Consider the following 72,089-nt stretch of genomic DNA (forward strand, 5'->3'; position numbering starts at 1 on the left):
TCTGGAAGCATCGCGCTCAACTTGAAGTCGATTCTCCGCTCATGCGACACGAATAAATCAAGCGAATGTGGATGGGTTGGGCACTCTCGTTGCAGGCCGAGGCATCAGATCGTAGCTGTTCTCATATTAAAAAGTTGAAGATTCGGTGCGGAGAGGGATATGAACTCCATTCAACCTCCTCCAGGCTGCATTCTCCTCTTTGCTGGGTGACGGGTATTAACTACCATTGCCAACTCCTACCTCATTACTTCACTTCCCCGAGCAGGACCGCTGGAATTTTATACTGAACTCTCCCCTTATATTCCTCAGTTTTTTGCACCCACTGGAATCCGAGCTGAGAATTTACTGTAGAGATGAGATAAAATATGCCGCATCAAAGCCTGACGTTGAATAAGGTGATGTCTCAGAAAGTATTAATACCCGTAGTATTGGATGATTTTCTTCCTAGTCCGAGTTTAAGTCTGGGCAAGCTAAATGTAACTGGAAGAAAATAAATCATAGGGAAGATGTTTTGATTGTGTGTGCGGAAGATTTATGTGGTGTTGGAAAATTAAAGTAGCATAAGAGTAGAATAATCTAAGAAGTCGTAACGGGATGCGAATAAGAAGGGAAAATCATGTGAATATAGCTTTAGTTGTCTGCTATGAAACCTTTAAAAAATTCATGACAGGGGTACGATAAGACCCGAAAGCTGACTGAAACTTCGCCGCCTGTAAAGAACAGTAACTTCTCTACCGAAAATGAAGGGAGCAAAATTGGAAAGATTTAAGTGATCAGTGAAAGATCCATGATGTGGAAGGCATACTCCGTTAACGAAGACGGACGTTTTCAGTGAACGAAATAGCAAATTGATTTCATCGTTTCAGTGGATTCCATTAAAATTAACGTCTATTCCCATTTCCAAGGTCTTGATTAGAGTAATTTGGAGATATATTTATTAATCTCATGAATTCATTTCTTTTGTAGATATGTATGATTTTTTAAAAATCTTGTAGTAAAAAAAAATTACGGTGCAGACGGCTTATGGGTGAAGGTAGTCAAGTTTCCTGAGAGCAACGAGAAATAGAGGGATCTAAATGAAATATTTTCTGCTTTCAGAATGGCAATTTTCAGGTCATTCAACTTCAGAGTTGACGTGTTTCTTATTGCCAAGCTGAGAATTTTTCTCAATTAAGTGAATCATGATGCCGTGACTCTCTGCCGAAGAAATGTGCGATCAATGAAACATTTCTCTATAGTTTATTACCACATTGAAAGTTTAATATTAATCGGCACTAGCGGTAATTAATTTTATCAGTAACGGTCCAACTATGACGTTAGAATTTTAATTTTACTCTCAAATGTTCTTTTACTGGTCAATCTCTTATTCACTGTAAATAACCGTTGATGTATGTACGAGTATAAGTAAACACCCCTCAGAGTACCCAACGGGAATAGCCGTAAAGAATTCGTTTATTAGTACGCAAATTTTCTCATGCTGGATGGATACGCCTGCTCTTAGGCTGAAACGTGATAAAACATGGCATGTAAATAGGTTTTGGTTGTTGATGCGTCATCGATGATTTGCTCATTAACGTGGCATGACGTATACTTCCGTTATAATGTAATGTGCAAATCTTGTTTCTCCATTTCCACGAGTGTATCTAATTGATTTGTAGGAAACCTTTTGAGATTTAATAATTACTGTCGACGTTATCGTCAGTTTATCTGCGCTCACACTTGAGCGATAAGGGGTAATTTTTAATGGCCAAGAGTGAGATTTTTGTGTGAAAAAAGCCTTATTTGTAGACTTGGGAATCTGATACCTATTTCATCGCCAGTAGTTTTTTTTCGATGTAAAAAATTGTGGGAGCATTTTAGATTTTCTTCCCATCTGGAACCTATTTATTGAAATTTGATCCAATAGATGGTCTCCCCAAGTCATACGTTCTTTTATTTTTTGTTTGTCTCTTCTTTTCTCTTGATACGTCGCCACTGATATTACTCTCTTTTTATAGTTTATTAGATATTACTCTTTTATCTATAACAAGGTCTAAGCAAGACGATTTTGAGTATTTTTACTTACAGTTCCTAGTTATGAGGCCACATTTGATTCCCTTGTGCCCTGGCTTTTGACTTACGGAATTTCATCCAAGAACTCCATTAAGCTTTACGCTCAAAAATTTTTCAAAGTTATAATTGTAGGTTTATTCCTTAGGCTGCGGGAGTCCACGATTTTACCTAAAAGCCAGTGCAGACGGGACCCCCTGTGCAGGCGGCATCCCCTACCACAAGGGCTGGTCTGGTAGAACTATCCCCTCAGCGATCGTTTTGGTGATGGAAAGTGCCCGTGTGCAAGATATCCAGGTTGTAATAAAACGTTTGGACAAATGCCGCAGTCAGCGTTCAAAACATATAAAAAAGTTCCCGCACTCTAAGGGTTAGTGAACTTATAGGAAATTGGGCTGACCATTTGAAAGTTTTGCCTGGTTTCACTCTCTTAATATTTTGTCGCAGATTTTGGTTAAGGGTCCCGGGTTCAAATCTACGGGGAAGCTATCGGACACCTCCAAACAAAATTTCGCCAAGTACGAGTAGAACAAGGTAAAGGAACTGGTAAACGTGCACTGAATATGTGACATTTCATATGACTGTGGGCTGGACGTAGTCCGGAATGCGATATGTCCTCACCTTTCCCAAACAACCTCAGGGTTTAATCACTGAGTTAGATTGAGATTTGGCTGATAGAGTTCAGTTGCGTTCCCAAGGAAAATATGCTATATTTATTCCCTTGTATAAATAAATTTCTCAAAATATATTTTACTAGTTCGTTATGGCCTCATGCCCAGTTTTTTTTAAGCCTTGAGCAATTTCATTTCTCATTCTTTTATAACCCTATAATTTCTCCAATTTGTTACGTATTTATTATTTAATTTTCTGTATGAATCTCCTTCATCATTAAGGGTTCAATATTTGATGCTTTTCCAATCTTGAAAGTGAAAATAATATCATTTCATCATCTCATCACTCTACCAATGATCGAAAATGAATCAATTTTGTCTTTCCCCTATTATAGTTATTGAAAAAAGTATAAAATATGTATTTATAGAAGAAATACATTCAATATTTATGCCAACGGATCTCTGGTATATTACCTCGGTTTTCAATCGCCGAAAAATATCACTTAATATAACTATTAAAATTTGTGTTAATTTTTCACCCATATCTCAATGTTTGAGTATTCGTTAAATAACACATAAATACCGTGAAGATGTGGAATTTTGATTGATAAAATCTAACTGTGCGACTCGCTAAAATTTATTGACTCAAAACCGGTTTCGGCTATTAAGTCATGCTCTCGGATGCATTTCTCGTAGATTGGTAAAAAGAGTGTATTTACAGATGGTATATATAGCCAAGAGAATGATTTAGGGAAGGGTGTGTGCAGTGGGGAGGTACTAATGTGGAATGAAGTTGTGACTAGCAGCAGGGATGAGGAAGTGAGTTCATGTGGGAGGCAGAGTTCCAGCAAGATAAATAACCTTTGCTTATATGAATACATCACTCCCTCTAAACCGGCCATGTTTGGTCATTTTTCATGTGTTATTATAGAGAAATTTTAAGGGCAAGTGGAGTAGAATTTTGACTAAATTCACGTGTACGTATCTGAAATATAGAACCTTTGTTCCTTAGAAAATATTTGGGAAAATTTTTCAGTTTTAAATCATGTTGGAAATATTCATCGTAATGTTCTCCGAAAATTTCAAGGCCAAAGCATTAGTTAAAAGCAATTGCTGCTGAACCAAAATAGACCGGACGAGCGTGAAAAGTACATCCTCTTAAAAACGTCAATAAAATGCAATGTAATTTTTGTTCCTAAGTTACATCAACTTCTGCATTTATCGAAAATATAACGAAGGTGCACTTTTGTTCACTAGGTATACGTTTAGTGATATCGTGTGGGCAAAGGAAAGTTTCTATGTAATATTGAGTAGATCTTCTCTCTTAGGCTAACACATTTTGGCTGTGGAAAGTCTCCTTCAACAGGGCTCAGAACCCAATTCGCTTTTTAGAGAGTGGATGGCAAATATAATATAGCGCCCATTGAAGTAAGGGTAAACATGTGGCGTGGTTTTCGTATTGGTATCGTGGCTATAGTGTGTATGTCTCATCCCGTGAGACTAGGTTCAATTCATGGTCATGGCATCAAATTTTCAGAAAATGCCCGATTCCTGCATGAGTAATTAATTGAATGATGGCGTTGTCAAGGTATCGAATTTATCTGCCTTTTCACGATAGGGCGTGGGGAAAAATAGTTTTACGTTCCGCTCAATCGGTTTGTTAGGTTTGCTGCTATCATGTCTATTTTGCTAAAAAAATTCTTTTTTATGATTTATATCTCAATTTTTGCAAGTTTGGAGTTAATAGATCACAGTTTAAGTTAGAGTAGCGGGCGTGGCGTGGTGGAAATCATGTACCTTAGGACTTGAAGGAATTAACATTTTTCTCTTGTAAAACACCTTGTGGAAATAGAACCTTTATTATACCTCCAACTACCTTGAATGAGGGCCCGAGGAGGGTACGAAACACCGGGGCCGGGCACGACCACCGAGACCGACATCTCTCGGTGGTCGTGGGTCAGGACCCAATAATAGGGTAGTTTCCTTCATCAAAGAAAACGGAAGGCATTGATTGCGATTCCTTAACCATCATTAGTGTATTCATAATATACAAATTATTTGGTTTCAGAAATCCCAGTTTAGACGAATGTTAATGGTCAATTTTTCCCTCATTTGAAAAAGGTCAGATGCGCCCATGCGATGCCACTCCACGTGGGACCTAGTTTCTACATGAGTAGATAGGAGTTTTACATCGCCTGAGATTACCAAACCATGCATGTGACACAGATCTCAGGGAATCGTCTCTTAATAATCACCCATCAAAATTGTGTATGGTCGGAAAGTTTCCTCCGTTTTATAGGGTATTAATAATCCTTATTTAAGCCAAGCGCTACCTGCTAGCAGGGCTACCGCCTACGCTACCGCCATGCTCGGCAGCAAGCAGCCTACATCGTAGCGGCGTTCAAAGTCTCGCACCCAGGTGGCTTCACACAGCGGCAGCCAGACGTCACACGGGCTTTTCCCAGCATTCATTCTCAGCCGTCGCGTTTTCGCGCGCTTGAAAATTTTCCCTTTTCATTTAATCGCGAAAAATAGATATTGTCATTTAAAAATCTAAGAGCGTCAAATATGTACTCCAGTAGCAATAATCTTTCGATTTAGTCATTAAAAAATAGGAGGAAACCACCCTATTCAATTGATACGCCCAGTCACCCGGGGAGGGGATGGAAGTGTGAAGGAAAAAGGAGGGAGACGCCGCGGCGGCGCGCTGCCGTGATAGGAGCCCGTAGACTAGTCCGGGGAGAGGATTGGAATGGAAGGTAAGGGATAAGGAAAAACCCGCGTTGCCATGGGGACAACGGGGCCCACTACTAGCGAAATCATTTCTTGATTTACCAACGAAATCGGCAAATTGTTCTAAGAGTAGAAAAATCCATCATTTGGTTGGATTTCTCCAAGATTTCACTTAACTTTTCCGCAAATGTCAGTTTTTCATTTGGCTATACTTAAAGTAAGAGTTTTTATGTGTCGCACCATCTTCAACAAAAATACTAATTATTGCGTTGTCGAACTAATACAGCGAGTTTTCCTTGCCTTATGAGAGACCTAACAGATAAGGCAATCACGAAAGCCTCTGGATGTATCGTTACGATAGGACTTTACAATGGAACTGTGAACGTGGAATGTAAATGGAAGCAGTGTTAGAGTGCATCTTAGTTATTCCAGACACGCATCCAAGAGAGTGAAATCCAAGGGTGAAGAATAAAAAAAGGCATAGTACACGTTTTGTTACAAATTAAATTCAGAGACAAACTCTAAAACTTATGTATATTTTTTAGGCTCAATGCTCATTCTCATTGAGTTGTTTGTTCCTTCAATGTGTTATTTCTATAATATGCATGGAAATTTAGGCTTAAAAATTTACTTAGCTAATCACGTTGTAATTTCATTTAATTTATTTATTTTAAATTTAAAAATTTAAATTTATAAATGTACGACCTAGGTTTCGACGTGGTAAGTCACTATCTGGTACATTAAATAAAATGCTGTGCCAGTTAACAATGACAACCAGAAGACGATATTTTAATAATCACAAACGAATGCAGTTAATGCGGAGCCCCTCTTCAATAAAGCACTTATAATAGCCCAACACTACAATGTTCTTCACGTTCCCTAGGTTTTTAGTTATATCTGACGTTGATAGTTAAAGTGATTCCATTCATAATCGCTTTACAGGTTTTATATAATATTTTAAAAATAACGTAAAAAACCCTAGGATGGGCAGTATCACAGAACACACAAGATAAATATTAAAAACTCACATTAATAACAGAATTTTCGGTGGCATTACCACCTTCCTCGGAGTTAGGTAAATTTAAAAAATAAAAATGCTTTGGGAAATTCATGTAACTCCTCAACCCAAGAGTTTTCAGGATGTCACAAACCTGTATTTAAGGAAAAGGTTGGTTTACTTTAATACCCAAAGCCATAGCCAGTTTTATGTGAGCAATCTGGGGAAATGGTAGCTCTCCGTTCCCCTTCAATTTCAGAATGATTGAGGCAGTCATATTGTACCTCTATTGAGTCCAAGGTTTCCTATATTTATTCTATTAATTTAATACTACTGTTATGCAATGCCGTCCTACTCCATTGACTTTTCTGACACTAAGCTTCGAGCCCACTTGTTTGACATTTATTTGTCAATTTCACACATTATGCTGTACATATATTGAGGTCAAGTGATTGTAAACTAATGAATTTGCGTGGAATCACAAATCTATTTAGTTTTAATCATGTTAAGTCGATTCCATGAAGTCACGCTCGAGACGACGAATTAAAAATATAAATTTAGCTTTGAAAACTGCGCTTATAAGGAGTCTTGAAGCAGAAAAACTTTTGATGGAAAACCTTCTATACCGCAATCTTCCATGGCAGATAGCTTTGGTATGTTTACCGTACGTTGGGATGGAAACAAATGAGCATACACGGAAGACGAGGCGAGTATGTGTGTTGGGGAGATGAAGCGCTAAGAGGGCGCTCCCACGCATCGTTGAGGCAAAAGGGCGTGTCTCCAGTTTGTCCGAGGCTCCAGCACGCGCGTGCACCCCTCCCTGGCGGCGCGGCGTCGTCGTCCTCACGGTCCAACGCGCGTGCAGGACGCGAGGCGGCTCGCGGCGCCTTCTTCCGCGCCGATTACAGGTGGATGGGATCCGTTAGGATGCTGCGTCCACGCGTCCTCCCCCTCAAAGGCCTCCCGAAGAGAGCGCGCGCGAGGTGTTTGCTCTGTCCGGGCGAAAGATAGGCGGTGACGCATGCCGCCGGCCAGCACACGCACCTGTTCCTCCTTCACTCGGTGGAGCTCCACCACTCTTCAACTAGCAGCGTTGGGAAACTTAGATGCGCCATTCTCCGAGTTTGGTCGCAAGAGCACGAATATCACAAAAGAGGATCATCAAGTCTGGCTCTAAATTTGTTGTCACCAACCGCGCATTTAAATGGGTTTACGAAAGTCGCCACTCGTGTCGTTTACGGACAAATTGATCCCAGTTCCACGGAAAAATAAGGTATTAATTAGGAGTATTGACCGAAATGCCGCAAACGCATATGTGATATATCAAATTCATTTCTTCTCAATGCTATTCCTCGCAATGACAAACATTATACCGTAAAATATTGGAAAAAAGTGGATTGCATTGCACTCATCACCACGGAAATCTTTGAAAACCGATTAAAATGCGACCGAATAGGAAACGGAAATCAGCCTTCTATGGGATGGAATTGGGCATCCTGTATGCAGTCCCCTTGTGCAGTAGATTCAACCGATCACCGAGTGCGCTTATAATTATGCCTTGCTTCTGTCGGAGTTAGCATTTCAATTTTGTTCTTTTTTTCATTAAAAATGTGAAACTTGTTAAAGGTCTAAGAGGGCGTCCTTTAATTATGTGAGGTGATTTTGACGATGTTTGGACCCCCCCTTAGTGAGATATCGTGAGATTTGGCTCGACTCGCTCCATCCCTCTAATCTCACTTGAGATTGTTCAAAACGCGTATATATTCAGTGTAAACACGTTAATCTATGCGTTGGGCTTATCAAAAATAAAACAACTTTTAGAATTGACTCGTGTAGAATGAAGTCGTACTTAAATGTAGAAACACGTTTTTCTCTATTCTACCCAGTTTTCTTGCAATTTTACACTGTTTCTTGCGGAAAAAATTGCATGATTTTATTATGCATGATTGAATTAGACTCCTGGTACAATGTGGTAGTGCATCTGATGACCCCATTGATTGGAGATACTGGTGCGCGCTTAAAAGTCCTGAGGGAGACAACGGTGTTATTGATTGTGAAGTTCTGTTCAAAACAACTTAACTCAGCATAAATTGACGTAGTGCCACCCAGACCAGACTTATAACTGAAATATTCCACCACTTGCCAGGACCCCCTGACCCTCCCATGAGATTGGGTGAGAATCAGGTTTACCCCCTTCCCCCTAAACGGCTCGCGTAATTAATGGTGGCTCCCTAATTATCTATTGAGTTGTTTGTCTTTTGTTCTAGAATATTCATGCTTATTCTTTTAGTCCTTCTTTTGTGTTATCATAGAAGTTTTATCTGCGAGTTTCATGCATAGATATACCGAGTCATTCAGTTCCCAGTGTTGAGACGTTGAGGCATGTAACGAGTGCTTCATTGAATTAAAGTTAAAAAAAACCGATTACTCCTCTATTGTTTCTGAAAGCTTCATCTTATAGCCGCATTGTAATTCCAGGTGAAATGAGAGGATTTATCTCCAAAAACTCACGATATCATAGGTAAATAGAAAATAGGACGTCAAAGAGCGCCAACAAGCAGTCTCGTTAGAACAATGCATTACTAAATATTAATTTTGATCCGGTACATACAATGGCTAAGTTTGTAGTTACTTATTAATTCAGAAAGACCAACTTTCGCCTTTTGCTTTGTCCTGCTCATTTTAGCCAAATTCTTAAATATATAGGATCTCTAAAAATACATTGAAAATTCGTCGAGGTTGAGGATTGTGTCCGTTTATACTTCCCTGAGTCGGCAGATTAACTAGCACTATGTAAATATTTTTCCCTCTATGCGAATTTTTATACTCAATTTATCAAATTTAAAGGGATTACGTAAGTTATACTAATAGTCTATAAATAGATACTGACTGCCATTATTTCTTCCACTTAATGAAGCTGCCTATTCCACGGCTTAAATAAATAGTGATAATGATATTCGTAATGGAATAATTTTGAAATATTGTAATGAATGATTGTAGTCAGTGGCGCAACGAAGGGGGGTTTTAGGGGATAAACCCCCCCCACCCCAGAGGTCAGATAGAGTTAAATCTATTTTACTTAATTGGATTAATTTTGCTTATAGAATAGTGTGGGGATTAATAAAATATCCCTCAGAAGGCCGTAAAAATCACCATTTTGAACCATTTATCTTAATTTTTTACCGGCGGAAGGCCTCCGCACCTCCCGGTTACCCTGGCGGGTATGCAATACCCCCATGCCCCCCAGATGCGCCTGAAACCCCCCCTAGCCTTAATTCCTGGCTGCGCCCCTGATTGTAGAAGTAACGGATTTAATGCTTCAACACAGCCTAATTAAGCCTTAAGAAACCACAACCGTGGGTATATCGGTAGTTAAAGGCCAAAGGGATAATCTATCATATTATGCGCCTGCGAACGTTCCTAACGCTGTAAATTGGAGAGCTTACCTACCTTTATTAGTTGATAAAATTTGCATCATGAATGGATCGTATATAGCTTTGAAATATGTCTTCAAGAACTAATTGTTAGAATATAAATAAAAATGGATAGGCTTTGAAATGATATAACATATATGAATAGAATAGGCGATTATCTCGCTTTACAAAAGTTTTCAAAACATTTTAATCTACAAAAATTCTTTATAATTAGAGTTTATTACCCGTAGGTTTTTTCATTTCACAAAGCAATAACTGCTGTCCGCCATTTGTCTCGAGTGTTGAAGGGAAGAATTTTATGTAGGCGAGAGATGGTAAGAAAGAGAATATATTTTATAGCAAAAATGGAAGGGATTAAATTTATTTGAGAATTAACGAGAAAAATCCAGGTTGGTTGGGGAAGCGCGGGGGTCATGTGAAACATGCTCCTAACTATAGTTAACCCACCTTAACTGGTAGAGGACTTGACTTTTACCTTTCGTGCAGTTTTTACTTAAATTCCAAATGATTACTTCTGCTAGATTCACGACATAGGAAATTTGTCGTCGGCTATAAAATTGAGTAGTTTTCGATGCTAGTATTGTATGTGTCAAAAATAGGAATCGAAAGTAATTATTCTTAGGGTTGATTTAGAGGGAGTTACAGCTTAATATTTCGTTGCAGTCCTAAAACTCAATCAAAAACATACACAGCATGTTGAAAGTGCTACCACAATCTCGCGCTGTGTTTCTATAGCCATGATTCGACTTCCTGGAATTAAATATCCGGATGCGAGGGACACCGTAATACCTAAAGCTATCAAATCCATGCGAGAGGAATCCAAATACTTTAGCAGCTTAATCATTTGGTGCACTCAGCTGCATCCTCTCGGCTAATGCACTAGTCCTATCCAGATTTATCAACCGAACATCTCCACATAATGTCCTCGATTTCATGGCCACATTAGGTTTCCAAAACGTTTTCATTTCAAATTGCTAAGAAGGGATTTTCTGAATCTAATAGTGTTCTACGAACTGCTGGAGATAATTGATTCCTCTTTGAGAAACTAAGATGCATACCCTCGGCGCCATCATCCATGAATGAAGGATCCATTAAGGTTTCTATTTAGCTGCTGACGTCAGAGCAATAAACTCTTTATCTGTCTAAGCTTTATTTTACATTGTCTCTGTTAATGCCTAGATTTATTTTAATCATATTCGTTTTAATGAAACAGCCACTTAGTAATACGACCCAAAAGTTGATATGGACAGGTTAGGGTAGAGCTCACCCAAAACTATGATACATGTCCTATATTCAGGGAAAGGGGACAATTTTGTTCTCTGGCCACCTGGCTCAGTTTGGGATGTCCAAAGGCTTTTCCCAGAACTTGAGCCCAGAACCCTTCTGTCGGGAGCCAAATACTCTGCCCAAAAGACTACCGCCCACCCCTTTTGGATTGGTGAGGATAGAACTCACCGCGAACTAAGTGGTAGCTATGTGATTCTCACACATCATAGTTAGGGGGCCAGTTCATTCCGCTTGGACTGCTTGCTCTTCAACGGATTGTTTGGGTTTGTCCGAATACCTCACCCGGACTTTGAACGTAGGACAGATGCCTAGCGCCCTGTTTATTAGCCTGTCTGTTCTCTTTTTAATGATTTTTACTCATTGAAAAATTCACCTTATCTTTTGGCCTAAATATTTAAATTTCTCTCGGAAACGTGGTATCATTGGGTCGCCGAAGTGTGTATAAAATGGATCCTTAATTCGTGAAAACTGTTTCCAGGAATCTTCTATAGGTATAAACAGGGACTTTATTCTCTTACGCTAGCAGACACTACGTTCAAGATAAATGTCGAGAGTGAAGAAGGCAAGGGAGTAATATCTCAGTATCTTACGTGACCGTTTGTTTGAAATATAACGTTTTGATACAGTGGTGTTTGCTTAGTATTTGCTTTAGGGTTTGATGAGAATAATATGATGACGACGCGACTGGCGACGTGACTCTGTCGTAGCAACGGCGTGCCGCGGCGCAGCGTGGTTAATTTAGAAACAAGGGCTATGCTATAGAGCTATAATATTGAAGTTTTCAGATTGAATAAATATATATGTTGGGCCATTGTCAACATTTGTCTGTATCTCAAATTTAAAAATTTATCGTCAGTACTCTGTCTTATGTAGTATTTTTTCATTTTTTGATGAAATTAACTTTGGTTAAAATTCATCTCATAATGCGCTTCAATTATTTTGGTGATGACGAGATTTTTAAGGAGTAATTGATTTCTAAAAATAAAGAAAATACGACCGATAGAGAGGGTTTTTTGCATCGAGGAGATATGGAGAGGGTTTATGCTGGTCGAATTTTGAAGGGGCCGGATGACTGAAAGAATACTGTAATGGTAACATAGAGCGAGCGCACTCATCCAAGTCATAACTCCAGTGTTGTCTGGAAATGTTGACAGTATTTATTCTAAATTCAAGACGATTTTTAACCGGAAATTTTAAACCGGTGATTTGTCACAAATAGTTTCCGAGGACTTCAAACGTTTCCTTGTGTCTTGAAATCGTATTCTCTGCTGCTGTTTTCGAGCCCTCACTAATCGGCGATCCTCGTTAATGTTTGGGAGCATCCGGGTGTGCCCTCGAAAGTTCATCCGTTGGGAGGTACTATGAGAATGTGGCTTGATGGCTTGACGCGTCAATTACCGATAGTATTAACGATAAAACAATTCTTGGAGTATAGCTCAAATGTATGTAATGCAAAAAAGTTCTTAGCCAACGTTTCAGTTTATTTAAAACAATCATCAGAGTTATGAATGAAAACATGAAAACACAATGATGTACAATATTGTTACACAAAGAAAAGTTACGAAAGAGTTTTTTTACAATAATATAATTTTTTTAAACAAGAAGAAAATACACAAAAATTTTGAAATACCTTAGCTTTGCACATATTTATTGATATTAGGTTACTTAGCAATTACCAAACCTAGTTACCATTAATTTTGATTAATGAAATAAAAATGAATTTTTCCTAGGTTTTCAATGCCTGTTTTTTATTACAACTGTTAATTGATTTAGATATGTTTATTTTTATTTTATTTACGAGATTTGACCTATACTCCAATGTTGAGGGAATCGAATGACCCAAAGAATACTATAATGGTCATACAAAGCGATTGTACTCATCCAAGTCAGAACTCTTGTATTGTTATGTTTCCCTCCTTGCTAACTACGATGTCTGCTTGTCATCATCTCTCGTTTGTTTTGAGAAACGTCAACGTAGGAATTCGGTGGGCCGCTTAAAACAATAGCTCAGAGCCCATCTACTTTCGCGGGCGGCTCTCGAGTGGCAAATGGAATCGTGGTTTGAGTGACAGTGGCAGTGAAGCGCGTGTTGTAAGTGGGGAGGCTGGTAACTTCTCGCCGAAGCCGAGGTTAGATGGCCCGGCGAGAGTCTGTGGGCGTTGGGAGAGTCTGGGCTCGTATCTGGGCTCCTGCGCCGATCCTTTCATCTCCAATCTCTCCCAATCCAATCACTGTCCATCCCAAAATGCAATCTCGCTGAGACGCACGGACCATAACGGGTACTCGGGCGGCGGCCTAGTCGACCAGCGTTGACCAGAAAGACCAAATAAGTGGGACCTTCCCTAGACAAACTAATGGGCTTCCTGGATATCACTTTGGAATTTTTATAGGTCCACAAGAAAAAAAATCGTTGTGACGCGCGGTGAAACCTGCGGAATTTCTCTATGTTAGGCAGGATATGAATGCTGGGTTATATTTGATTGTGCGATACAGAAAATACAAGTTGATCTTTAATTATAAAGCTGCTCTGCCATACCTAATTTGGCCGAAAATTCCAATCCTTAGAATGGAATTTCGACTTGATTTCTTCATTCTTTGAGAAAGCCATTAATGGAATCAAAGAAAAGGCTTTGGGAGTGAATATTCATGGAGAAAAAATTAGCATGCTAAGATTTGCCGATAACATAGCTGTTATAGCAGAAAAGGAGAAGGATTTGAAAAATATTCTCGTTAATATGGGTAGGGTAATGGGTAGATATGAACTGAAAATAAGCACGAAGAAAACCAAGATATTATTATGCAGCAAAAGAGAAGAAGTCAAGACTAACATTAAAATAGGGAAGCAAAAACCGATAGAGGTGGATGAATTCGGTTATTTGGAAAGTAAGATAACTAGTGACGGGAGAAGTAAGAAAGAAATTATCTGCAGAATAGCTCAGGCGAAGAGAGCATTCCATCAAAAGAGAAAATTGAAGTCTAACTGTCATTTTTCTTTTACTTTAAGAAAAGAGTAACAAATCTCTTGATTCGCATTGATTTTGATGTTTATAAATGATAAATCATTGATAAGTTATTTTTCTATGTATTATATAGACATTGGTTGGCATCTAAATGTGGATTGCTTGTATTGAATCGCTCTAAGTTTTGTCAGTACTCGAAACCATAGATGGAAAACTACTCCAGCTTCTACAGATTTTAAGTCCATTGGTGAAAATTGTGGCAGCTTATGACACCATTTATGCTGGTAGTCAAATGCGGGTTAAGGTCATTTAAATCCATCGGAAGGTGTGGGGACTCTGTTAATAGTGAAAAAAACCCAAAGACCTAGGGTAAACAATCGTCATTGTCAAAAAAATACCTGTACACTTGTTTTTTTTCATTTTTGATTTCTGTTAGCTTTCATCTTCTCGGTTTTGCATTGAAAATTACTCGGTTATCGGATTTTTTTCGTGATTTTTATTGGAATGAGAACATCTCCCTATCAAAGACATGGAATGAAGAACGTTTAGGCATTAGTTCTTCGTGGATATATTGTATTGCAGTCAAACCAATATCTAAGCTGACCACAAGGATATGAGATATATGATTTTGGGTTGAGGAAATAATCCCCGTCTACGGCACCACATCCATCGAAAAACTCGTGCTCTATTTTATTATTCCTGGGAATGGTTACGCATACCGATGGTGCAGATCCGAATAGAGTTACTTTAGAAACTCACCCATACTTCCGTTATGATATGGGATGAGCGTCATGGATGGTTTACGATGGGCGCGAGGACTTCAAAAGTCTCCTTGTCTCTTGGGATCGTGTTCTCTGCTCTTATTTACGATTGCCCGCCAACCTGCCCTCACTAGTTTGGCAATCCTCGTTAGTCTGTAGAAACATTCGGGTGTGCCAATGAAAAAGCATAAGTAGGTTCAAAGCTCTGCGATCTAGAACATATACTTTTCGCTAATATTGTGAAAAAGAGGTATAGCAATGATGTACTACATTCATTGAAGATAAAAAGTAAATTAAGGGTACTGAGAATGTTAATAATTCAATCCTTATATTTATAGTTTACTATTTTTACAACTATTATAACCGACGGTTGCGATATTTTAGCGAACGTGGTTTGACTTCAAATGTATCACTAACTTATATAAACCAAGGATGAAATTCAGGTTGAAAAAATCACTTGGCTTAACCGGGATTTGAACCCAGATCTCCTTATTACTGGTTAGGTTGCACTAAACAACTGTATTTTTTAGTAGAGAAATAAAGTCCGCAGGGTATGTATGGATAAGTGAATTTTTAGATTAAATTATCAGTAATTAATTCCAGAAAAATCTATTGTCAAGACTGTTAGTCAATGGAGCTCAGTTAGAAAGTTAAACGTTTAAAATTTTCATGAAAATGAGATTCACTTTGGTTCTCGCTCCAACTGTCTTAATGGATGCTTTTATTGATTTCAGTAATGACGAACTTTAATGGAATTTATTCGCTCTGAAAATTTAATCAGCGTGCACATAAATTGCAAATCTAGTCATTATGCATTTTATAGTATGTACACTCATCTCGAGAAAGTCTATCTGCATAATCTTCTTTTGCCAATTTATGCTGTTTTTTTTCCTTCGAATTCAAGGGTGCAATGCATGTAAGTCTTGAAATTAATTAATAGGCTTGGAAAGCTCCAAGAGAATGGCTAATTCATTTAAAGGTGGTCTCTGAATATTTTAACTTCATTATATATTATGAAGAAGTAAAGCTACCAGTGTTTAGTTCCTCAATGATTTTCTATTAAATGGACTACATGCATAGTTGCTGTTGTTTCATCGGTCAAGGACGGAGATAAAGGGCTGCCTAAGTTCTCAGTTAATGGTTTTTCTTCATTTCTGTGTAAATCCATTCTGACGACTTAAAATTACACAGGAAAAAATGGAAAGAAAAAACTATATAAAAAGCATTGAAATGCTCTCAAAGAAGATGTAAAAAGGTAATACATGCGTTCACTGCATTTCAACTGTGAAGCAGTAAAACTTTTATTAACATCATCTTCCTTTTTTATGCAACAAGAAAAAATGTCCCTTGTACAGTTTCTTGGTGCTGTTTTCGAATTAATCTGCAGTAAATCATTGTTAACAGTTTACTAAGTACTTGCATTACGTGAAAAAATATATTTTAATCTTTTTGGATGTTAAATGATGATAGTTAACTTGACGAAGCGCTGGACATGGTGGGCGAGGAGAGGCAGCTTCTAGATGAGATACGGAAGGTATGGATTGAGCGATTACTCAGCGAGGAGGGGATGTTGATAACACTGTTAGATGGTGGAATGTTGGGTGAAAGAGGGAGAGGAAGGAAGAGAATAGAATTTTAGATATAATGCACGGGAGTAGGCTTTGTTGTGAATTGAAGCGGGATGTACATGAAGGGGAAGCTGCCAGAATTCTTCTTAAGTTCTCCGTGGAAACCTACCTTAATAGGTAGAATACAATAATAATTATAGTTACTTTACTTTCGCATCTTTGAAATATTGTGAAAGGATTGTGACTATAACGAAACTCATGAAAGTAAATAATTTAAAAATAAATACAGAAAGTAAAGGGCTTAAGGGGCTTGAAGAATATGGTGTGATTCATTCAGTGACATTGATGAATTGTCCAATGCCGTCGATTCTCTTATTGAACGTTGATTACTTTTTCTTCATATATATTCTCCTCACTAAAAGGAAGGATATTTAATTCCAGCGGTGTAATTTTCTGGGAGGATTCTTGGAGTCTAAACTTCCGTCTAAAGCTTAGCTTTCATTTCATTCCGATGAATTCCAAGTTGGATGATAATGGAAAATATATGTTGGATTTCAATATATTGTGCTTTTATGGCGAAGCCTACAATAGAGTAGTTTCCTCCATCAAAGAAAACGAAATGCAATGATTGCGATTCCTTACCCACCATTAGTGTATTCATAATATACAAATTATTTGGTTTTAGAAATCCCAGTTTAGAATAATGGCAACGGTCAATTTTAACCTCATTTGAAAAAGGCCTGATTGGCGCCAATGCGATTCCACTCAACGTGACGTCAGAGGAACGTAGTTTCTATACAAGTAGATAGGAGTTTTACATTGTCTGAGATAACCAATGCATGCACGAGGCACAGAGCTCAGGGAAACATGTCTTAATAATCACTTATTAAAACTGGCTAAGGTCGGAAAGTTTTCTTCGTTTGATAAGGTATTAATAACCCTTATTTAAGCCAAGCGCTACCAGCTAGCAGGGTACTCAGCTACCTGCTAGCATCCTGCGTCGTATCAGCGCTCAAGCCTTGCCCCAAGGTCACCTCACAAGGCGGCAGGGGGATCCAGAAATACGTCACACGGACTTTTTCCCACCATTCCCACTTACAATTAGCCGTCGCGTTTTCGCGCGCTTGAAATTTATTTATTTATTTATTTATTTCACACACCACCGAAAACAGCACTGTACGGCCTTTACATCGGGGTTGATAACATTTAACAATAACAAACATCCATGCCCTGGATAAGGGTAACTTACCCAGGCGGGACTCGAACCCGCGACCTTCGGTTTGGCAGGCGAGGACTTTACCCCGCCGCCACATAGGCCGGCAAATTGTTCACTTTTCGTTTAATCGCGAAAAATAGATATCGTCATTTAAAAATTTAAATTAAGTCTGAAATTCGTACTCCAGCAGTAATAATCTTTCTATTTAGGCAATAAAAAAATAATAGGAAACCACCCTATTGATGAAAAGTCATCCTTGAAACTACCCCTTCGCGGAACAGATAAAGTAATTATATGATCCATAGTGTTAGGGTCCTTGCACTTCTCAGAAACTCACGCCCTCGCGTGCCCGTATCCTTGTGAGTAGTAAGGAAGCGACTGAGGATTTCTTCAATGGAAGGAAGATCTCGTAGTACAGAAGGGTGATCCGTGGGGAATTTCGTGAAAGAACCCTCCTTCCATCGATGAATGAAACGTGCTGGTCCATGAGTGACTCCCACCAGTGTCCACGCCCTCCTAATTCGGCCAAATTCAATTTCCTTTCCAAGAGAGGGGGATATTAATCTCGAATAATATGAAATCGTGGTGGAGAACGTGGACTTTGGCTCGGCCACAGGTAGTAGTCACTGTTGCGTGCCAGAATCCTTCCGGGACTCGTGAGGGACCAAGAAACCTTTGTAGCCATTGAGTTTGATTCGTAAAATAATATGGTAATTTTATTCTATTTTATCCGTATCGGTGTGGGTACGAATCATTTAGGATGAAGTGCAAGTGAGGAGTAATTTTGAATACAAGAAGAAACTTTTGGGTACATGGTAACTTTCAACAACTATTGGAAGTCGCAGAGTTATTTTTCCTCTCTCATATACTTTTATAAATTAGGTTTTTATATTGTCCTCAAACATAAAAGAATATGAAATTATCTTTGAAAATTACGTTTCATTGTTTCTAAGAAAAATGGAGGCTGGATGTAAATTTTATTGGGTCTTGAGATAATAAAGGCAAAGAGCTGTAATTATTAAGGTCACTTATTAAAAATTTTTGTTGTATGCATGATTATTTCTCATAAATTTCAGAATGACCGTTTTGCTAATTTACTTTTTACTTTTTAGGTCCAAAACTTCGATATTCATTATTCTTACTGTTGTTTAAATTTGAGTGGTATTATAATCTGCGAGAACAATGTTTTTACAAACATTGCATGATAGTTATACGAAAGGAATTGAGGAACATGAACTCCGAGGCAGTAATAAATTTTGATTAATCCAATCCTTGCGATTACCATTTCAATTTACCGGCGTTTTTAATACGCTTCCCATGTAAGCTTCGTACCTCTGCTTTTTACTGCCGGTATAATTCCACCCAGAACAAATGAACGAGATGCTTAATCTTCTGGGAAGGTATCTACACGGGGGAAACACCGTCCATTTAATAAATTTCGCTCTATTACTCGTCGTAATTGGATTGGGGAGATTTTTCATTGCTGGTTGGAGAGCGCTCCCCTCCGGAATGCATCCATGATGATCCGTGTGCCATTGCATTCCCGCAAATCGCTCGCTTCCATCCTCGAACATTCCACCCCACGATCTCCCAGTGGCATTGTCCCTCCAAGAACGGCGAGGAGTACACGCACGAGACGGGCGGCGCCATCGTCTGGCCCCGGAGCCTATCAACCCTACCTCCCCATCCTCAGGCCAAGGACTTCATCGGCTACGCCTCTTCGATCGTCCAAATTCACCGCTCACTCTCTCAGTACTATAACATGTTACTATCAGGAAAGATTTAAACTCAATTAAGAAACTATCAAATTTTTATTCTTTCCTGATAGTCATGTAGGAGTTCCATCAAGTAGCGCGTCAAACCATTACACTTATACTATCAATAAAATAATGAAAAGTAAAACTTTACTATATCAAATTTATTACAGAGTTTCGGTGTGTTCTTTCGGTTTGTTGCAATACAATCCTTCTGCGATACTTCAAGTTCTACTTCAAAATCATTCGGATGAAATGATTGAACCGGAATTAACCGATGACAAATTATCTGTTTTCTTTTCATATGTATGTGAATGATGACGTGCCGGTGGTCATTCCGAGAAGTCACTTCGAAACCTTAAGTTGTCTTTCAAAATATTTTACAAAATTTCACTTTTCATTGTTTTAAGTCACTTCCATGGAGTCACGCCCGAGATAACGAATTATAACCATAAGACTTGCGTAAGGTTAAGGTAGGAGAGGTAGGGTAATCTCCGTCTTTATAGTAGGGTAGCATAACCTATACTCTATAGTATTATAAATTTTAATTTGAAACTTTTTGCTCTAACAATAATGTTACGACGCGTATTAATTAAAAAACATGCTTTATTAGACTAGACAGCAATGAAGCAATATCTTCCACCAAATTGATTATATGCCAAAAACAGGGCTCTTTTTCTGCCTGAAACTATCAGATACCTTAACAAAGTTCAGTGCAAATTGACGTCTTATACCAAAGATGATAACGAGGTTTTTAAGGAGTAATTTATTTCCAAAAATAAAGAAAATGCGACGCATGGATAGGGTTTGATGGTCTATCACACACAGTATTAATGCGACCCGTTTTCATTGCATGCTTTCGTAACGAAATATTAGTACAGAACAAGGAGTTTCAATATGTGATGTTGGTCGGATACTAAGGGGGTTGGGTAATTGAAATAATAAAGAAATGATCATACCAAACGAGTGTACTCATCCAAGTCAGAACTCCGTATGATAAATTTTGATAGTATATATTTTAATTTCAATACGATTCCGTGATTTTTAAACTTGTGATTCGTCACGAAAGAGGCACAACATTATCAACTGATGGGGAGTAATGCCTACTATTTTAGACAAGCCTAACGGAAGAAAGGTTAAATGCTCTATTTTCATAATTTGCACTCTTTGTTCAGTTTTAGTACCTCTTGGGTAACTTTGTTATGCCTTCGCGCCCACTGTAAGGAAAGCATGCGAAGGAAAGAAGAAGAAAGAGATGATGAGGAAAGCTTGGGGAAATTTGGACGTGAGGCAGATGATGAAAAGTTGGGCCGCCTCCGATGATGAGACCGCGGCGTTAATTTGAAAAGGGTCCACCAGAGGTCATTCCATTAGCTCTCGGAGCCGAAAACGAATCGCGGGGCACGCGGTGGCTGCGAATCAAAAGTGGGAGGAGATGGATGCACTGGAATTCTGGAAGATGGATGCTTTCGGAGGATGGGGATATTATGAGAGTGTATCTGAACGTATATCCGAGTTGAGGCAGCGGCGGCTCCTGCCCCGGAATTTGCGGTGCTCGATTTTCAATAAGGTACCCGGGGGCAAAAAAAATAACGGCTCACCACTTGATGACAGGAGCATTAACAAGAAAAAAGGGTCTTATTATGTGCTGATGATGAGTTGTATAAAAATACACGACCCGCCTGTTCCACTGCCAGGTTGGTTGTCGTGCTATTTGAGCCTATTGTATCTCCATTTTCGTATAAAAAAACGTGCTTTGGCATTATTTACTGCACATATCTGATAATAAATGAAACATTATTCCAAAGACCAGCCTATGTTTGTTTTTTATAATAATACTGAAGTGTATAATGAAAATCGTATAAGTTTTTTTTTCAAAATGGTGCATATATTTTAGTACAGTGGTCGTCAGTCGATAAAGGATGCATATTTTGAAGTATTCAGCGAAATAGCATTTGCTTGTATCTCTGAACAACCTCCTTAGTGATTTGCAGACTATCAGTGCCAACGTGCCTGTTCCACAGCCAGGTTGAGTGTGCTGCGCTACCGGTCGTTGTCTCATTGCCTATCGTTGTAGCGCCGTTTCATTTCGTAGTTTTGCACCTGTTTCTGGTTACTAGAGTTTTGCAAAGGAGAAACACTTTAGTGGGGGGACAGGAATTAATTTTGGCTTGCCACTGTTTGTCTCCCGCTTTGTGGACAGGCTGTTTCTGGTCCGTTTTTTGCAAGTTTTTTTTGCCAGAAACTTTACGCAATGTCGACCTACAGCGCTGGGAGGCAATCTAAAATGTGCGTGCAGAGATTCAGCGCCGAACGTACCAAACCGCATACCTGGAGCACTTGGTACGACTGAGATAGACAATAAAGCGTGACTGCGATAAATGAAGACAAACTGACACGCTACAAACTTAATACACAGCCTGTAAGTGGATGCTAGGAAAATGGAAGTTCGTTTGAAAATATCAAACTGCTTCAGGCTCCACTTAGTTGGGGTAAATGCCATAATTTTTAGAATATATTTCGTTGTCTTCCAAATTTTTCAACGGCTTGCCATCCTGTTACGTTATCAGGGTATTAAATGTATTATTTTGATCCTTTTCTAATCTATTCATATATGACCGGGTTTTATAATGCGTTGACGATGAGTTGTATAAAAAGACACGAAACATCCTGTAAGGGATGCAAAGAAAAAGAAAGTTTATTTGAAAATATTTAACTGCTTTAGACTTCACTTGGTAGAAATAAATACCATAATTTAAAAAATATATTTTGTTGTCTTCTAAATTTTTCAGTGATTTCATTTCCTGCGACATATTCACTCAATACAAATTGTACAATACAAAACATTACTTTCTCTTTTTTTCAGATTCAAGTAACGAGTGCCCAGCGTTGAAAGTCGGTGATAAACAGCTAATGATACCGAATCAATTTCGGGCTCCGCGAAGCCAATAAAAAGCGTGCTATGGAGAAAGGTGGTTGGCTAAAATTTCTTGGGTATATCATCAGAAAGTGACCGAATGTGACCAAGAACATTCAAAGGTAAGCTAGATGTTTTGTTGTAAAACTTAGGCTCATCCCCTATGTTGTTTATGGCTCTCAGTGTTATGTCTGTGAACGTGCTCTGATATCCTAGTGATTGTAGATACATTTAAAAATCGTTTTTATTACAATAATGCTCAAACTTTTTCTTCGTAGAAGAACTCTAGTCGTCCTGGGTAACCCTGAGAATGACTTAACCTTTGAAAATCTGGTGTTATAAATCATTGAGGCTCTGTAGAAAACCCCGGAATCTCTCCTATTGCATAACTGAAGTCCCAATACATGAGTGAATTGTTGACTGGTTACCACACAGACGACTATTCATAGTCGGCTCTATGAACTCAACATAAAGTTGCTCGTATTTTAACACCATAAATTGATTCAAAATTGCCTACTATAGCCAAGAATCGCGTAATGTATTCTGTGCGTTATTTAAAGAATGAATTCACCTTTAAATCCTGAAGGAAGAGTGTTTTCTTGTAATTAAATGTCTAACGGACTAGATAAAACACTATCCTAAATAGGATATCGTCTTTCTATCTCTCTTTACATCCAAAACGAATTCTCTCTTACTATTCTCCATCTTTAAAACTACTCGCTACTTTCGTATGATCTGTTTTTGCTAGCCAGCGATGAATCAGAAGTGATTGTATTCATAACTTTACGGTATTCACATTGCATAATAGTTTATTTCTATCGTCCTAGGCTCCATTTTATTCCACCAAATTTGTTAATGGTACATACATAATTTTTATCATTTTTGGGTAAAAAATGTTCTAGGTTAGGTGATTCTTATTCAAACATCACCTTACAGTGCATGAAGTTTTGATTTCCACCTGTTGTAATCGTTGCAGATCACCAACGTTTTTCAGCGGACCTTTAAAAGACCTTTGAAAGTGGATGTTTTTGATTTTTTTTAAAGTCAATTTTATTCATTCACCCTGATGATGGAGGACGAGTCGTCCGTTGAAACGTTGGTGATACGAAGGATTTACACCGGTGTTAATCCCGATAAGACTTCACGCAAATATTTCGCCCGAAAACATTACATCACGTTAAATCTCCTCATAGTAATTTTGCTTCTAATGACTGACAATACATGTGATCTGGATGCGAAGGCTCTTTAGGGATTAATTGAGAAGAATGAGCTGATTATACGTTCTAAATTCGTTTATGAAGCAAAGAAGAATTGCAGTTACTCGATACCTTTCAGCTACCTTATGACGCTTGTTTCGTCTTCCTCATTATCTTGTCAAATGAGGTGTTTGGACCGGTTGATGGCACGTAACTGGGAAGCATTTAAGTGGGCAGGACTGTCTCTAGTTGGATGGAAATCGCGATCACAAAGACTGGCTGTCAGTCGATTTGGGGCAAGCTCCGCCCACAGTAGCAAGTCATTATTGCGAGATTAAAACATTTCAGCGCCCATTAGTTTAAAGTAGCCAACTGAATTGGGTACATCTTATTGGGAATGGATGTGTCGAACGACAAATTGCATGGGGGACCTTTGATGAGGTAAAATTCCATTTCAGATCAAAAGGAGGCTAAAAAAAAGTATTACAGTCTAATGGCGAAATGGTAAAATTGAAATTAAACCAGTCAGGGTACACTTTTTATTTTGCACACTCACAATATTTTTTCTTGAGAAAAAATATGCTAGCCCTTTCAAAATTTTCAGAGTTAGTGCCATATTTCCTCTGCTATATTATCATGCAGCCCGGCAAAGAAAAACAAATGTAGAATATTCGATGAAAGTGGTGTAATTTTCCAATGATTGCAATGCCTTCATTGAACGTTTAACATATTATTCCTGACTGAAATTTTCAAAATATTAGAAGGCACTGAACGTTAGTTCGTTTACGGGTATCATTTAAACTGTGTATCAGTATTCTCCAGGAAGAGATTAATATTAAGGACCCAATGCGGAAAAATTGCTTTTCCGTTAATATTTTCCCTTTCAAACTTTTTTGTCCCTGGTATCCGTAAACAAGGGCATTATGTAAAAGTTTACTAGGCGTTCTCAACATACTACTTCCAAAATAAAGAAAATAAAATTTATAGCAATCTTATTAATTCTAACTACAAATTTTTATAACAGTAGACGTCGATCCGCGTAAATTTAAGGCTTTATATTTTGGTCGATTCCTTCATTTTTTGGTCGCTCGCGTTTTTTGAATAATCTTTAATAATCACAATCTCTCGCATAATTTTCGGAAAAGAAAATGCCATAAAATGGTGGGAGGCTGGCATTAATTTGCGTTGGGGGAATTTTAGAAACTAAATAACTGCAGTTAAGAACAAAAGGTGTTCGTCGTATCAATATACTCATTTTATTTCTCATTTAGGTATCCTTTTTATTGTCCTACAGAATTTGTTGGTGAATCATAATTCAATTTTCATATCATCTCTCCGATTACAAGAATGGTATAAAATTTAGTTAAAGATAAATACGTCTTATATTGACGTCTTGTGACATACCTTTCATTGTGATTGCACACCTTCCTCGATAACCTACAAGTTTTAATGTGGTACGTGATTAGCGGTTTTAGTTTTTGTAGCTTCACTATATCTGTGGATTGAAACAAGAACAAATAATCTGATGGCACATGAAAGATACCACCCTCTCTCAAGCTCCTAAAAATTGGAAAAGGCCTATGAATAAATAATTGGGGCAATTTTTTCACTTGAAAGAGTAAGTTTTTAGTAATCTGCCCCATACGGTACATATATTAAATCTTTATACTTTTATCCTGCCACAGGAAATAGCATGGAGAATTATCGTTTTTCCCTGTATCCTTTCGTTCCAACCGAATGCTTTCTTAATACTCTTCATCATTGAAAATATTCGCTACTTTCGTAATGTCCTATTTTTTCTTACCAGTGATGAATCAAAGATGATTTTATTTCTAACTTTACGGTAGCCGCATTACATAATTGTTCTAATTTTCCGCAAATTTAAAAATGAAATGGTATTAAAATGTTTATTTGTCATGCATTAAATACGTGTATTCATTTCATTCGACAATTAAATTAAATGTGAGTAGCCTTTTGGTTATAGGTTTCGATTTTATAAAAAAAATTGCATACACGAGGTTGATAAAAAATAACGGGAATTTTAGTAAAACAATTTATTCGTCTGCCTAAATATTGCCGCCTTCAAGGTAGTCCCCAAAAGATATTAATTAACTAGATTAGATTTTCATTTTCTTCCACTTTTCACAATTTTTTACCGTTTTCATCGGTTGTGGATGTGCTGGGCCGTTCTTATTTGCTGATAATGCTTTGCATTGCAATCTTTCTTTGATCCATTTCTTTGCACAAACGGAAATCGCCGAGCTCAGAAAACATTTCTAATCTTATCAACTGCCAAGGACAAAGTGAAAAAAAATGGATACGGCTAAAATATTTATGATAATTTAGGGACATGTATACCAACGCAATAAAAAAATTGACAGTCGGACTATCTAAAACCGCGAAATAAAAAAATTCACGTTATTTTCTGAACACACTTCGTAAATGAAAAATGTTTATGATTAGCAAAAGTGGAGAAAAAAATTAGTATCATCATCATTTTTGCACAAAAATCTTGAGATTGGTTGGGAAAATATCTCCAATCTTCTTACCATTTACCGTATAACATTTTAAAAATATCTCTTTTAAATCTCTCAACACTTGATCCGAACACATCAGGAGCCTTACTCTGCCTTTTTCCCATGCTTATATGCCTGGATTGTTGAGAATATTGTTGAGTAGATACATGAAGTAAGTAATGGGCGTGGGAAGTTAACACGTTTATGTTTGGGGGCTCAGTTTCCTTGTATGATTGTGAGCCTCCTCGCACGTCGACGGTTTTCTAGGGAATCCAAAAGATGACCCAGGATTTGGACCCGAATTTCTTCGGTCAGGAGACCAACGCTGCACTCATGGAGTCACTACGTTCCTTTTTGTCTTCATACTCTCCCAATATTTTTATAAAATAGTAACAAATTTATTTCTGATTTTATGTAAAAGGACAATTAGAGAGTTTTTAAGTAAATTTAACACTTTTAATAATCGAAAAAACTTCATTTGTCAAATATATCGTTTGTAAATTCATTATTTTTCAATATTTTGTTTTCTTTTATAAAGCAAAGTAGCTTTGCTTTTATATTTCGGGGGAGGGGGGGGGGGTGCGGATCCCCTGAAGCCCCCTAGCTACGCCACTGCCTGACGATGTTCATAGCCATCTTCTGAAACCTGGGTCGTGGTTATTTCTAATACATTTGTGAACTTAACAGCGTTTATAATTTCATTTACCTTAATGGAAAGATTTCACAAAGTTCAACCGGAAATCATCAGTCATGCAGTTTAACAGAGATTTGAAAACTTGACCCTCAGATCAGTGGCTCAAGGCTTAATCCCCTGGGCTACCAGGCTACCCATAGATAGACGCAGTGAAATTAAACCTTTCGCGAAAAAAAGCAGGCGGGTACATTGTTTTCATTCTCTGTGGAGGTTAAAGGGAAGTGGTAATTACCTTTTAGACCCTCCATGAATCTCTTGCACTCCCGCCTTCGAGCACTTCGTGGGAAACTATCCACTCCTCCTCCCGTCCCGAACGCTTCGTCGCCCGAGGGCGCGAAGGCTGCGGTCGCCGCCAGTCGCCGCGGCCCGCTTCTGATGTCTCCTTCGTCCCGTGCGGTGGGAGGGAATTGGCTCCAGTGGTTTCCCATCCCTCGTGGGAACTGATACCTCCCTTGGAATCCTATACTAGCTCCTGAAAGAGAATTGAGGAGCAAGGGATATGTATGTGTGTTTGTTGGCTTTTGTCGCGGGTGGCCTTTGACAATATACACAAATGCGTACGAAGCTTTTACACGAATATGACTGGGTAGCGCTAGAGACTCGGAGGCTACTAGCCAGGGTTAGCTTACTTGAGCAATTAAAAATAGATATATTTAAGGAGTGACATGGAGAGCATCCTATTATATTCCCACTATATTGCCAGGTTCGGCAGAAACGATAAATTAAGGTAGATCTTATGCCGAGCGGAAAGGTGTTGGAATTCGTTTTTCCTCCGAACACAAAATCAGTAAGCGCATGTTCTTTTTTAGTAAACGGGTTGTGTCCTAAAACCCCCCGCCACACGTCTATTGAGTGGGCTTGCGGGTTTTCAAAAGGTGTAGATTTTTCTCACTCTGATCCCTTTGTGAAGAGAGAAGTATCCGTGAAAAGTCCTCATGATCATCACTGGGAAGCATTCCAACGACTCTTTTGACGTAGCTCTCCACTCAATTATTATTACAGTTTATCTTTGCAGACGCAGTAATTATTTTCTTTCATCTTCTTTATAAATTGTAAGTATTAATTCTTCTTTATCTGTCCCATATATTTTATTCGAGCACTTCCTTTTCTTTTGTTTTCCCATCGATATACACACTCAAGACGAGTCAAATTAGGAGGATATATCTATACCGCCCAACCAGTCTTATTTCGCGACTAATTAATTGTTAAGAACTTCCTTCATAATTTTGAGATTTTCAAGGGGCTTTTGTCAAAATTTGTCTGTTACTCTAAGTTAAACAATTTTTAGCGAAATTTTCTCATATGTCATAATCACTGACAAACAATCCTAAGATGTGTTTGAGGCAGCTCTGCTGCATTCAATTCTCCTATCAGCTTATCTTTTCATACTTACGTACTTCTTCTTTTTCACATCCTTCCCTATCTGTTTATCAGGTATAAATGTTTTAAATTTGAGTTTCAGACAAATATCAACAAAGGTCTTTGGAAATTTTCAAGGTGAAAATGTTATTTTCCCACAAAAAAAACGAGTAAAGACAGAACTTGACGGAGAATTTTTTCCTTTGCTAGTAACATTCGGGCTAGTAGCGTTCATCGTCGGAATTAGCGTTCATCATCATCACTGTTCAACAATCCTCGGATTGGTTTGACGCAGCTCTCCATTCAGTTCTCTTATCCTATATTTTCACGCCTACGTATCTCTTGTCATTCGCATCCTTCTTAACCTATTCCGTATATTTAGTTCGAGGCCTTCATTTTCCGTCTTTCCATCCACTTGTCCCTCGTCGATCGTCTTCATCAGTCCATCATGTCTCAAGATATGGCCATTAGGGTTGTTATCAATATATATTTTAAAAATTATTTCACTCATGTGAATAAATGTCTGTATGATTAATTTAATTAAATTATTAATCTTGAAAACCTTTTGAATATTTATTTTTAGTTAAAATATTCGTGTGAGAATACATGAGGCTTCTCATCCCTCCTTATCTTCTTAGGACCTCCTTATTACTAACTTGGTCACAGGGGTGCCGACTTACAAAAAATATTGGGGGGGGGCCCAAACCGGGGATCCTGTCCTGGGAAATTTTATAAGTGGTGAGTTTTAAGTATTTTCAGCATTTTAGAAGATTCATATGATCAACATTAGAATCCTGATAACTCGAATCTCGTTATCTGGACACTCAGGGGAAAATTGACAAGCCTGACACATTTTTCCTCACACGCATAACGAATTTTTGAGGGGGCTCGGGCCCCCTCAAGCCCCATGAAGACGGCGCCACTGCTTGGTCAATCCCTCTGATCCTCATCATTCTTGTGTATAGCCACATTTCGAAGGCCGTTATTCTTGGTTTCTCCGCTTCATTCATTGTCTACGCCTTACTTCCATAGACAAGCATACTTCCAAATGTATGTTCTTATGAATTGCTTCCTTACTTTTGTTTAAATATCCCGCAGTAGGTAGATCTCTTTTATTGCTGGAATGCTCTCTCCATCTGGGCTATTCTGCTGATATTACCCCCTCCCTTCAGTTTGATCAATCACTAAAAGTGGGAGAGAGGGAAAACTGGGAGATCTAATGAGCCACAATAGGGTAGTTTCCTTCATCGAAGAAAACGAAAGGCATTGATTGTGATTCGTTACTCACTATTAGTGCATTCATAATATATAAATTATTTGGTTTTAGAATTCCCAGTTTAGGCGAAAGTTAATGGTCAATTATAGCCTCATTTTAAAAAGGCCAGATTGGCGCCCATGTGATGCCATTCAAGTGGCGTTACAGGGACCTAGATGCTATACGAGTAGTCAGGAGTTTTACATTTACATTACTTTCCCAATACAAGCATGAGGCACAGAGCTCAGGGAAACATCTATTAATAATCACCTATTGAAATTTCCTATGGTCGGAAACTTTCCTTCGTTTGATTGGGTATTATAATCCTTATTTAATTCAAGCGCTACCTGCTAGCAGCCTGCATCGTAGCGGCCCTAATGGCGACGCACCAAGGTGGCCTCACACGGCTTCAGCCGGAACCAGAATGAGGTCACACGGGCTTTTCCCAGCATTCATACTTAGCCGTCGCGTTTCCACAAGCTTGAAAATTTTCACTTTTCATTTAATCGCGAAAAATAGATATCGTCATTTAAAAATCTAAAAGCGTGAAATACTTACTCCAGAAGTAACAATATTTCTATTTAGGTAATAAAAAAATATGAAACCACCGTATTACACAAGGGCCTTGCGAAAATATTTGAAGGGTTTAGCTAAGTACGAGATGCATTAACCCCCACCCCCCAAAATGCATCCCCTCCCCAGTTGAACCCCACGTAACAATTTTCTAGCTGCGTTCTCGTGTAATTGGGACTCTTAGGATTTTCTCCCAGTGTCTAGCGATTGGTCAAAGAAAAGGTCTGCTGCGAAGTGAATATATCGGAGGGTTTTGTTTCGCAAGATTGATTAAACTCTAAAACTGGCCGTTAAATGAAGATTTTTGGGCTTCCCCGCATTAAACTGCGTATATTTTTTTATTCCGTCATCCAGATTAAATTCCGTGGGGAGGAATTACAAGGGCCCTTTCTGCATATCTCCATTCTTTGTGTCCCCGAGTCCTTCTCTCCTCGGCCCTATCTCAGCGCTGATCTTCCCTCTCACAGTGTCCCCCGCAATTCTTCCTTTCTTCTGCGGCGGAAGGCAGGAGAGACCGGGGAAAAAGACACCGGCGATAAGTGAAATTATTTGCTCTCCCGAAGGCCGGCGGAGCTGACTGGAACAAAAAACGGTCGCCGGAATCGAGTAGAGTTACGACTCGTTCCGCCGAGGTTTGGCATTGACGGATGATACCGTGATTGACCGGGTTCCGCGCACTCTTTTAAAAAGCGCATACTGTTTGAAGTATCCTGCAAAACTCCCCCCTCCCGTGTACAGGGATTAGGCATGAAAAGGTGTGCTTACCGGAGTAGCCGTGGTTTATTTTTTGTCGGTACCAGACTGGGATAACACTGATAAAGACACCTCCCTTGTAGGACGTGAAATATGCTCGGCACTGAAAGACAGCGGCAGCGCGGCATGTGAAGTTGATCGGATACTATGAAAGGGGTGCCATTATGTCTCAATCGTGAGTCAGAATTTCTCAGCCGGTAGTCTATTATAACCATAGGTATTGCCCTCAATTGGTCTACCTGAATTTTAAGTAGGTACAGCCACTAAACAATTAAGATTATGAGTTTTTTCTTTCTATTATTTTTAATTACCTCTCTCAAGTCGTCGGAGACTTCAATCTCATCCAAGAGATCCGATGAACCGCCTTCTTGTTTAAGTTTGAAATTGTAATAAGCCATTTGGTTCCTGAAAAATGTATTTCACTCACGTGGATAAATGTCTTTTAATAATTTACCTTGGAAACCTTTTGAGGATTTGTTTTGAATTAAAATATTCGTGTGATGAAAAACTTAATTATCTTTTAGCTTAGTTCTTTTCTTTCTTAGGGAAAAAAAAACTTTCCATAGAGTTTTTCAATATTAAACGTAAATTCCTTGGACTTTCAATATTGAGGATCAGACCCATCCTCTTAACTAAGAACCGTACTTGATTGAGAAGCAAAACTTTTTGAGTAAGCTGTCCTTAGCGTATATTTTTCTCTTAATCTGAAGGATCAGTCGACCCTAGGTTATAATTTCTGATACGTCTATTGGGGTTAATTTTCAATTTACCTTTATTAATTTCGTGCTACAAGGCAATTTTCGTAGTGTTTCGTATAAATGGGACAGCCGCTTGATTGGGGCCAAAGGTACCAGGCGCAATGCGTCCCAATTCGCGATGATGTAAGAGGTTAGATTATAGATAGTTTTAATAAGGATCTATTTGTACAATACAGATGTAAATAGGCTCTATAAACCAATGGTTTAAGGACACCGCAGTCGTGTCTGTTAACACCATTACTAGCATCTAGAAATGTATTCAAACCATAATGCAAGCGTAAGGCGATTAATTGGTTTTATTATGCTTATTAAGACTACCCCTCGTATCAAGTTACGAAAAATTCCAGACAAATTCAATGGATTCAAATTTTTTCCAAATGAATGTTTATATACGCTCTGTTGTTAACTTGTTAAAAAAACGAAGTAAAGGCCAATGTACTGCTGTTTTCGAAGTTATGGGAATAAATTAATAAAAATAGATAAAAATTCAGTATGAAAACGAGAGCCATACCTTCCTTCATTTCTTTGAAATTGCTTATCCGGTTCTTTCGTGTCTATCTTCCTCGGAGCTTCGTCTCTTAGTTCGATTCAACCCTTTCAGTTTTCCCAGGGGGGGTTTCCCAGTGGGATTGTGTGTGGAGGTTTCACACGGATGGGGTGAGGGGGAGGAGGAGGTGGTCGCAATGGAGTTGGGGGTAGGGGGTTGAAATATCGCGGCATCCCTTGTCTTCTCCAACTCCCTCTCCCCCCCTGATTCAGATTCCTGCGAAAGAGGTCAAAAGAATGCGCCCTCGCCGCCCAAAATCAAACAGAATTCTCTCATTTATTTCTCCTGCATTTATTTCGCAACGAAGCAATCCACATTTTTTTCCATTCTCTTCTCTTCCTAATCGTTCCGGCTAAAAGTTTTTATCGAAGCATATTTCATAGATCCTGTATTTGTGCAATCAGAGGAATTCTGAAATTAAACCTTGGAGTCGCTGTGTGAGGTAAAAATTTCCCATTTCCTGCAAAGACAAAAAATTACATGATGTTTTAATGCCCTATTTATCGAATCCGTTGTGGAGATGGGTCTACAGTATTGTCTTAATTTTACAACATTATATTATTATATATATTGTATTGTATGTATTATAATAGTCTTGGATTCGCTGTGCTAGGATAAGACTTCCTAATTCCTGCAAAGACAAAAAATACATGATGTTTTAATACCCTATTTATCGACTACGTAGTGGGGATGGGTCTCCAGTATTGTCTTCATTCTACATTATATTATTCTATATTATATTGTATGTATTATAATAGTCTTGGATTCGCTGTGTTAGGGTAAGACTTCCTAATTCCTGCAAAGACAAAAAATACATGATGTTTTAATACCTATTTATCGACTACGTAGTGGGGATGAGTCCCAGTATTGTCTTTATTCTACATTATATTATTCTATATTACATTGTATGTATTATAATAGTCTTGGATTCGCTGTGTGGGGTAATGATTACTTATTTCCTACTTAGAGAAAACATACCTGAAATTTTAATTCCAATTTATTGTCTACCTAGCGGGGATAGGTCTCCAGTATTTGGTGAGGTTTGAAAGTTGTAGGTATGATGCATGGGTTTTTTACACCTCATTGTGGAAAGTCTTAAATTTAAGTTCGATATTACTGTATTTATGCAGCTGAATTAAGGTAGCGCACGACGCGTGTATTTGCATAATACGACATTCTCACTTGGGTGAAATATGGAATGTGGTGTTTTATAATTGAAGAAAACACGTCTTTCCATTTTTACTGGAAAAAATTTGCTATGCCTTGTTTTAAAAAATTGGTTATATTGGTTATATCATGGATTTCATATACTTTATTAGTGGAACACGAGGTGGAACGAGGTGCGGGGCGGAATGGGTTGCGTTTTTTTTTCGTTAAGGAGGTGCTGTAAGCTATCACAGACTATTGGGAATATATGAAACTGTAATTGTTCATCCTCAGCCTCCATATTGCTTAGATAACAGTGTTAACACGTGAACTGTGAGTTGTGTGAATGTGATCTGTTGTTTTCTAACTTCGGAAGATTTTGTAGCTATTTCAATTCATATTTAAGTGTTTACATTACAGTAATCTTAACGAGTAGACTTAGAACCTGCGGAAAATTCCTAATTCCAAGGCAGTTCCGTGATTGTATTCTCTTTCAAAAGCTTCTAAAATGTTTAACGAATTCAAACGAATATAGAGTTTCATTAATTTTTTATTTGTTGAGCGGCCTGCAGTTTTGCAAGCATTCATAGATATTGTGGGCGGAAAATATGGAAACTAATTTTTGATTGGTAAATAATGTTTTGAATGACTTGTGTAATGCTTGTTTTTAATTTATTACTGTAATAATTTAAAACGCCTATAAATGCACACTTTCTATTCTATTATGATCACATTATTGTTACTATATGAATTTACAGTATTTAATTTAATAATGTATTGAATTATTTTATAAACTTAACTTTTATGCATTTAAAAACCTGTTAAACAAAGTAAAAATCATATGAAGTTGTAACACTTATTTTTGATTTTTTGGGTGGTTTTGAGTTGGATTTTGGTGTGACGATGGATATAAGGAGAACAATGGAACGAGCAATAATAAGCAGCAGAGGTGGAGTGGGGCGATTGTTGTTGACGGCGCGGGATGGTGTGTAGTGATGAGCGGAACTGTGATTTTCGGATCACTTCGTTACCTGTGACTGCTACTCATCAGTAACGGTGATTCTTAACTGTGATTGCGATCACCGAGGTGAATCACTCTTTAAAGTCATCGGTGATTTGTGGCGCTGCTATTCCTGCTACTTTGTCCAATTCCAAGGAATGAGCTCTCCTCAATAGTAACAAATAAACTTATAGAAAATTGTAAAATTAGGCAAAATATTTTTTTGAGGGAATAGTTCTAATTCCGAGTTTATATTACAATAATTAAGTAAATTTGAAGTGGTAAAAGAATTGATAAGGGGCAATCATTTTTTATACATATTAATAATCAAACCATCATAATTCAAAGCTTTAGCTGTATATTTCTCACAGAATGTCTTATTTATCATACAAGATGAATAAGACATCCTTATTTTACTATTGGTAGCATCATGGTAGCTGCCGAAGCTAACTTCACCGTATTCACAGTCGCAGTGATTTAGAGTATTTGGTGATTTAGTCACCGGCAGTGATCGGCTACTTCTCTTCAATCACAGGTTGCGATATATCGCATATCACTTGGTAGCAGCCAGAGCTATCTTCACCGAATCCAGTGATAGAATCACCGATCACAGTGATTTCGAATATTGAATCACCGACAGTGACTGCTACTTTTCAGTAACGGTGATTCAATCACAGTTAGCGATATATCGCTCATCACTAATGGTGTGTAGAGGGAGTGTGATTGTGATAGTTGTGGCGTACGGTTGCCTTTTTACCACGAGTTTGTTTAAATACATTGTAATAAGAATATTTGTAAGTGCATTCAAGAGAAAATATAATGACTTAGAATTACATGAAAGGAATTATTTTAAAGTATAACAGATTATGAATTAATGGATTTTAAGTGTTTTCACCGCCTTCCTGTGATGTATGAATAATGCTAATAATGAAAGGAAAGTATGAAGGTACGCTCATACCTAGTATAATTTGAAACAAAAAAACGTGATTTGGAATGTTAATAAACCTTTTATATCCGATTCAATGCACTTTAGTTCTCGGATATAATTTTGAGTGTCGGCATTGCCGTCCGAGTCGCCGTGGAAATAACAACAACAATAATAAGAGACGAATTCTTCTTTCCCATACCATTTCAACCCAATCTCCTCCGTGAGATTCTCGTCGTGAGAGTGGTCGCTCGTATTGTCTTCCTTTTTGCCGATTTCCTCCGCATTCCCGCCGTCCTTTCGATTTGCGCACTCCGAAGACATCCAGCCTCGATCCCGATCGTTTCTTTTTGACACATTTTTTTCTTTCCCCCGGGAGGATTTTGCCTCATTCCTCCATCGCTCTTTCCTCGGAGGGTGAAAAAGGACGGAGAGGACGCGAGGAAGTGTCCCTTTCGGTTTCCTCCACGGGAGACACTCTCTCGGGCGGGGAATCCTTTGGACTGCGGAGGAGGTCGCTGGAATCTCAATCACGCGGATGCATTGCTCCGATCGCAAAAATCCTAACGAGAGGCTTGAAGAGGCGAAGAAGTGCGGGAAGATAGTGCAGGGGGCGGGGGAACTTTGGCTCCGCACTTTCTACGCTCTTTAAATTTCGTCCCTTAGTTGATTAGATAAATCGATTTCTATTTCCTGACATCAGTTATTTAATGATGATTACTGCTTTGGAGTTTATATCTGAGAATGATATGCAGAATTGTAATCATTTCCTTATATTTCTTATTCTTATTCAGGGCTAGCAATGATAATGGTTACATTAATTTGATTCATTACCATAAATGAAGAGGGTAAAACATCCAGAACTATCGCCATATATCTGAGTAATCTGTTGAGGATTACATGGTTATTTTGAGCAAATGTGGAAATTATGGAGTAATAGTGAAAATAAGTTATAAATAGCAGATAAGATATGTCGAAATTGTTGTATCATATTTTTCATGTATGTACAATCGCATTCTTTTTATATTTTTTATTTTTTTTACTGCAAAAAATTGTAATAGTCTTTCTTGCCTTCATGTATCAATTTAATGTAACCATTATCATTCTTAGACCTGAAGAATATATGAGAAGTATATCGAAGCGACATCATTAAATTTCGCCTTTTCATAGAGATTTTATTTATTATACAGTGTAGTTTTAAAGCTTTACAGATGGAAAATCTTTCACTTCGGCTTGTGATCAAATCACGGTTTTTCGATTACCCTTATTTTAGAAGATAAAACGTTTAGAGCTATCGTCATATTTCTAAGTAATCTGTTGAAGATTACATGGGAAATTATTTTGGGAAAAATCTGGAAATTATGGAGCAATAGTAATTTTTTAGTTCTACTATGAATGTGAAGTTCACGTTTAACTAGTCTCAGAAAGCACATACACTCATAAACTCCTTGCGTAATAAAAATGAAGCAAAGAGTGGTTTCAAAGTGGGCCTCAACATTTGGTTACAGCGAAGCCTCCTTGAGCGGTCTTGTTTATACGTATGAGAGCGTGCATAATTAACCTTGAATATTGATAGTCTGAGCATTTAATTATGAAAATAACCTAAAGATGGGTCACACATTCATCGTAAGATTTTAAACGGACTTTTTATACTGAGCCCCACATAATGAAACTAGAAATAGATCCCCAGAACTCAAGCTGGTGTCCTATCTCCGCAGACCTAAGGAGAGCAATACCGAGGTAGGTTTAGAATGCCGCCACTTCTTTACCAACCAACTCATGTCATTATTGCTGCCTATTCTTTGTGAGGTGGTGCTATTGTTTTTTTTACGAGTTTCTTTTCGTGGAAGATCATTTTTATTTTTATTTTCATTCGCTAACACTTCATTGTATGATATCCTCTGAAACTCTCAAGATATCCACCACAGCATTGATGAAATATCGCTAAATATCCTAGAAAGTAACAAATTTAAAATGTTTTCCAAGTATGAAGGTAGTAAATATTTTTATTTAAAAAATTCATTCTCAAAGAAAAACTACAAATTTTATTGCAATAGATGATTACCCATCACATTTATGAGGAAGAGTATTTTTTTAAAGACGCAGTGAGTTACTGCTAAAACAATGGAAATCACCATCTATTATTTTAAAAGCCTTGGAGTATTCCCCTGCACGCCTTCTCCTTCAGATTAGTCTAACGATGGATTTCCGCGCCGAAATTCTCCGCCCTTGGATGCGATACAGATCACCGATGTCACTAATACTCTCCTCTCCTCTTTGGAAATTCTGCGGCATTTTTTCATCTCTTCAATTGGTTGTCGTCAATCCTCCCCACCCGACTTCTTACCCTTCCGCGCGAGTGATACCCAGAGGTAGAGAGACTTAGACAGAGAGTAACTTTCAGAAATTTGGGAATGCAGTCGTAATTTTCCACTCTTTGTCCCATTCAAATTGGGGCAGTGGGACTCTCAAGGACTCTCATTCCGAGAGAAATAATTACAGCTCCCCACTTATGACCTCTCCTCAAGGACCTGGAGTATATTGTAATATGTTGATGGAAGCCTCCGCGGAGTGGTGCACTAGGCGCATCTAAGTTTTCTCCGCGACGACAGTTTCGCCGGCGTTGCAGGAGGTATCTTAAGGTTTGAAGTTTCAAGTTTTTGCCCGAATTATATAGGCCTTGATTTGGCCAGGTGCGTTCTGATTGGTCGGTTTCTGATAGTCTCTTCCAGGCGTTGAAGAGCGAGTAGCTGTCATCCCTGTTGAAATTTATTTATTTAACACGAAAAACGGCACTATTGCCTTTACATTGGGTTTTATAAACAAAATAAATTACGTAAATATAATAAAAAACAAGTATAAAAATAATCTCAAAAATTAAAATCATTTTTAACATATACAATGCATACCAAAGGTGGGTTTCAAAGAGAAATTCTTTCCAATTTGCTATTGAAATTGCTACGGGAGGCAAAGAGGTCAAGAGAAGAAGAGGTATTTGAGATGGAATTGAAAATAAAAGGTAAGTGGTAAAAAAGGGATGTATGGGATTTGGGGAATAGAATATAAAACAAGTCGGAATTTGGGATGGTGTAGAGTTTAAGTATTGAGGGTTTTGCGAGCTGGAATGCGGAGTGAAAAGAATGTCAGGTGATCAATGCATCTGGAATGAGATATTTTAGCTATTTCGTTAGCATGTCGTATGAGTCGGGGATAGTAATGCTTTTCTCTAGCTCTCTTTCGTCACGAAGATGAATCCACGCCGGGCACAACTTGGAAACCTAGCTGCACGTGTTTAGTAATATGAACTGAAAGTATTTACCTTATATTACAGGTGAAGACGCACTGAAATATCATGCAAATTAAAAAACATTCATTAGGAACAGCCTTTTTACTATGGCAACATGTCTGCGTGTTGGATATCGGGTCGGTGTGGTCGATAGTGTTAGCCTCCCATCTCGTAGGGGCAAGTTCAAAACCTGTATAAGGTGGAGGAGGATTTACAGAGATTTCTCCATCCATGCTTGAATGTTTTGTAGATGTAACTTCGAGTACAAAACTCCGTCTGTCGGACGGGACGTTATACCGAGATTCTCTTTGCGCATTTCGTTAGGGGCAGGTTAATTCCATCTCCGAGTATTCTCCAATATTCCTTCCCTGTCTTTCCCTATGGTACAAATGACCTAAGCTGATGGTCGCTCCTTCAGATACCTACCTTTCGAAAGATAAAATGTCGGTCGGTAGAGGATTTATATATCAAAGTGTGGTAATTAGCATTTTTAAAATATCTTATCATGAATATATCTAATTTCCACTACGTCAACCCTGAAACGTAAACGTTCGTTATGCTAGTGAGGCAGTTAAGGCGAATTTATATTTAAACTCTTCATCCAATTTCGCGTTGCCAATCTCAACGCGTATTCCAATAATCAGTGCCTAAAGTTAGGAGTGACCCTTATAGGAGATTTCATCACCTTGAAAATTATATATAGTGTCGAACCCGTGATCTACAGTGGAGTTATATATAAAAGTGTGGAAATTACCATTTTATCATGGATATATCGCATTTTCACCACGTCAAGCCTTGAACGATTCAATACCTACCTTTTGCAAAGTGCTTCGATTTTTCCCCACATTCCGAATCCCTATAATTCTATCAAGAATAAATCAATGGGCTTGAAAATTTACATTTTCCCCCCTACTACTCCGATGCTTATTAATTTTGGGAATCGGTTGTAATGTCACCATTCCCATTCTCATTGGGCATTGAAAAACTCCTAGAAATTGTCAACTGTCAATATACTATACCTCTTGCTATCGCCGAAAAATATTTTTGTCGTTTTATTCTGTGCTCTGGCAAAAAGAACCCGAGAATAACCGCAAGTAATGAAGCTTGTCATATTATACGACCATACTCATTAGTATCTTTGCTAGGTTGTCTTGTTTCAATGAATTACGGACAACTGCTTGTTCATTCTAAACGCATGATGAAGTCTTGTTAAGAAATATGGATTCCAGTCTCATCTCAACGGTCTTAACAATCGACTGCTGATCCTGGACGTTGGATTACCATCTCTTTCATTAGCTGAAGCCCAGAAGGGGGGAGGCTCAATAAGTCCAACGCTTTCGACCTCTGAACCGGAGTCATCTCTCTCGTCCTGGCGACAAGGTGTGACTACAGCAATAATAATTCCGAGAAATCATTCGGGTGACTGTGCTTTTTGCGGCGGATCCTGTCTATCTTCGCCTCCATCAAGGATCGGATCCTTCGTGGAGTGGTTACCGCGAGTGGCCTGGAGGAATGACGAGGAAGCCGTGTGAGCATTAACGACCTCATAATTAGTGCCCCATTTCTCCTGGGTTAACCGAAGCTGCTCGCGGGTTTATTACGAGCTCCGTGGAGAATGCAACCGTTTGTCGGCAAGGCAACGAACCCTCGCAGCGTTATCTTTACCCGAGGGTCGGGGAAGATGTGTTTAAACTTGGTCTTCACCTTCTCTCCGCCTTTCTCATACGTTATTTTGACCTTTGAACTCTCTCAACGTTTGTTTTCCTCGCGGTTCAATCGTCCTATCCCCTCGTAGACGATCGCTCGTAGCTCATCTCGCGCGGGGAAACTTTCCAATTTATCGTTTTATTAATTTTTGCTCGGACGTTAATGTCGGACAGTAACAAAAATGTCCATCCTGGCCATATATCATGCCTCCGCTTGACTACTGGAAGGAAATCTCTTGTGTATTTTGTCAGGCCTATAATGAAGGCTCTTTTCTATGGGTTAATTTGAGTCAATTTCTACGTAAGATCATCCTTTGTTTTACTTGCAATTTATGCATGTTATATTGGGGCATCGGGTATATTTATCATAAATAACTTAATATTATTATATAATAATATCATAATTCAATGGTATTTGTTTCACAGTTTTTTCTGTTTGTTTGAGAATTTGAAATCTTTATATTTGATAATGCATCAACGTCAAGGACGATTTCAAAGGGTTTCTATAACGTTCATAAATTATTTTTTGAGACTTGAATGAAAGCGAATTTTTATTATTATTAAGAGTGTATACATACGAAATAATAATGAAATGCTTAAAAGTACATTAATACTAATAAATCTTCGATGACTGTAACGTCGGCTTCGTTGAAAGTGAATCTATTCCTTATTTTCAGTTGAAGTAACCTTAACATGATTATCACATATTTATAAATGCAATCTCTTGGGCTATCTTTGTCGGCCACTTTGTTTATCACTAAAAATTTCTGGTGGAATCGAAAAAAAGGAATTAAATTAATGCCGAAGCATTGGTACAAAACTTAATAATCACATTATATGTTTTTTACTGCTTTTAGATGGGTGTTTTTTTACTTTATTGTAGAATCTTTCAAGCTCTGATAACGTAATGATGAAACTGCGAATTACTGTGTGAGTACAGTAATGGAAGCAGCCAATTTCGCAAAAGCGGCCCAAATTTACTTCAGCAACTTTTATTGCCTCGGCCTTGAAATGCATGTTTGGACGACTATTATAACTCCATATTTCCGCCATAACTTCAAACTATAGTTTAGCTTGTGTGCAACAGAATTACTCTTTAAAAAATACTTTTGCAGCCAAAAATAGGTATATATAGGTGCAAGTGCTAATTTATGTCTAGCAAAAAGTTATCGTGAAAGTATTTTTCTGTATTAAATTGAAGTAGTGATACTATCGTCTTATACATGGAAATCTTGGACAAGAAAAAAATTAGGTATCGATAGATGGGCAAATAATTTTGGATGATAACGAAAATTTATTTGATCGCTCTTCATATATCTCTCTTGACCCCTATTTTTCCGTACTGCCCGTGGACCACAAACGCACCAAGGGACTCGTTGCACTCGTCTCAGCACAAAGAACGAAATACCGGAGTGAGAGAGGAGATCGGATGATTTACACTCTGCTGGCGAAACAAAGCTCCATAACAGAAAATCATAATTTATTAGCATGAGGACAGATTAAGTGCCCACTTTAGCATCGATGCGCTCTTATTGCGGGCAAAAAGGGGACGCTATTTTAGAGCCCGTTTCCCCCCGTCTCAGAATAGAAACGCTCAAGAGTGAAATATTTGAAGCGAATTCTTTTTTTTCCCTTTATACGTTTATTCCGTATCTCAACCAAGCGGAACTCACGAGGAGAAGTGGAAGGTCTTTACTGCACTCCTCTCCGCCTTTAAGATTTCCTACCTCGTTTACATTCCAATTTTTTTCACCGGAGACAATCGACGATCGTATTGAATGACCCGTGTTAGAGCACTAATGGGCGAAACGGAGTGTGTGAGAATGAAATTGTCTAAGACTTGGAAAGGAAGGGAGGGAAACCTCTCTCCAGGCAAGTCAAAATAGAGCATATATTTCAGACAAATATCCTTTGCGTCCGTCCCATTTATTTTCTTACTATGGAGGTGGGCATATTGTTATTAGTACTTAATACATTTAGTATCTTCACTTTTACTCTTTAATTTTTTCGTGGGAACTTACCTTACATTCCGAAACTCGTGTTAAGGCCGTTTTACACGGTACACGGAATTGCGCAATCTGACTAACGTGGGAAGGCGCAGTCAAAATTGCGTCGTGTAAAGCGTTGAGTTGCTAGAACACATACGAGAATGCGAGACGGCAAAATAGCCCCTGTTCTAATTTCGTTCATGCATTCGCGCAATTCCACGCCATTTTAGAAATTAATGAAGCTCTAACCCGCGCAATTCCGTGCCCCGTGTAAAACGGCCTTTATAAATATTAATTTGCCTATTTGTTTATTTATGTTTGGAGACATTAAACTAAGGACACTCTCATGGCCGATATAGATATCAACGGGGATGTTGATCATTATAAAAATCCAATTCATTGCAAAAAAAGCCTTGATGAAGGTTTATAAAGACATCGAAACGTTGGCAAAAATTTGAATTCAAAATTCATCAAGACCTACACTCCAAGTTACCGAATAAACATTAACAGGGATTCCGAGTTGATTGCAGCATTTAAATGGTGTTTTATATTGCTTTGAATGAGAAAATTATTTATACAATCATAAAAGTTTCCATTTCCAAATCAAATATACATCCTAATGTAAGACACCAGGCAATTGTTGTTTCATCTATATGCGCATCTTTATGGTACTATACCGGTTACGATTGAGGCCGGCTACATCGATCATTTTGCGATTCTACCCGACTCTTCCTCAGTCCCAAGTTAAACTTTTCTCTTCCGTTCCCAAAATGCTGTATTTTATTCCATTACTTATATAAATCCTATTCTTTTCCTCCTTCTTCCCCGATCACCTAGAATTTTTCACTTAAACATGGTTAATAGCATTTCCGCCTCGCCTAGTACTCGCTCCATCCTTCTCCTGCATATCTAATCAAGAAGTTTCCTTTCTTGGCCCACCGTATCCACTACATTGTTCCTTTTTCTTTCTGTTCAACTTACCTTCTTCAGGTTAGGAACAAATAGCAACTACGTAAACATCAAAAATAAATTTTTTCCTAACCTTATAATGAATTTCTACAAAGTTAAGGCCTCAACCAATCAGTGCATCAAGTTTACCCTCTTCATTCTCTTTGAGGTATATTCTTTAGTTTTTAAAGTGAAGAAGAAGCCTTGTGATTCATGTGCTTGAAAACTTACACTTCTCCATGTCATCCTTTCTCCCGAATATTCAGCACTGTGGTAGAGCTTATGCTATGAAATTTTAATTAAGTAGGCAATTCAATTATTTTTTCTCTCTACCTAATGGTGGAAAAGTTTTTCCATACGGGACATAAGATTCTAATCCCATAAGTTTTCGAGAAGTCACAAGGATTAGTACGAAAATTTACAGAGGCAACGAATTTATCTCTAAACACGAAGTACCTACCGACATCATAGTCTTACGTTGTGGGGAATAAAAGTTTACTTTCCCTCTGCACCGTATGCTCATTATTAATGTAAAAGGGATCATATTTTTTATATCTGTGTGAAATACCATTGCTTAACTCCCGCCAACTTGCATTTTGAATGGAAAATACTCCCCAGTCATAGAGTGTGATGAGAGTCAATGTCGAGGCTGACAAGTGTCTGAATAGCGGTCCGTCATTCATAAGCTTCTGTAGACGTCGGTTCATTTTTCCTTCGGCTAGCCTAGATTTGGTATCGCTTTCGTGCACGGCAGCTTTACTAGAATACGTGAAAAGCATATGGGATCCGGCGCAGAAATGTTTCACCCGTGAACTCAATATAATGGAGAGGAAAGCGGCGCGATTTGTTGAAAACAGTTAAAAGTTAACGGAGAGCGTTACAAATCTTTTTCGTGAATTACAGTTGGAGTCGTAAGAGACTCTCAGCCTACGTACTACGCTTTGATTGTTTGAACATTTAAAAATAGATGGAATAATTCCGAGTGACACAAAGTGCATGTTAGAATCAATATATATCTACCTTCAGGTCCGACCGTCAGGGTAGAAGTGGGTAGTTTTGAGTGTACCGGGATACCTTATCCGGTTGTGTCCACAAATATCCATGGTGAGGAATGACGCTTCGGTAGCTTAACTGGTGAAAGCACTCGACCGGAAATTGGGGGATCCGGGTTCGAATCCCGGTCAAGGCAAATGATATTTTCTCTGTAGATTTTTACTAGAATTGGGGACATATTATGCCGCTCGGATAGACGTAGGAATTCGTTTTGCCCTCGAATAATAAAGGATTTGGATTAATTCTTGGTTGATCTTAGTCAGTCCATTCCCTCTCAACACAAAACTAAATTTGGTATTACATATCGTGAAGGTTAATGGGTGGTGTCTCGGCATCTCCCGCCAACCCCCTATTGAGGCGGCTTACGGGGTTCTGTGTTGATTTGGTAGATGAGGAGCGTGATTTATGTCATTTTTAACTACCCTGTAAAAAAATGTGTGGAGAAAGTTGCTAACACCTCCCTCAAACTTGGAGACGGATTAGGTTGGCATTTGGGGCAGATCTGTGCTTAGCTACTATGGATGTGCGAGTAGTACTTTTTGACCTCGAGTCGAATATCGAGTCGAGTTGAGAACTATTCGCGAGTATCGAGTCGAGTCGAGTATGGTAATTCTTGAACTAGGCAATACAGCAATGCATGCGGCAACATATTCTCATTTTTTTCAATGCCCTTGCGAATTATCTATTTTGAATGCTTAACTTGATGTAAAAAGGGGATGATAACGAGGAACGTTGATGGTAATTGAGTCGCAATTAGGAGATGAATGAAAATTAATGTGTCTTAAACAGTTCCATAAGCATAATTGAAATATATTAAACTCTAGTAATATGCCGTCAATGTATGTATCCAAACTGCTTCGATGAACCCTCAATAAAGATATTTGTACAAATGTATCGTAATTAAGATGGTATACGTGAATGTGTCTTGTAATATTTGATCCTTTCAAATTCTCATGCAGAAAAACCAATTGCTCTGCATGCTCAGGCAGCAGGTTTTGACGTCTCCGCGTTACAGTATTATTGCCTGCATGCCTTCGGCAACACGCTTGTGTAGCTGGACAAGTACTATCTTTCCAAAGTTGCAAGGCTTGGGAACATTGGGAAGTTTCATCAAAAGTTATATCAACAATTTATATGGTTCTTGAATATTCATGGAATTTTAGTGGACAAAGCGAACGAACTGTAGAACTTAGCTACAAGAGTTTCATGATAGCGCCTTCTTTAGGCAAATTTCTGAACTTACTGGCCTCGACAGCTCTGTTACCGAAATTACTCGACTCGACATTCGTAATGCACAGTACTCGCATATCCCTATTAATTACCAATATCAAATCCCTTCTAGCCTTGACGTGGGTTAACTTTCTTGCGCGGCAGTATAACCCAAAAATGTAGCTGCTCAAAGCATTGCTTAAGGGACAAGAAAGATTGATATAACCTTAAACTGATATATGACGAAAAAACCGGAGGAGAGAAAGATGTTTACACTTGGGGCGACACCACCCTCACACCTATACCTTGCATTTGATTAACTTCCCTTTTGGGGTAGACATGTGTCTAATTAGCGTCCAATTCCCCAAACTCTCCTTCCATCTCGCGTTTGAAAAAAGAAAGCCTATCTCCTAAAAACGAAGTTTCTTCTTCGCGGCGCCACCTGCGTTCCGAAAAACACTGGCGTGGCGAAATATTCACTGGTTTCCGTGCCTCGTCATGGGCGCCCTCAGGGCCGGCAGGACCCGGGCGCCACTTGAGGGTTTGATTCCGGGTCAGGGGTGTCGTGTTAATGAAGGCCGTCCTTTTTGGACGGGCGAGAATTTTTGAGGGGGCGTCGTCGGATAATCAGGCACCCCATTCTTTCAGCTCGCCTTTCGCCACGCGCTAATTTACCAATGGCTTCTTAGCGGTCCTCTTCATAGCCGCCGCTTTCTAAGTTTCTGGAAGGAGCAGGCGACGTACCTCGTCCTTCCCCAACAGAAGCAAGGGGAACGGATTCGCCGTGACTAAAAAGAGTTTGCCCATTTGGGCGACCCGACAAAGGGAGGCCGTGGCGAAGCATTTATTTTCGTGGCGGCGAAAGAACAAAAGGCCAAAGGAGGAGAGGGAAGGGGGCGTCGCGATTTCGTCTTTCTTTCTTTCTTTTCCAGACGCATGGAAAACACCCGAGTGGGAAGACAATCGGAGGAGTTCGAATTTCTTCTTTCGTCTTTCAATTTTTTCGGGGTTTTTGACTCGTCGGTTTGCTAATTGGAAGAGGATGCTTGGATAATTTGCCGCGATGTACGCTAGGGCTGTTTATCCAATACTGCTAAAGCCTGTGAGTCATTCCTCGTCTCATGGCTACCAGTACATTCTCTGTTGATATCCATAGAGAGATATACAGTCTTCGGGTTCAAAGTTCGAATTTTTTTGCTTGCTATTTTGAAGAGGAGGGTTGAATCACTTGCCGCGATATCACTCTCATAGGTCCACCTATCCAACGATTAAAAATTAGTCATTTTCAAACTCATGCAGTGGCAATATTCTGTTGATATCCATGAAGAAGTATACATCTTATAGAATTCATCCGTTTCGAATTTCTCTGTTTTTCAGTTACATACCGTACCCGCTCGTAATCTTAGTGCGAGGAAGACAATCTATGTAGCCAAATGTATCTATTTTGTCTTCCTAAAAGCTGTCTTCCGTGCAAGTTTCCCTAGTTTTACACAGAAAAGTGCACCAAATGCTTTTGATAAACCTTATGAGAGCGTTAAAATTCTTCAAGCTAATTTTATTCACCAATTAACAGGAAATTTTGCACCACTGCATTTTTCTCTTGAAGTATTAAGAAGACCCATTATTCTCTCTCAATCGATCGAATTTATACATTTCTCGCGACGGATTATTCATTTTAAACTTAGATTTCGTACCCTCACCAATCAAACCAACTAGAGTTGAATCACTTAGCGAGTGAATAGTGAAGGTTAAAATGCCTACTAGAGTGTCCATGTCTCTACTATAACTCCTTTGAGTGCATCTTTGGTTTGAAAGTACTATTTTACTGGATTCTCATCTACTCTGCGTCTGCTCTTGGCCTCTGATCGGACCGGAGGACGCAAACAAAACCCAGTGAAGCCAGAACTAACAAGAAATGGTACTTAGGCCCCTTCAGTGTTATCCTTGCTTTCTAGCTATGGGGACAAATATGGCTGTGTGAACCATTTTCTTCATTAGACGCCCAAACAATGACTTGTGCTTCCTAGCTCTGGGAGTGACTCAGTTTTGTCTCCATGTTCCAAGGGTGAGTGAGGGGAGTCTTTCGTGCTTTTTCCAGGCACCTGCTTCTTGTTTATTGACTTTTTAGGGCAACACGACATTGCGCGTGCGGGGAACTTGCGTAAAGTTGCCCTAGTTTAGCATAGATCCTTGCTCTGAATGCTTTTAATGAGCCTTATCATAGTGGGGATTGAATTTTTATTCGCCACGCACGAAGTATGGCCTTACACCGATGAAGGATTTTACTCTAGTGTCATAAATACTTGAGGGTATGAAATCGTTTCCGACTTGACGTGGTCGAAATGCCATATACCCGTAATGTGGCAATATCAGTAGCAGTATCAACATATCATTTGTATGACTATGCAATCATTTTAGCAGCTTCGACATAGATATTTTACTTTGTAATGACAAAGGGCTTAAATTAGATTTTATGGAAAGCTTGGAAATTGTCAATAGTCCGGATGGATTTCGTAATTTTTGTTGAAATTAATCGTCCCTATAACGAGAAAACCTTGACCTTCACTCATACGCCACCTTGTTGTCTGTTTTATGTCATCGGCCTTCATTCATTTGTTCACCCAAACTCTTCCCTCTCCCACTCCCCTCACGCCGCTTCCATACACCCCTCCCCCTACCTTGGCGCTGTTATAAATACATGAGAGAGTATTTTATTTCACCACCTTGAAATCACCATAAATACTTGAGGGGATGCCTTTTTCTCACTCCTGGTATTTTTTTAAGGCTTTATAAAAATCAATTTATAACAAAAGTCAGGGCATTTTTAAAATTTGCTTTTGTCAAAAATTTTCAAATTTTACTTCATCATTTTCTTGGATATAATTTTTTACATTTGAGATGCAGGAAAATTTAGGCTTAAGTCTATGCTGTATGCCCTAAAATTTTCAAAACGATAACCTAAATTTTAAATGAAATAATCGTCACGAGAAATTATTAAATCCGGTCGGTTGAGTGGGAATGGTAATTAGGACGTCTGAAACTATGTGTGATGACATTTTCACAATAATTTCATAGAAAATGTAGTGATGGGAAAGGGAAGTAGGAAGACAGCATATATTGGGCTGAGTAGATTATAATCCTTCTTTATATTTTAATGTCTGCTTTAATTTCAGTGAGCACAATATTAATTGAATAAAAAAATGAACTCAATATTTTTTTCTTATTTCTTTCCTTCAGCAAGTGGTGGAACTATACAATTCCTCTTCATGATGATTTTGCGCTTTCTTTGCATAGCATTGTGTTTACTACTCTCAATGGGTCGTGTCTCCTTATGCTTCTTTTGTGCTAGGTTACGCTGCTATTGCTGTTCATTCCCCTCATACTAGCCATATTTGCTTTTCCGCTAACTAACCCATTTTCCTTGCGCTGTAAAACTTTATACTTTATTTATTGACTTAAAACATTATGTACGTACGACGCATTTGAGTTTTTGATGCTCCATAGTCTAGACCATAATATGTGTCGCTCTTAACACAATGAACTCGTTCCCACGATGATATTACATCCATTGTGTTAGGTGGTATTGTAAGCGGACTAATCCTGGCTTCAAACCCCTTTCCAGTTCTCTATTGTTTGCGCAAAGCTAGTAATAACTCCGCGGAAATAGGCTATCCCGTCCTTGAACCAGTTTTAAAGTACTATGCCAAAGTCCATTCCACTTCCATGTTCTACATTGGTGATTCCTTGCTGGATTAATTTTTCTCACAGAGGAAAGAGATACTGCCTTCTCGTAGATACCGTTTTGTAAGAATTGGACGCATTGTTGAACATGCCATTTGAAGGTATAGCCAGGCGAGTTTCTCTCTTTCCTTTTTCTTTGGTGCCTCCATTGATTCACTTCCGAAATGAATGCCACTAGCGCATATGTACTACAATAAAAATAATAAAGTAGTAATGATCTGTAGTGAATAGTAGTAGTGAACTGTACTGGAAAAAGTAGTATGTCTTAACTTGTCTCGTATATGCTTGTCATTCTTTGAGTATTACCAGATTATGGTAACCTCATTATTTATGCTAATCGGTCTAGTTTTCATCTGGTTATTCATTCCATATGGGCCCTATAAGTCTTAGACAACTAAAACTCGTGCCTCAAATTTGCCAATTTTAACCTCATTATTTTCCTTGATATAATATTTGGGTGGGGATTTATGCATCCTTGAAATGTTTGGCAGCCCTCAGGGATAGGGGGTAAATGTGAGATTCCACTATAAATAATGACATCCTTATACGGTTACAAATTAAAATTTTTGAGATTGTTTATGGCAATCATTAATGGCAATCTCGGCCAGCGAATTTCCGTATGGTGTCATAACATTATCAATTTTTTGTATTACTTTTACTTCCTTGCTGATCATACTTTTCATAATTTCATTTTATGCTTCGACAACGCAACCTTTTAATATTATCATGGTTTGAGCATCGTATTTACTATGAAGGCTTATTTGTAATCATGAACCGGATCTCGGCGATATAAATACGTTCGATAGATTTCAAGTCCAGGAAAGAGTGTGCATGTTATGAACATCTTACGCAAAAATGGTGGGAAAACAAACTGGGATCACTAATTTTATTATTTTACTTATGATAACATTTCATTTACAGCATTTAATTGGTCATGAAAAACAAATTCGTCTTGGCCAACTCTGGAATTTAAGAAGTCGACCAATGTTTCTTCGACTGATTTCATAGTGCCTTTAATTTGGGCCCTTTTACATATTAAAAAAAAATTATTCATCCGAGCCTTGCTATTTCCATATGAGTTTCCAACGTTATATTTAAAATTTGCTCTCGTAGCACGATAAATATTTAGAGGAAAAGTTCATTCATCTTGACTTGGGGTCGAACCGAGAACCCGCTATTCCGCGCGGGCTGCGGTAACCAGCTGTCGATTTCTTGGCTTTAAAATAGACGATCCTAGCTCAATTCTATGTCAAGTACCTACTTTAATTTCCACCATATTCGCACTTAAGTTGACTTTGGCTTGACCTTATAAAAACATACCGCTTGCCAATTTTGCGGTGGTTTAAATTAGTACATGCACTGAAGTCCATTTTTTCTTTTTAGAATGAGTCCCCCTGGGCGCCTCTCATGTTTCACTCCTCGTTTGTCGTCCTGTTCCAATCGTCCCCCTTGTAATCGCTTTCATTTGGGAGATAAAGATATCAGAATTTATGGCATTTTGGCAATCAAGGAGGGACAGAGGAGAGACCTGAGATTTACAAGTGTTTGTGGAAGGGGTGACATTTATTCGAGAAAGTCGGTGAAATTTATCCGCTCTCCCTCTTGATGAATTAAAAAAAAAAACTTTTTGCGAGTGATTTCATTGAATGCGTCTTGCCGACCGTTATTTCTCTTCAGGGCTGGTTTAAGATTTATTTTACTGCGATTTTCAATGTCCATTTTTGGCATTGGAATGTTTTTGGGGTAATGATCTCAGCTATGTCGATGTTTTTCTTAATATTCTCCGTCGTAAATTGGAAATTCACCGCAACATGTGTGTCGTGGTCGAGAGCGCGAAAGGGTAATGATTTTCAGAATGTGTCATTGAAAGATATTTTTAAAAGTGCACAGTGATGATTTATATACTTCGGATTCAGCAGCCCTGAATTAAAGTCTGTATTTATTTATTTCCAATTCTGTTTTTGGTGTCATTAATCAGAGGCCAATATTCAAAGGAATTTGGGACAGCAGTAACCTAAAGTCAACGCTTTCACTGGGTGCGAGAGAAAATTCATTATCGCATTGGAAATTCGTATGATTGGTTTAAAATATTTTGGAAGAAAAAGTGTACATACCTTTCATTTGGGCTAGCTGTTGGTATTTGCAACTTATACTACCTAATATGAAGCGTGAACAATATTTCAACGTAATGTATCCTCCATCTCGTAGGATTTTCTTAGTGATGGAAAGTAATTTAGCTATTATTTTCTTATGAACATTTCTGAAATTTATTTCGCATCGTTCGACGCTTTTGGCGTCCGTTAGAAAAAATGTTCCTGAATATCAAGTTACTATTTCCATCCTAAGGACATGATTTCAAAAATGTATGCCTCTTTAATTATGCCCTCTGGTGTATGGATGGAAACAAAAACAACAGGAATTGCTCTATGAGGATTTCAACTTTCCTAAATAGCGTATAATTTATTTCAAATGATATTTTCACGACTGATGGTTTATAACGGACACATTTCTAATTTCAAGCATAGTATTCTCATAAATTTTCTGGAACATTCAAAGCTACATATTGCTAAATAAATGCATGTTTTAAATTGAAACATACCTAAATTGATCCATAAATTTTGTGCCGAGAAAGAACCGTAAAGAATTTGCTCTTAAATAAAAAATTCTTCACGGTTCGTTCTCGGCACAACAGCTCTTTGAAATATTGAAATGAACACTGGTTGTTGTAGTAGGAGATAACAAGCTTAAATTATGACGGGGACATTGAAAGATCCTTCGAAATCCTGTGAAGAGAAGAAGGAAGTCCCATTTCCTACATTCTACGTATTTGATGATGATATTGTCTCTCAAATGCTATAAATCTCTCGATATACCGTTCGCGGTGAAATAGAGCGACCACGAATATTACAAAATAGGATCCTCAAGTCAGCCTCTTAAATGTATTATCACTCGACGCGTATTTAAATGTGTTCACAAAAGTCGCCACTCGCGTCGCTGACGGACACAGTGATCCGTGTTTCACGGGGAAATAAGATAAAATTAGGGGTGTTGTAAACTTTCCGTATTCATGTGTAAGTTCCGTTCCGTAGTCGTAACTATGTGGGTAGTTATCCGCGAAAATGGATCAAGTTTAAGGACACTAATGCAATAGATGTCAATTGCATGTCTACATGGGGAGTGGTAATTTATTCAAAAAATTTATTAAAGCTTTTTATGTCATGATATTATTTTACAGAATTTCAATACGAATCTTGATCGCTTAAAATTTCAAAGAATATTCACACTCCTGGCTGCATGAAACTCACTGGAAAGGAATAATAATAAAGATATAAAGAGCATTATGAGAATTGACAACTTTAAGGCAAAATAAAACATGTATTCAAGCAGTAATGTACAACTTTTTCGTATGCTTAGATAAGTACCGCCTAAAGAGCTTGTTTAAAACTTCTGAATTTAAAATTCAGTCACCAGAAAACATGCGTCGGAAAGCCTATTTTTGGGACATCGATCGATGAAGTACAGTTAAAAGACTATATTTTAAAATTTTCATGAAAATTACATCCATCGCAATAGCCACCTTATACAGACAAGATGCATAGACAGAAACCCGACCTACCAACATCACAAAAGAGGATCCTCAATTCAACCTCTAAGTCTATTGTCACTCGACGCGCATTTAAATGAGTTTACAAAAGTCGCCACTCGTGTCGCGGACGGACACAGTGATTCGAGTTTCTCGTGGAAATAAGGCATAATTAGGGGTGCTATATGCACGAAAATTGTGATCCATCAAATTCATAAATGTTCAATGCTATTCCTCAAAATTGCAAACGCTTTACTGCAAAATATTGGAAAAAAGTGGATCGTATTTGCATTCAACACGGCGCCGCAGAAGTTTTTGAAAACAGACCAAAAATTATTAAACCTATTCAAAATCGATGGAAATAGCAACAGAAATCCGCCTTAATGCCCCCTCTATGCAGCCCCTTGTGAGCGACAGAAGCAGCGAATTCGATTCGGCGCTACTCGCGGGTGCCCCTTCATTTGTTTCGCTCAAGCCCGGATGCTTGCTTCCCCCCCCTCCTCATCCCGCACACTCTCGCCATGCTTCTCGTTGCCATTAGTAACGGGTCCACGGAAGGGATGCTGCCGCCGGAACGGCAACTACTCATCTCTTTTACCCCTTCCCTCGATATCGTCGGGACATTTTTCATCCTCTTAATTGCAAAAAATAAATAAATAAATGTGAAGTTACCTTTATTGAGGTCCCGCCCACCAAATCTTTGTCTTTCCCCTCGTCCCTCCCTCCTCCCCAAAAGGGTTCCGTCCCCTTAAAAGTGAGCATTAATTGCATCCCCACCTGAACGTCTTGGCCGGGATGAAAAAATGACGCGGAGGCGAGGTTCTTGCTTGAAGGAGGAGGCTCTGGTGTTCCCTCCCACCGCCGGAAGGGGGAACAGTGATGTATTAATCAAAGCACTCCTACTCTTCCACGCACTCCACCCCAAACTCCCACTGACACCGGAGTTATTAAAAAGCAATTAGATGCGAGGAAGTTTCGGGGTTTGAGGGCTGCCGTAGGGAGAAGAAGAAGGGAGACTTCAACTCTCCTACTTTCTCTCTTCCCCGAAAGAAAATATGTGTTGACGTGTGGAGGTAAAGGGTTCAGCCCCCTGAAAGAGCTTTGCGAGACCTTTTCCATCCCCGTAAATACATTTTTTAGGCTAAAACTCTCAAGATGTCTCAGAATAACGTATGGATTGGTCTTCCTATGCTTTTAATTAGTCGAAATGTGAGGTCTACTTGGAAAAGAAGAAGGTTTGTTGGAAGTCAATTAGCTCAGAATATCTCAGGCGTTGATTTTTCAGTCCTTTCTGCTTGTTAGCTTTTTCATCCAATAAAATGCACCTTGTCTTAATTTTTTTACTCTATCATCGTATTTTTATCAATTTGATAGTATTTATTTAGTGAAGTTAGAGATTTAGGTTTTTGCCAATGGAACTGAAACATGAAATTAAATAGGCTTGTAACGTATGTTTGACAAACATTAATTCGGCTCCTCCAATAAATAGGCTCGAAGTTGATAAATTCGCAAAGTTCGCAAAGATTCAAGAGAATTCCATTGATATCCACAGTGTTTTGTTAAAATAAAAAAAATCTGATTCCAGAATTTCTTTCAGGACCTTCGTGCAGTACTAGGTTACGGAAAAAAGACCTGAGATCGAAACCAAGTTGTATTTTGAGACCCTAACACCCCTAGCATAAAATGCACGCTTTACAGAATTTTGAAGTCGATCACCGTTGGCTCAGGAAAAGGCTTTTAATTGAATATGTAATGGGTATTTATAAGCCAATGGCTTTTTTGAGCTGCCCTTTGCACTTATCCACGAAATTAATCCTTCGACGTGACCTGAGTGAGTCAGCTTTATAGGTCATCTTAGAGTATAATTTTCTTCGTTCTTTTATTCTAAATCTTTTCATTTGCAAGATAATTATTATTTTAGTATTCTACCGATTAAGGTAGGTTTCCATGGAGTACTTAAGAAGCATTCTCAGCCTCCCTTTACTTCATGTACTTCCCTTTTCAATTCACTATAAGTGCTACTCCCTTTCATTCTATATAAAAATCCTATTCTCTTCCTTCCTCTCTCTAGTTTACCTAATATTCTACTCCTTACACTGTTTTCAACACCCCCTCCCCGCTAAGTACTTGTTCCATCCATACCTTCTGTCTCTTCCGTATCTCATCTAAAAGCTGCCTTTCTTCAACCACCATGTCCAGCATTTCTTCTTTCCCCCTACAACTCATCACATTCTCATTCTATCCTCGGTTTACATTAACTACTTACTTTTAATTGACTTTAGAAATGACTGTTTTACTTGCTTTGGAAATGTTTGAATTATGCTAATTCAGTAATGTATGTATGTACGGATCTGTAACTCTCCAATCACTCGTCTAATCTGTAGCACTTTTGCAAAGCTCATTCAAAGGTAATAAAACTTAACAAGTAGCTTAATATAGTATGATATTATCTCTCTATTAAACTTCAGTATGTATGCCTACTCCTTTATTTGAGCACGTTTTATTCGTGTGCGCTTAAGAATTACAATAATTCTAGAAATGTGCGGGGCAGATATGAGGCCGGTTAAAGCAGATTTATAAGGCGCATTTTACCTCTTCCAATCAAATGCACGACGCAAAAACAAAGCATGTCTACCAATTTTGATTCTATGCTGCCAAAAACATTTTAAAACTTAATATTCAATTACGTATACTTAATAAGCTGACATGTATTTTTTAATATACATTAGAAGCTATTGCACCATAATCGTATATGTCTTTTGTGCGTGTCCTTTGCCTGCATAATTTCCATGAAAATATCCTAGGCACTTTACGTTGTACGTGGATTATGAAATAATAATTAGTATTCATACTTTATTTGCATTGTACCTTTTTTTCGCTCGCACCTGATCATCACATTTTTCACAAGATTTTTGGGTATGAATACTGTAAAGTTTCTGATTCGTAAGTAATAATTGAGATATTTTTTGAAACTTACAAAAATAATTAATGAGATGAAAAATGCATGATGCTAGTGGTATTTTAGGGCAGGTGCGGTGGCATACTTTTTAATTTTTGTCATGTTTCGCTAAACCAAATACTGCCAGCTTATTGAACGAGACACTAAAAATAACAACGCAGTGACGATTTTTGTGTAAGGAAAAACCCTGACTACGCCATTAAAAATCGCTCATATTTATTTTTTTATCAGACATGCATTAATCATTTGATGGATGAAGTTGATTTCTTTGGAATGAAGTCTTTGAAAATCCATTCTTCAAGTGTAATTTCCTTTAATTTGTTTCTGTTGTTTTTTTTAAGGACAGGAAAAAAATGAATGGCTTAATTTCTAACCTAGTGTGTTTAGCACGCGTCTTTTCTAGGAGGAAGGCAGTGTAATGGGTTAAAATAGTATCCGATTCCCTGGAAAAGGGCTCATCAGGCTTTTTCCACCCGCGCCGGAGTTGTCCTCATAAATCTTCCGCAATATCCGGCCCAAACGACAATGGCTCCCATTAGTCGTGTTGAGAAATGGATTTGGAGGAAATGAGGTTTCTCACACCCTAGAGTCGTACAAATTTCCCTCCCAGAATGGTTAGGTGTTATTTTATAGCAATGGTCTCATGTTAGTTAAAAAATACCTTTCGAAGATTTACCTACAATGTGTACTGCCAGCTATTTGAGAGATCTTAGCGTATAATTATCTTAGTTCCTTAATGGAAAAATATCGGTTGAAATTGTTTTTTCGCTCAGTCAATTTTAAATTGAAATGAAAACTCGACTTTTTGACAAAAGTCGAAATTTGAACCAGAAGATCGAATGATCAAAAATATCGACGGTCAGAACTCGTCGGCTTCTATTTTTTTCTCATATCTTTTTCCAATGGTCCAATCTTCTGAAGCATAGAGTACTTACTGCCAACAGTAATATCACGCGGTGTTTCTTATTCTCTAGTCTTATGCTCTTCAAGAATAGGAATGGCATCTTCGCCATGAATGCTGGTTGGAACCTGACGCTCTTTAGCGTAAAACTTGGTAGAAAAGTGAGAGTTACCGCTGCCCTTCCGTCTTCAAAATATTCTATTCCAAATTTTTTTTGGAATGTTGGGGTGTGATTCGATACAAAAAGGCACTCTAAAGTACGTAATTTCAATAGTTTCGGACCGCTGTCACTTTAAGGCACTAAACCAAAAAGGCACGGAATGGGAAGGCACGAAACCACCTCAAATCCGAAATAGCATTTTAAGGAAAAAACTGCCGCTCCGATAAGGTACCAAATTTTCGTACCATAAAGTGAATATAGTTTCGGATCATATATCTCACTCACTCAAGGCGAAGAGACAACAGCCTGGAAAGAATAATTTTCCAGTAAAAAAATGCACAATGGATTTTTTGGTGCTGAATGTACAAAGCATTTTTTCATTTCCGAAAACATTTAGTTCCTTCAAGTGACGCCTGAAAATATTGTGCTAGTTCATATACAATTGGATGGAAAGAAGGCATTCAGTATACACATTTTTGACAACTTGATTATATTTGAACCCAGAAAAACTTATATGTAAATCTTTATGATTTGATTCTACTCAGGGAGAATTATTTAAAAATTTCCTCAAAGATAACTCAATATCCATTCATATTCACGACCATGTTTAAGTTTTTTTAGGTAAATATACATGTTTTAATGAATCGTTGTACGAGTATAAAATAATGATTGTAACTTGCAGAACGTCTTGAATTTTAAATGGAGTTTTGAATGGAATCTTGAAATTACTTTAACATACACTTGATTTGTGCTTGTGCCCCTTTTAAATGCATTCGTATTTATCTTTCCTCCTCGCTTGAGCCGAATTTTTCCCTCATTACGTTTCCATTACGATTTCAAAGAAACACTTAGGTCATGAATAAAATGCTCCCGTTTTTTCTTCTTGCTGTCCTTTTTGCCGCAATAAAGAAAGCGATGTAGATTTTAAGATGGTAATTGAGGGTAGTGCAAGGCTTATCATACTTGATGAACACGTTTTCATCTCACTTTATCTGATTTACGCGTTAAAAGATATTTTTATTCTCACAGCTTTTTATTTTTTTATTCCAAAGATGCTTTTCGTCAGCCCAGGTTCCGCTCCCTCCCATCTCAGCTTAACCGTCGACCTTTTTTTTCCCCGAAGTGAAGTTCCGAAGTGTCCATAAATTCAGTTATTCCTTTTACGGGAGGAAGATGAGAAAATGGCTTCTCATGGGGAGAAGGGAGGAAGACTAGGAGGGGGGTATATAGAGTGGGAACGTTATTTCCGGGTCTGGGAATTCAATACATCTCCCCCCACCCGTATACTTTCCTCGAAATTTAACTGCGCATCTCTTTAAAACGGGTTCAACGGAGAAATATCGAGCGAGTTCCGAAACATTTCAGGTTTTAACTACGCAGAGGTCTGTCCTCCTTTGGGGACATCCAAAATGGTTTACGTATACCAAATCACGCCTCTATCGTATATATGCTCTAGGATTTTTTCGCATCTTTACGACGGCTGTGGATAATTTTTTTTTTCATTTCCTCATGGAACTGCCGTTTAATCTCTTGGCCTTCGCCAATTTGGCAATTTGCATAGCTGATGAAGTTTATGAGATTTATATCTCCATCCATAACCAATATCTGACGCGAATTTCTGCCAACTAAGATGAAGATAATGATGTTTTCTCTTGTCAAGTTTTTCGCCTTTCTAATGTGCTTGTTCACCATTTTTCTTTTCCTTTCGGTTTTGTTAGCGTTTGAAATATCAAGGAATATATACATACATGTATATTAGCCACCCAATGCTGCCTCTCCCGCAATCAGGTCTGACTCAATGGGATCGCCATTGTTACAGGACTAGAGTCAAATGGCAATGATAACAGGTAAGTGGACAGAACAGGGCAGTGTCGCCCATATCTTTGGAGGGCCGTGTCTACAAGTGCCAGTGGCAGAGAGCAGTACATGCCTGTGTGTTAAAGCACCTAAATTGCAATGTATTGGGTCCCATGATTTTTTAATCTTATTTTAGCCACGATTGCACTATGCGTGAACTAATTTTTGCAAGCAGCTAGATCTCACAAAGAGATGCAGAATTAGCTATTTTTTCTTTAGAAGAAACGTCGATATTTATACCAGAAAACATTGAAGGCTATGATAAATTTCTAACGAAATTTTGTTATTTTACTTCGAATTTTATACCAAAAACATCCATTGTCATACTGCAGTCTCGGGAAATGGCTCATTTCGATCATTTTTACCGTGCTTGAGGTATTAAGGACGATTTGGGCCACTTTTTTCCGAAAACCAGGGCACACTTCAACGAAAGCGTATTTGAGTTTCGTGGTTTTCCGATTCGTTATTGAGACCAGCTAAGGTCCCCCCGGGTGTCCTTTTTTTGCATTTTCAATCGGATTTCCGCGAATAAAACATGGCGGTTTTCAAAAAATAAATTTCCCGAAACGAAGGCATTCTCAGAAATGGACAACGAATGATACACATCTGAAAACTTAATAGATATGGATTTTTACTTTCCTCAATCCCCCAGTCTATTTTTTGAGCTATTCACGGTGAAAAATGGTTGTTCTCCCTTTCCAAAGATGAACTATTGTCGAGCGCGTTACCGCTTCTCAGCAACTAGTCGGCCTATCGTGGTTCGTTGTTGTCTACACGGTTTAAGTGGATATTCAAGTGGCTCATGGTTTTCATTCACAATATGTATACTTATCGTAACATATTGTTAAATATTGTAATGAACTTGATCTTTTTCAAGAGAGAACAAATTATGCAAAGCTCTGACGTGACGGGTTAAAATAACTTAACCTGATATAATCGATATATTATAAAAACTGGTATGAAATATACACGCGTATGTTTATATATTTTTTACGAATTGAGTTTTCCCTGTAATTATGCTGTAGGGAAAACAGCAAAATAAATAAATAATTTTTTTCTTTTTCTCACCGGCTGTATCTGTTCGATATTCAACTGATGATAGTGCCAGTCTGCGTTTATGTCTCTAGTTGTCGGTATTTCTGTTTAATTAGTGTCTGCCTTTGAAGATAAAGGAAAGAGAAATTGTGTAGAGTAGGAAATGGGGAGGCCTATTATTCGCAGTGGAGACACCGAGGATTTATTCAATTCTTTCCTCATTGAATGCGCTCCAAAACGGTAGGGGGCTATGGGAGGGATAATTAGTCAAGAAACAGTCTCCCGCTGTGTGTAGGTCGTGTTTTTGGGCCCCAGTGTCGGATCCTCTGGCCACCTACTGAGCCACTCGTACCAGTTGGAGAGATGATCAAAGCATTATCAGTCTTCGCCTTTATGATTATTGTGCTCTGTAGTGCTTTGGCCTGACACCTTCACTTACGCAAAATAGGACCTTAACAATGCGAAAATACTCGTCAACGCGAATTAAATTGAATTAATGCCTTTCTATTGTACTTTATCGAATACAGTCATTGTATGCCTCGATAAATAATTAAATTAACTTACAAGACAGGCTGTAACTAATTAAAATGGTAAATGCTGACTTCGGCTGGTCTAAATGGCTATATTAACGTTATTTTGCTCGCTGAAGGACGTAACTTGTAATTCTCGCTGTCTCCTTTAGTTATTTGGGGAGTTCAGAGCTTCATTATTAATATAATTGGATGCGCAGCTGGGAAAAAGCAGGAAATGAGGCACGAAGCGTCTGTTAACCTGTAAATATCCTCCACTTCATCTCAGTGGAAGCTCTTTAAACGTCGATCGAGATAATTATTTATTTTTTCCCTGCATTTCTCTTAGGTATATTGTTTTGATTAAATTAGAGCAACGAGGAAATTCAAAATTCTTTCTCATACGTCTATTATCATCAAAAGTCAGCAATCCTACAGCTCTACAATCAATCAATCACATCAACATCGCGCTCTTTTATCCACTAGCCTTTTCATAGCGAAGTATTTGTTATCCTTCAAATCCCTCTTAAACTGGCCTACATGACTCATTGGGTTTGTCCCTTGCCCTTCTTCCCTTCCACCTGTCATTCGGTTTTCTAGTTAGCAAAGCTCTTTCCCCTGTAATATTTTGCTTTCCTAGTTTTTCTGCATACTCCTCACCTCTGTGCATAATGCATTCCGAATATTAAACGTAAAGAAGAATAAATAGATAAAAAGTTACATATATAAGCATGTAAGGATCTGTAAAACTGCTGGAAAAGCATAATAAATGAAATGTGTAACGTTTCATCATCATCATTAGTCAACAATCCTAAGATTGGTTTGACGCAGCTCTCCATTTCTCTCTCCTATCCGCTAATCTCTTCATAGCTACATATTTATTCTCTTTTACATCCTTTATAACCTGTCCTATATAACTCATTCGGGGCCGTCCCTTGCCCTTTTTCCTTCCACTTGTCCTTCAACGATTGTCTTCATCAGACCATCGTGCCTCAAAATGTGGCCAACTAAGTTGTCCCTTCGTCTGCTTAATGTTTTTAGGAGGCTTCTCTTTTCTCCTACTCTCCTTAGCACTTCCTGGTTACTAACACGGTCAATCCATTTTATTTTCATCATTCGGTAGCACCACATTTCGAATGCTTCCACTCTTGACTTCTCTGCTACTGTCAACGTCCAAGCCTCGCTTCCATAGAGAAACATACTCCATATGTAGCATCTGATGAATTGTTTCCTTACTTCTATGCTGGTATTTTCAGCTGTAAGAAGATTTCTTTTTGTAGAAAGCCCTCTTCGCCTGCGCTATTCTACTGTGTATTTCTTTCTTGTTTATTGGAAAATGTTTAAACCCCCCATGATGGAGGTTGCGAAAATAATTGCGAGAACTTACTTCGAAAGAACTGATAATATTTTATCGCTCTTCTTCATGGTGGGAGAGTATTATTTTACCTATGGTATATTTAAAAAATTAAAACTAGTATTATCCATAGAGCTAAAATTAGATACCTGCTGGAAGAAATTTATTCCACATTCTGCAGCTCGATCGTAAATAAAAATTAAAAATTGCGAAAGTTGCGGCCCTCATGAAGAGTTCAGAGAGCGAGAGAAAGCGAGGGGTGGGGATTGCTGCGTCGCGCTTTGTGATTGACTCAGCTTCTCCCCTTCCCACTAATGAAAAGGCGTAGGAATTGGATGTTTATCTCTGGTTAATTGAAAGGTTGGTGACGGACCAACAAATTTAAAAGCATGTGAGCTTTTTTGTTGTAAAAATCTCTTCAAAATATCTTTTTTCTTTTGAGCTGTTGCAAAAATGATATGCTATCATAGAAGTCACCCATCGTGGCTCAAAGCAAAATAAGGGTAGAGAGTTGTGAGCGATTTAACCCTTATATTATTCAATTAACGCTTTTTTCAGCTATTTGGGACGACCCTTGCGCCATCTTCATGTAACTGACGTCATTTGTCTTCAATTATAGGATTTATTTGCTAATTACTTAATAAGTAGTGTGGTGATTATAATACATTTTATTTTAATCATTATTCTTGTGTTATAACGGACAGTTTTTCAGTTTTTTGCCAAAACGACTAATGAATTCTATATTTAATCAACGTTACTAGTATGCATCGACTAGTATCGCCACGAGAACCTTTGCGGATTTTCAGATGAAATACCCGTAAATTATAAACACGGAGAGCCCATTTTTTGCGGTGGTCCGTCCAGGAAATACAATCGGAAGTGTATTGTGTTATTTTAATGGGTTTGGTGGTTCCGGTTCGGTGATTACGACGGTAGCGATCGTTTACTTGACATTTGTAGCTATTAGAAATATGATCTGGCTGACATCGAGTAGAAAATTAAATGCACTGCTAAATATCTATTTGATCTCGTTTGTTTTCCTTACCCAATTTCTGTAACGAACTCTGCTTGGAAGAAAAATCTTATACCTCTTCTCACCCCCTCATATGAGGTTGGAACCATTATTTTACCCTAGCAACGCATGTACTGTTTACGCAATCGAAGTCTTTCTCCACTCGCTTCATTGTTTACACTCTACGTGTGCAAGTGGCGCTGTGCTCACTTTGCGGGGGCGGGCGCCATGAGCGAGCACTTTTTTTAATTGAAGCCGCCTCGGCCGGAGCGGCGAGGCCCGAGGAAGAGGTTGAGCGGAGCCAATTGAAGGGCGTGGCGCAATCGGCACCCGGAATTGGCGCCTCTCCTCCCGGACACGCCCATCCTCGAACGAGGGGAGAGGAATATATGTAGAAGGGGGAGGGGATATTGAGGGAGGTAGATGCTGCAGGTATCTTCCTTCAGTGAAGTTAAATGAGACGGGTCGTTCAGTGGCTCTGCCATCGTGGCTGCATTGACAGGGGAATGAAAATGTAAATAAGACTACGATTGGAATTCCACGATGTCAAGTACTTACTTTCATATCAAAGCACTGCGTGTAAAAAGTATCTGCACGCAGTCACGCACACTGGTACAAATTTATTTACACCAAGAATGAAGTTCGCCATGAAATAATATTTGGCTTAGCTGGGATTCGAATCCGGATCCCCCGATTGCCGATCAGGCGTGATAGCCAATTGCACCATCAATCTATAATCCCGTGAACTTCAGGATGGCTTGATCGTGTAATTGGCTAGCACACCTAGTCCTAGAGAATGATAAAAAAACTTGATATGAAAGTACATACGCCAAGGACGAAGTTAGCCTTGAAAAAATATTTGGCTTTGCCAGGATTCGTACACTGATCTCCCTAATGTCGTTCTGGCTTGCTTGCCTATCGTGCTTTACTTTCAAGCCATCTAAACTTTTAGAACTTTAGCATTGATAAAGAAAAGTAGTTAAAAATAAAAATAAAAAAGGGTTAAAAAAACGCTTTTTCCAAAAACAGTATAAAACACGCTAAAAAGTTTAAAATAAGATTTTCATCACTCAGAAAATAAATCGTGGGTGTAGATTAGGTTTAGATATTCATATTACATGCCAATCCGTTCTCGCCATTCAGGCTCTTCTACTAAACTCATTTCTATTTAACATAATGAGACCTCACGCTTTATTCTCCAAGTGACGAAAAGCTTATTTACACTGTTTTCAGAAAAAGTGTTTTTTTTTTAATCTTTACTATTTTATTATTGTTACTCGGACAATACCCGCATATCGTGAACCCAAAGAGGTTACTGATTTCGTATAAAAATGCACGAAGGTTATTATATAAGTACCTAATCACCACCGATGCTTTATTCTTCAAGTTATGAAGAGCTAATTTTTAATTATTCGGTGCACTTTTATTCTGTTTTTGGAAAAAGCGTGTTTTAGAAATCATTTTTTCGTTTTACTTTTTTTCTCTGCTTTGTTTCTACGGAGCTCGATGAAGTTCAAATTAGGATGTTGTGAAAGGGGAAGAATGAAGTGAGGTGGAGTTAGTGTTGAGTCAGGGTGGTGGCGGTTGCGATTAATAGAGGTGGGGAGAGGGTGAGAGGTTGTGGAGGTGTCGGCGCCGGCAGAAACAAACGTTAAATGACTCTAGGGCTGACCTTGCAAGGTGGAATTAGTGGGGCGGGCCATCAGCTGATTCTTCGGCACCTTTGAGATTTAAGGTGAGGCGCGGGGGTATGTGGGAACTTAAGGTGGCCGAGTCATGCCCACGTCCGCGCTTGTACCTCCCTCATCTATGGGACTCATTGCGTCCGACGATTATTTTTTTTCTTTCCCTCATTCTACGAACTTAAAAGTTGAAAAGTGAATGAGTGAAATTTACTGCTCGCGAAGAAGGAATATTTTTCGTATTTAATGATATTCTATTCTTAAGTGTCTCATTCTTTTTTTTTAATTAATAATTTATAATTGTTTATAAACACATTAAAATACATTAAAAATACATATCTCAAATATTAAAATACATATAATACATTAAAAACATTCCCTTTACAAATTCTTAACACGCTTTTCACTATATAACCAACACATATTCTGACTTATTGGGCAAGAAAATATAAAAGAGAAAAACCCTGGTATTACAATATTTCAGAATAAAAAAAATATTTTTACAATCAGGAGACCTTCTGAGCCAAAACAGGGTCATCAGCAGGTTCAACATAATTCATGTGCAAGAAGTTAAAAACATCTAAAAACAATAAAAGAAACGATAAAAAACTTATATTGCCTTAAAATTAAAAATTAAAGCCAACTAGATAATTTAAAAGTTTACTTTTGACATCCGAAAATGTGGTTAAACCATGCATTTCTTTAGGTAATATGTTAAACAATTTAGGAACGGTAACCACCATTTTTTTTCACCGTATTGATTGAAGCATTTGGGGATTTTATATTCGATAACTTTTGTTTCTATTTTCCACGGTAAAAGTTGGAATTTTAATGTCTGGCTCAGTTTAAGGTTTCTGCGTTGTCACCTCGGTCGCTATTGTATTTATTTATTTCAAGGTTTGGACTTCAGAGGAAATTAATACAACAGCACACCGTAGAACAGCGCAGAACCTATTTCCGAGGCCAAAATTGAAACCAAAACTTCCGTATTACTATGGGAAACGGAAACAGCCGTGTAAGTACTTATAGATAGATTTAATTAAACGCTCACATTTAAATTCTTCCAGAGTGTTTAATTTAATGGAAATAGATAAATAGAGAACAATATGAAAACAAACTCTATAGTTTTGGTCAAAGTATTTTTATTTATAAGATTATTTTGTATTTGTTTTTATCATATATGCATACTTTTATATCTTATATAACCCAATGTAAAGGTCCTATTGCTTTTGTGGTTTAAAATAAAAAATAAATAACCAACTGACTAGCCAATTTGATCCAGCTTTTGGCCATTTCAATCTTGGCCCCATGCTCAGAAATCGATGCATACTTCCTCTGATGTTCGGACGCCGTGTGCCCCGCTCCTTTCCACAGTCCGTTATTCATTCATCGGCGTTCGCTTCCGAGTGCATCGAATGCAGGGAGATTGTCGGATAGGACCTCATCAACGCAACATGGCCTGAGGCGTGTTTGATCGCTGAATGAGGTTGCCATCGGGCAAGATAACCACAAGGGCTCTAGAGCCGATGCGATGGCTACTGTCTGATGAATGAGTTGCCTCAAGGTTACGCTTTCAAACTATACGAGCTCTCCCACTCGGGAAATTTCTAATAATTCAATAAGCTCATCGTTTCCTTGTTTTTGGGGACTAAATACTTCAGTCGAAAGTGTTAATGTTACAAAATTTAAAGCTAGCGTTTGGACTTTCATTTTAGTGTAATTGCAGCTCGCAATACTGCCGAATGGTCAATGCTATAAAATGCTTATATAAATTTAAGTTAGCGTTTTGGACCTTCATTCATACATAAAAACATATGCTCCTGCTCCATGTTTCACGTGCAACAATATTCACTTTTATGAATTTTGGATTTCTACCTGGGCATGTTGACGTGGCAGACATGGTGTTTAAATTCCGGGCATACGTTCTTATATTTCAGGGAGGAACATCATAATTTTTAAAGGATCGCATATCTACGGTGGGTATTGGATGGTGGAAAATCGACTTACCTTTGCTGCTATCACGTGATAGAATTATTTTTGGGTTCAAAAACTGCACGAGTAAATCGTGAAAAACGAAAGAAATCTCTAGTTGCAAATTCTCTTTCTCCCTTCGCATGTACATTAATAATTATATCTTGTTATTGCTGAACAGGAATTTCCTTCCCTAATAGTATTGTGCATGCTGAAAGTGCGGTAGCTACGAAATCAGGTTACAAAAAAATAATGTGATGGCCAGAGGCGAGGTAATTCGTTAAAGGTTTCACGGTCACTCGTGATGGTAATAAAACTTTGTGCCATGCTTCAGCGCCGCTGTTTGTGTGATCCCTACGTTTCCCGAGCGATGCTAGCTGCTTTGTTAATTCAGAGGGCTGGAAAATTCATAAAAATATCAACATATGCCTCAGGAGATGGGGAGAGAGGAGAGAATGGTAGGAGGTGTTGATTAGTAAGGTGAGGTGACTGTTTTTTGAACTAGTACGTTTGAATTTATTATTTCCTTTTTTTGGGTTTGAATGACTCACCTTACCAGTCTTGGATAAACAATATCCACCTTGGGCCCACTTTGTTTTCGAATCCGATTAGGAGTATACGTTCTTGTATTTAACACTGGAGATTTATGATTTTGCTGACGGTATTGCATAGTGACAGCAAATATCAAAAATATTTACCGAAATGAAAATGGTGAAAAATATATCATGACAATTTAACTCATTGCTAAGAACATATCGCAAATTATCATCCCTTGCATTGACTTAAATAACCTTATATGAAATAAATTACTATGATCCTCTTTTAGTGATTAAAAAATTGATCCCTAGGGTAACTTTTTCTCCGAATTTCCGCCGAATGTGTAGATGCTAAAAAATTTTAAACTTTTGTTTGGAAATTCATTTTAGTATAATTACTGCCTGCAATACTGCCATTTATTAATGTACTAAAGCTACATTATGGAATGTGCGACCTCTTTGGAACTTGCCGGGCCTCATGTTTTTGCTCGTTGACATTTGTTCTTGAACCTGCAAGCCACCTAAACACGAAAAGTTATCCGGCATTGGTTTTATTTGTTTACCGATGATGATATTTTTGTTTTGCCTACGTTATTATTTGCCCTGAGTCCATTTCACCTGGTGAGCAAATCCGAATAAAATGCGAATTCCGTCATTGCTTGGTCCAGGGATATTTTTTTTGCCTCACACAATGCGAATCCACGTCTCTTCCGCCCACCATATTTGGCCATTCCATAGTTCACCTAAACCAAAGATGTTTGTTGACGGAGGATGGGGTGGTAAGGGGTTGCACACCCCAAATCCTTTCCGCCCTACTCCCTTCTTCGAGGGCAAATAAACAGCTCCGTGGATTTAGTGGGGAGCGCGACCTCTGGCTCGGGATGGAGTGAGGCAACATCCTTGGGAAGGTCGTCCAGCCAGTGAGTGGGTCGCGGAGGTTGGACTAAGGCTTTAGGAGAGGACGCATGCCTCTATTACAACCGGTCTTTTTTGGTGACGCGTTACTCCCGTCAAACTTATAAATTTCATTAATTTATTTTTGTCAACATGATGAAATGGTACAAAAAATTTTAATTTGATCAAAATTATAAAGTTAGTACATACTAACAAGTGAAAGAAAAAGAGAAGAATATTTTTATGCAAATTGATAGCACTATTAAATGGAATGTGATAGAATCATAGTAATAATAATGATAATTATAAAAATAATAGTGTAAATAATAAAGATAAACATTTATTGTCGTAGACTCATTGATCATTTAGACATTGATAAATGTGCAAACCGAAAAAATACATTGACATAATGAAAAAATAAATATAATATCTTGGGCTACAACCTTGTTGCGGTGGAAAGGCTTGCGCGTTCCAATGACCCCTAGAGCTGCATTGGTGGTATTTATTCGCAATTATTCCCGGTAGGGCCACCCATGCCAAATAGGTCGAAGGGTAGGAGCCAGACGAAAGGTAGTCCACGTGATGGTGTCACGTGAAAAACACTGTTGGAATGGAAGTGGGAAACCCTACCAACTATCTCCTCCCTGAAAACAAGGAGTACAACCAAATGAGTCTCGGAATCTTATCGTCCGGGACCCGTCCGCAAAGGGCGGGTGTCGGGCACGGCAGCGAGGTCGGCAAGGTCCTCGGGGTCGTCAACATGCGCAATCCTTGCAGAGACTTATCATCATCACCAGCAGCAGCAATGAAGAAAGAAGAAAAGAAGGCCAAGAAGATGGAGAAGAAAAAGTCGGCTATAAATGTAGGGACGTGGAATGTGAGGACAATGATGAGGGCGGGGAAGTTAGAAAAGGGGTTGTGGGGAGATCTCAAATAGACTACATAATGGTAAGGCAGAGGTTTAGGAATAGTGTGAAAAACTCGCGCAGCTTCCCTGCAGCGGATGCGGATTCAGACCACAACCTAGTGCTCATGAAATGCAGCGTAAGTTTCAAAAGGCTTATGAAAGTTGGGAAGGCGAGGAAATGGAATGTAGAAGCGCTGAAGGGGACTATGATGAAGGGAATATCAGGAACTAGTGGGCAATAGAATACGGGAGATTGGAAGTACACAGGCTGTAAAGATTGTAGACCAATTGACTTTTCCGCCTCTTCGACTATTCCCGTTTTAATATTATGCCACCCTTCCTCGACATGAAGAATGAAATAAGTTTAGTTATTGGGAGAGAGAGAGAAGAAGATCAGTTTATCACATTAGTTGCGACTTTAATATCGTAAGAAGAAACACTATTAAGTACTTAATAACCTATGTAGTACATGCATGAACAAAAAACCACGTATGCTGATGAGGAAAATACATTGCTCCTTAGAGAGCCTTTTAGTTACGGAGATAGTGGATCCATCCTGATTATGCCGTATTAGGAGTGCAGTTGGATATAATTTTCTCCTGAGCAGGATATTAACTTAGGTTGTGTACTGAAAAATTCAGAGAATGCGGCTCCTTCGTGGCCGAAGGTGGATGGCTCGTAGCGGTAGAGTGTATGACGTGAGTGGCCACTCATTTAGATGAGAACGAGTGTGGTGCAGGATCTCAACTCATTAATATTAATATGCAGCGTTTAATCTACGCCCATGCTTGTTTTGGCGTCCGCCGCTTGCTAGGAGGAGATTTCTTAAAATATAAGGCTATATGGAGAGTATGGTGTAACGGAGACAGATATGTTTGCAGGCGATGAATATTTCATTTGTGCATTGAACTACTGGGATTGGCACAGAGTACTGGTGAATTATTCAGAATAGGTTCATTTACCCTGATCGTACTCCGATGGATGATATCAAAATGAATTCTCAAGATCGATAGGACAATAAATCTTCGGCGTTTAAAATAACCTTGTTCTACAATAGGCTATTTTTGGAGGTTTAAAAAAATCGATAAAGTTGCGTATTGCACAGTATTTTTATCCAGCATTATTTTTACTTTTGTTATATAAAAGTTTATTAGTTTGAGTAGTTGATGGTCAAACTGATATCGAATTATTATCAAAGGCATAAAGAATTCACAAAAAAAGTGATGTTTATCTGAGATGAAAATATGTCCAATGAGTTGACAACTGCTCTTGAGAAACTACTGATTCTTAGAAAAAGCCATTATCGTACAGAGTATCTTTAATAGGCTTCTTTAAACCTTAGAGTCTGAAATTTTTTTCCCGTTGGCATAATTATGTTTTTCCTATTTCAATTAATATGTGGTCTGATGAAGACGTATGTCAAAATTAGTGTTTGTACTTTTGTGGTCTATGTTCGTTGTTATGGACAGATATAGTAATCAGGGAGTAAGAAACGTGTCCAATTTAATGGGCATTATGGCTGAAAGGGATAATTTAGCGTTGAACGGTTTTAAAATATCCACCGGAAAAAGTCATTGCAAGTATGCATTCTGGGATAAATGATGACATAAGCGATTGAAGATAGGATAATTTAACATTTCAAATTTATTCTCTGTGGTCTATTCTTTATCTCTCGTGTCTCTCTGTCTCTAAATCTTAGCAGGTAATCGATGTTTCGCGCTGATACCATCGCTTACGTTCGAAATACATCTTTCAGTACTTTTTTAATAGAATATTTTAAAACTCCCATTCTAAAGATTTCAGTCAGCCATTTTTTCCCGTGTTCTTTGATTTTTAATACTATTTTACCTTTATAGTAGCCTCATAAACGTTTTATTTCAAACCGTTTTGCAATTTTTTACGTCATACAATTTGCGGTATCGATGGTAAATCATAATAATGGAAAATACACTCTGGGCAACTATTATCCACTAAATACCATGCTAATTCAAATGGATATTTTGACAGAAAGAGGAGCACTGAGCCTTTCACGATGCCGGATATTGTAGACGTTGCTGTCGAGTTTACTCAGCCGTGCCTCATACTCCGGCATAACACACGCAACGGTTACCCACGCGTGGAACTGGGGTGAGGGACAGCTCTCTTTGATTCTGTGGCTCTCCGTCGAGTCCTGTCTAGCTGTCCGAGCTGTTGCTGCTCCGACGGCCGTAGTTGATGTCCGTCTGTCCACTTCAACCCTTTTGCTTTCGTGAGACGACGTAATTTGTGGATCAGTGTCCCGTGCTTCCACCTTCCAGACTGCGGCCGTTACCAGTTGTTAAACGGTAGTCAGGCCTGGCAGATATTGTGACGGAAGAAATTCAAATGTCCTATGTTTACTCTACCTACCAATTGCCTACTCTTTGTATTTAATATAATTGAAGGCAATATGATACTTAAAGAAAGAAAGGTATAGGAACATGTAGTAGAAAAAGGGCGAGGATAACGGTGCTGTCGTAGATGGAAAATGCCGGAAGACTAAGGGGTAAAAATCAGCCTGACTCGGCAGTATTCGCATTTGTATTTCCTAAACCCTAAATATTATCTCTCCTTAATATCTCCTAAAATTTTTTTTCTAATATTCAACCTTATAAACATTCTATCCAACACCAGGATTAAGCATCACATTATCTTTAATAATATTATACGCAAAGAGCAGGCAATTGTGGCGAAGATGCTAGGGTAACTTTTTGGATAATTGTACGCTTCACAGCATGGTACCCTGCGACTCAGGTAACCCACACGCTTGCGTAGACTTACTTGCGAAAACTTGCGTATTAATTAAAAAAAATAACTTGCTTAGTGATTGCTGCCCTCATCATCCTTTACCATTACCAAATCCTCGCTGCTTTTGCATCGCAGATTTTTTTGCTAATGAGGTGGCGGATAAATTCTTTGTGGATAAAGTTACTCCTTTTGTTGATGTGCCCATTCGGAAACCATATTTCTTGGATGTTTGACGGAGATGACTATTCCGCATGCCTACATGTTTGGTTGAATCAAATGCCATATGCAGGTCATCAAATCTTATTTTCTTTTCTTCCTTGATGGAATACAAGGAATGCGAGTCGGATATGAAATGATGGCCAATTGAGGCTGACTTATGCGATTGTCATGGGGTTTTAATCGTGCTATATACACACGGTGCCAAGGGAACCATCTGTCACGGGGTGGAAGGTGGAAATCGTTGCCAATGGTGGCAGCAGTGGCGAGGTATAGACTCGCGCTCGGCCTCACTCTCATAACACGCAACTAATGCAGTTTGCATTGTTCCCGGTGAGTTTAATTATTGGGTTGGCGGGCGGGAGGATGGGGGACACTTAGCCCACGGCTGATGACTCTGTTTTAAGTCGCTGGACTCCTCTGACACGTGGCGATTAATTTGTACACTAACGGTTCCCCGCGTCTCCGCTTCCTTGTGGGCACGTCACGTCCGTCGAGTGCTCGCGCGCCACCGTCTCAATTACGCCATTCATCTGTTTCTACCAGTTCCCTGTGGATGGCGGAACGAAAGAGGGTGAGAAACGTGGTGGTTCACAGATTATACGTTTCATCGTGTAAAGTCTTTTTTCTTTATTCCTCCTATTCGTATTAGTTAGAGTCTGATAACGACATCATGGCTTAAGAGATTTTTCCTTAAGGAGAAGTCATCTTTTTTGTCTTCCCCATTTTCACAATGAAAATATTTATGTTGAATGGTATTATCTGCCATTCAAATTATTTTCGAAAATTAAGGTGTTAACTGTGGAA

The sequence above is a fragment of the Ischnura elegans genome, chromosome 6 (assembly GCF_921293095.1).
Source record: "Ischnura elegans chromosome 6, ioIscEleg1.1, whole genome shotgun sequence".
Classification (NCBI taxonomy): Eukaryota; Metazoa; Arthropoda; class Insecta; order Odonata; family Coenagrionidae; genus Ischnura; species Ischnura elegans.